Source organism: Pinus tabuliformis, chromosome 1_2 (genome assembly GCF_031772625.1).
Source record: "Pinus tabuliformis cultivar Carrire ecotype Pingquan chromosome 1_2, CPIR1, whole genome shotgun sequence".
NCBI classification, from domain to species: domain Eukaryota; kingdom Viridiplantae; phylum Streptophyta; class Pinopsida; order Pinales; family Pinaceae; genus Pinus; species Pinus tabuliformis.
In genome coordinates this window covers 413,905,468-413,977,556 of record NC_142298.1, presented here as the reverse complement: position 1 = coordinate 413,977,556, position 72,089 = coordinate 413,905,468, and the positions used below count along the sequence as shown (strand labels likewise).

Sequence of the window (72,089 nt, the reverse complement as noted above, 5' to 3'; positions counted from 1 at the left end):
CAATAATAACTTGGAGGAAGTGTATTCTTACAAGTACCTAGGAATTGATATTCATCATAACCTCAACTGGAACCATAGCATTGAGAAAAGGATTAATGGGGGGTGGAAAGCTTATTTTGGTCTTGAAAATAATTGTAAAACAGCAAACCTCGTAATGTGGGATAAAAAGAAGTTCCTCTTTGAAAATTTAGTCACTCTTGTTATCTTATATGGCTGTGAGCTTTGGGGTTGCAGCATCTGCAGAGCATCATGGAGAAGGATTGAGAAAATCCAAAAGCGTTTTATAACTTATAACCTGAAAATTAAAAGTAATACACCCTATCCTATTCTACTTATAGAAGCAGGTCTTTCCCTTATTAAGAGCCTAGCTATGATTAGGCTTCTATTGTACAAGCACAAACTCAATAACATAGACGATCATAGACTTCTTAAGCTAGCATTAAATTCCAGCCAAAACCACCTAAGGCTCAATCAGGGGTGGCATAAAGACACAAGGTCCTGGTTAAACTATTGGAAGATCAACGAGATGATGCATTGCAAAACATTAATAACATTAGAGATATTGTTAGTTCTAATTTAACTAGCTCAAGGAAGAAAATTAATATAGCAAAGATTAGAACGAATTATCATGAGCTCCATAGTGAAACAGGTCATTGGGCAGTTCCTAAAATGCCATGGATGGAAAGGATCTGCCATATATGTGAGAATAGGAACATCGAGGATGAAAACCACTTCCTCTTAGAGTGCCCCACGTACAACCACATTAGGTCTCAATTTCACAATTTTTGTTACAATACTAACCTTCCTAGCCCTTTACAATGTCAAAATTATAGTGAGCTCGGGAAGCTTCTCTCCAAGCTTTTTAAGCATCGAAATAAAATCTTCAATCAAAATAAATAATTTGTTTCTTTAGGTCTGATAGACCAATGTTTGGTCTCAGTGGACGTTAACCATCATCATCATCATCATCATCATCATCATCATCATCATATATATATATATATATATATATAAAATAGAGTGTCAAAGGGTTATCAACACTGCTAGTGTAGAAACAAACACCACAACATTGGTCATGTCGACATTTGGGGCACGATACAATTTGTTTTATTTATTTTATCTTGAATTGTTTTATTTATATTTTTAAAATTTGTTTTTAATTTCCTGATTTTAAATTTTAAATTATTTTATTATTTTTTTAAATTAATTTTTTTATTTTATTTTTTAAAATTTTAGTAAATTTTCTATTTGTTTTATTTTCTTTTTAGTTTTTATCAATTAATTTTTATTTCATTTTTTAAATGTTTTAGAATTCAGTTATTAGAATTTTTTGTATTTCAAATTTGTTTAGTGTTATCTTTCATTTTTTTAATGTTGTTTTGATTTTGTATTTTTTTTATTTAAGTTATTTAAGGCAATGTTTTTTTTTTTTAATAATCACAATTTTATGTTTTCTAGTTAAAGTTTTTGCTTTTATTTTTATTTTTTATTTTTATTTTAGTTTATTTTTTACTTATATTATATAATGGTTTTTTTGGATTTTATATGTTTTTTTTATTTTTATTTTCAAATTACTAAAACAAGTAACTTTCTGTAAACTCAAAAAGTATAGGTAACATTAGATGGAATGATTAGAAAGGGATAATTTGGGAGATTTGCGAACATAAAAGATTCAAAGGGAGAGGAAAAATGACCAAATGAAAGCACAAAATACCATGGAAGAAGATAATGAGGACCTTGATCATAATCATGGCTTATATGATATTGTTGATTAAATTTAAGTTATGCTTGAAAATCAAGCTCAATTTTGAGAACTATTCATAAGTTATATTTTTACAATGTTATGACTTTAAGATTTTATGATAGGAATAAGTATTGTTGTTATATGTTTAATATTTTTACTATTTAATTTTCATTTTCATTTTTATGTGAATCGTTATTTTTGAAAACAAAAAACTTTGAATACTATTATTCTTTGATAAAAAAATTCTTAAAATAATGCTCCTTTTCAAACTTCTTTTTTTCAAATTTTCCCATTAAAATAATTTATTTGACATCTTATTTTAGCGCAAATACCCAAAATGTGTATTTTTTTTGTCGAGTGTTTAAAATTATTGTTTTTTAGTGAAATTATTTGTTGTATATTGAAATATTAAATAATAGTACATAGATATATAGAAAATCCCAACTTCAAAATATTGGACTTTTATTTTATAACTTTACAAAAAAATTGAAAAGAAAAACAGAACAAAAAAACACAAAGTTGAAGAACACTTAAAAAACAAACATTTTAGGAAAGAGAAGAAGAAGAAGAAGACTACTTGAGAATTTGTTAAATGACCAACATTTGAAAAAAAAATATTGAGACATAATACATAAGCAAACTTAACATGTGAAAATTAAGCCACTCAGAAAAAAGGTTGATGTCGAATAAACACTTTTCGAAAACAACATAAAAAGTAGTGACATCTAGAAAAAAAATCTTCATTCTTAATACATAACAAAAATTAAAGTGTAAAAATATGCTCCAAAAAAATGGTTGATGTTGCATTAACACTTTTCGAAATCGGCATGAAAATAATGATTTGTTTTGACTTCTAAAAGATGAAAACTTGGTATAGTTCCCTTTTAACTTTGTTGAGAGTCAAGGATTGGACTTGGGCCTACTAATGCCAAGAGAATTGGAATAAAAAACAAGAGAAGATATGTAAAGTTATGCTACCAAAATTGCCAAGTCAATAATCATTTCTTTGCACTTAGAGAGTTCATCATTTAGAGATTTCTTGTAGCTTCTTTGAGGAGAGAGTTATTATTACATAGAATAGGAAATAGGTACCTTCTTTTGCGAGAGTTATAGAGCCTCATTGCTCAACATATTCCCTATAGTGTCTCTAGGACATTTTTGTATCCCTATACACAAATCAGTGAAAAGGATTTTGCTTCCCATGTTCTTGTGTTCATTGTTTTTATGTTTTCCATAGTTTTTTGGTTTGTATCTCATGTTTCTTCACAGAAATTTAGCTACATTTCATGTTTATTTGTATTCATCACTCTAACCATATGCTTTTTGGCTCTCTTGTAGGTAACAATAGGTCTAAAAATGATAGAGATTTGTTCCACCCTTACATCAAATCTCTAACAATAGTCTTGTCCATCATTTATGCAACTACATTCTCCTAAGGTGTGTATGGAGTATTATTCTACCTTGTTATACCACACTTCTTACAGAATTTGTTGAACTCATTTCCCCGGAGTTCCTGAATTAATTCCATCTGAATTCTCCGCCATTATCTATCTTTGGAAACTTAGTTTTATTCTCCATGTGATTTTCCACAAGAGCCTTAAATTGCTTGATTTTTCCAAAGGCTTCATATTTCTTTCTCAAAAAATAAATGCATGTGTTCCTTCATAGTTCATCTATAAATGAGACATAATACAAATATTTACCCGACGATGGATCCAACATAGGTCCATAAGCATCATTTTATACAAAATGCAATATTCACTCTAACCTTGTAGCACTAGAGGAGAATCTACGAGGGCTTCACTCAATGAACCTCTAACATAGCACGTGCATTCGTGGCATACTAAAAATACCCTTAATTTGACAACATATTGAAAAATAACTCTAAAACTAACATTATTTAACCCCTTACCAATACAGACCCAATACACCTTTCCAATTTAAAAGACCCTTACTTTCACTAGATATTGTAGGTATCTATTTTTTCATTAACATCTTTTATGCCCCTTTATATTTTTTCATTAAATTTGAGCTCCATTTTTTATACCTGCAAATATAAAAACCCCTTACCCCCTATTATATGCTCAATATATTATGTCATTTTTTCCTCAATATATATTCCCCAATATGAATGCACGTGATATGGTATTTCTTGCCCAGTGAAGTCCCTTTGTGATAATCTTACCTAATTTTGCATACCATTTAATAATGTTCATAGAAATCAAAATCCTAAGAGAAATTAGATGTACCATCTACCATAACATTATTGTGTAGTATTCGAATGATTTTCTCTATGATATATCACAGTCTTTGATGCCACAACAATGTTACCAACTTGACAAAATTATTTCCAAGTTCTCGTTTTTGGAGATCACAACAAATCATGATTTCCATGTTGATTATGGAAATTGGCGATGTAACATCGCCACTTTTTCATTTCAAGGTTGAGATTCCAACATTTTTTAACCATGTCACTAAAAACCAAATAACATGATAATGAAAGGCATGAAAATTTTGTTGAAGTGTAAAAGTAATGATGCAACATCAACCTTTTTTTTTAATTTAGGGTTAAAATTTAACAATTTTTCAATATTTGCATTAATTACTCGAATATCAACAATATGAAAGACATGAAAATACATGTTCAAAAAATTCAAAAGTAGTGATGCACCATGAACCCTCTTTTTCAAGGTTCAAATTCAAACATTTTTCAACCATAACATTAAACAAGAAATATCATGACTATGAAAACCCTAAAATGTTCATTTTTTAATTGGCTTTCAAATTTGTCTAACATTTATTTTGTTTTGTTTTATTTTTGTAGTTACCTTATCCTTTTTGTTTTTTCGTTTTTATTTATTTATTTATTTATGTTATTTATAAAAATTTTTTAATATGTTTTATTTTTATTTTTATTTTGTCTTCGTTTTTAAAAAAGTTCATTGTATTTGTTTGGTTTTAATTTTTCTTTTACACTCATATATATATGTTTGCATTTATTCTTAAATTCTTAAATTTTATTTTTTTTAAATATATTTTTTTTATTTTTTAGAAAATATCATTTTAATTCCTTTTTTTCTTTTTTAAATATATGTATATTTTAAGACATTATTTATTTTAGATTATTTTTTATAGAGTTTTTACTTATTGTTTTCTCAATTTTTTTTTTTAAGTCATTTTTTAATTACTTAAATTTTTTTGTCTTAATAATCTTTAATTTTTTTTTAATTATTTTTTCTTTAATACCATGGTTGAAATTGTTGGAATTTTAAGGCTCTTCATGATCATAATTTAGATTTTTAATGTCATGGTTTAAAATTTTTGGAATTTTAATCCTAAAAAAAAGGTGATGTAGCATCACCACTTTTCAATTTTGTGGTGTTTCTTCATATTTTTTGCACAAAAGTAGAGGTTTTTTGGGCTAAATTTCTCCTTTCGAGGTTAAATTTATTGTTATGTTGGTACCATTGTTAACATAGACACTTATCCAATGGTTGTACAATTTTTTCCTTCTTCTGTTGCACTGTTGTGAACATTAGAACTATTACACCCATTAGTGATAGTGCTTCCCAATAGCTTATACATAGTTATAATTTGAACTCCCCATAACAATACCATTACTCCTCGAACTATCTTGTAGCTACCCTTTTCAAACACTACTTTTACACCTACTTCACTCATATTTCTTACATATATTAAATTTTTGGGCAGTCTAGGGATGTGTAGAACACCATGGAGTGTTTTAATATTTCCACCCATGAGCATTAACTTGATTTTTTCTCATCCTATGATTGTAGTTGTCGAGTGATCTCCTAAGAAAACATCACCATAATCATATTTTTTATAGTCAAAAAACCACTTCCTATGAGAAGACATATGAAATGATCCACCTAAGTGGACTAACCATGCTTTATGTGTACTTGAATAAGCCAAACACACATCCCCTCCTTCATCTAAGGAAGCTTTTTCTTCTTTAAAAGTAGCATCATTAGATCCCTTACCTTTCTCAGCAATTTTGCATTTACATTCTTTCTTGTAATTCCCTTTATTTCTACATCTCCAAAATACTTTTACAAATTTTCTTGGTTAGATCTTACTATAGATTTTAATCTCCCACTTGAGGACTTATTTATATTTATATTCTAAGAGCATACTCTTATATACAAGGAAGTTGTGTTCTAACTTTCCGTATTTTTCTGTCTCATTTCCTCATATAATAAGGATGAGACTATGTCATTGAAACTTAAAGTAATAACATTACTACTTATGGAAACAACCAAATTATCCCATGACTCGGGTAAAAAACATAATAAACATATACACCTATCTTCATCTAAAATCTTAATATCAATAGATAATAATTGACTTGCCATGGTATTGAAAGCATTTAAATCCTCAGTCATCGAGTTTCCATGCTTCATCTTTGGATTATAGAACATTTTCTATATGAGAAATTTGTTCATTAGGGACTTAGAGCTATCAAAAACCCCTAGCTTGTTCCATAATTCCTTTTTTGTAGCTTCACCTAAAACACTCAGTGAATTAAATTTGAGAGACACAATTGTATTGTGATATTTTCCTTTTGATCCAACGTGGTCCAATAATTTGTCAACATCCCTAGATACACATTGATCCACTGATCCTTTTCCACCAACACATCTTCCATATTGAGGTTCCATACATCAAAAATCTACCAATTGAATTTCTTGATCTTTATCTTTGAACTACTCGTCATTTCCTTTCATCACAAGAATCAATTTTGTAGATCTCCCACTATAACAGGGTCTACCACATGTCCAAGCAAAACCCCTTAGCCATAAGACCAACTCCTCGAATCCAGAAATTTCCAGGTACCAAATGTAGGTTTTCACCCTATTCAATCAATTGTTGCAAATGGATTATTAATAAAACAGAAAAAATGCAATGGAAAGCCAGTTAAAACAACACAAAGATTTTACATTGGAAAACCAAATTGAAAAAACCAAAGATATTTTTCAACATATATTTCTCTGTAATATTACAATACCATACATACATACACATATCCCACGACATCCATAGAATGTGAATCCATTTACCTTGTATTAGAAAAAATTGTAGTTCTTCAACTAAAGCTACAAAACTATGTGATACATTTCCATGTGCCACAAAACTGCTAAAGGTGAAAATTGTGTACTGAAAGCCACCAAAAATAGATGCAAGAAACCATCCAAAAAAAATGATGTTTGCACCCACCGTGTGACCCCACAACTACACCCAACAAAAAGATCTTTTGAAAGTAGTCATGAAAAAAATATAACACATACCCTTCAAGGGCCACAACCCTAAGAAGACACATCACCTCCTGCTCACATTTGGATGCAGGACCTTTCATAAATTTCTTCATAAGAATTTCTAGATTTTTGAACTTCCAAATTATCATTTTTCCAAGATACATCCAAATCCAAGATAAGATTAAGGGTTCTAATTTCCATTAAGTTGAATCTTTGGATATCCATATTTCTGGTTATCTAGATCATCTATTATCTAGAAAAATCCACATTTTCGTCCACACAAGGTGCCACCTAGGGTTCAAGCTAGCATTAACTTACTCCATCCCTAGTATCACTCCATTGTTTCATCCCCTTATCAACATGGTCAACCTATATATATAGACTTTCCAATATCTGAAACATTTTATATTCAAGAGAACTCAACAAGGGAAATCATTCCAAATTTTTTGATATGGATTTGATCTCCACATCACCCTCACCATGTGAGCGCCACCTTAGATGTTGCAAACACTACTAGGCACCTCTATGCCATATCCACACACCACATTGAGATGTTAGGTTCACATGCCACATCATCTTTCTACATAAACACCCATCTACATGTGGGCTCTAAGAGAGGTCATGTAAGTTCCATGTAAGCACCACATGATGGTTTTCCTACCTGGTATCTAGCATCTAACATCCAAGCTTTTGGTTGAGGTGAAATAATAAATTCTTCTTAATTCCAAGATATCTAGATCTCTAGATATCTATAACATTCTCACTTACTGCTAACACAACTGTCAATGATCTAAATGTCTAGATATACGAATATCCAAATATCCAAAAAATCCTCAACTCTCTGTTAGACCTTAATCCTAACTGTTGAATTTCCATCCAACCACAATCACCATTCCTACCAAGACATATGACTAGGATCCAAGGCTAACCACTTCAATTCCTAAATTTCCAAGGAATTACACTTCTGTTAAGATTTGAGCTTGCTACAAAAGAGTGAAATTCATTTTGACTATTGGACACCTAATCGTCTATGGGTTTGTGTGGAATGTGAACAGCCACCGAAGTCCAAGAAACGTTGGAAGATGAATCCAACAGTCAGATACAATGTACTATAAATGTATATCATATCAATAATATATGCAAATCAATGCTTATCATTCATATTCTTCTTTCGCCATGTATGTTCTTGACATGTTATCAGAGTGGGCAATCTCGTACCCTGCTCAAATTTGAGCCACTGGTTATGGCCTCTCTATGCATGTTAGTTCTACATTCATTCTTGTAGACTATCATTATTGTGTGCATGTATATTTCATGTTGCACATTGTGTAGTTGTCCTCTCAGCAAGATTCTTGTTGGGTTCTCTATCTATGGTCTCAAATAGAAAAAACGTCTCTCCCATATTTTGCATTCAATTATTTATGTGTTATTATTATTCTCTGCAAATTTTGGAATGTATCATTTGTTTGAACATTGTGTTGAATTTTTTGGAGAAGTCAAAATGTTGTGCTGAAGGCTGCACCATGCGTTAAATTGAATGAGTGGCGCATTGGAACTCCCCTCATACATTGTCTCTGTCAGGCCAGGCAGTAACTCCAATAGGCAGTAAAACTGATTCGTGTTATTCATTCAATCAGGTAGGTCTATTATATACATGAGGGAGAGACTATTCAGTTCATCTCCCGATGACTATTCACATTTCTCATTTATTTATTTACAATAATTCACCCAATCACAAGGATTAGGTGTCAACATTCCCCCCCTTAATCTGAAGGGATGTTGGTGAGTCCAAGCATCATTCTGAATCGTTCAAGCTTTTCCCTTCCAAGTGCTTTGGTGAAGATGTCTGCAATTTGCTCATTTGTGGAACAATGACGAAGATGGATTGTTTTGGCCTCAACATGATGTCGAATCAGATGATATTTAGTATTGATGTGCTTCGTTCGATCATGGAACTTTGGGTTCTTGGCCAGCTTTATTGTAGAGGTATTGTCAACCATGAGTGGAGTTGATTGTACTTGTTTTACCTGCAAATCTTCAAGAATTTTCCTGAGCCACACAATTTCTTTTGTTGATTCAGCTGCTACCACATATTCTGTTTCTGTTGTGGAATCTGCTGGAACTGATTGTTTGCGTGATCGCCAGGAGACAGCTCCTGATCCAAGACTCATAGCATATCCTGAAGTAGATACCCCAGTTTCCTTGTCTCCATCGAAGTCTGAATCAAAGTATCAGATCAAACTAAAGTCATCCACCTGTGTGTACTTGATTCCAAAGTCTTGAGTTCCCTTCAAGTACTTTAGAACTCTTTTTGCAGCAGACCAATGTCCCTCACAAGGCTTTTGCATAAACCTGGAGAGGATTCCAACAGCAAATGAAATGTCTGGTCTGGTAGTAGTTAGGTAGTTGAGACTTCCTACAAGCTGTCTCTACTTTGTTGCATCCTCAAATTCCTTTCCTTCAATAGATGTGAGCTTTAAGTTTTGTCCCATTAGAGTAGTAAGAGGATTGTACTCTGTCTTTCCAAACCTGTTCAACAAATCTCCAATGTATTTCTTTTGAGAAATAAATATGGACTTTGGATGTTGGGCTACTTCAATGCCAAGATAGTAATGAACATAGCCCAAATCAGTCATTTCAAAACATTTCCCCAATTCCTTCTTTATGGATGCAATGTAGCTTTCATTGTTCCCTGTCATTAAAATATCATCTACATATACCACAAGATATACAACTGTTTTGCCAACTTTCTTGACAAATAAAGTTGCATCATCAAGATCAAAATGATTGAAGTTGAGTTTCAGAAGATGCTCCATTAGTTTTTCATACCAGGCTCGTGGTGCTTGTTTGAGGCCATACAAGGACTTCACAAGTTTGCATACTTTATGTTCATGTTCTTTCACAGCAAATCCTTCAGGCTGGGACATAAAAAAATTCTCTTTTAGATCTCCATTCAAGAAGGCAGTTTTTACATCCATTTGATGGACTTTCCAACCGTTCTGAGCTACTAGTGCAAAGAGTGTCTGGATGGTGGCCCATTTTACTGTGGGGGCAAAAGTTTCCTCATAATCGAACCCTTCCTTCTGTGCAAAAGCTTTTGCCACAAGCCTAGCTTTGTGCTTGTTAAGTGAGCCATCAGATTTGTACTTGTTCTTGTAGATCCACTTGCAGCCAATTGGTTTGGTTCCGAATGGAGGATCAACCAGCTTCCAAGTGCCGTTCTTTATGAGGGCATCATACTCCTTTTGCATCGCTTCTTTCCATTCATCATGAGAAGCAGCTTCTTTGAAGGAAGTTGGTTCAAAATCTGTATACAAGTTCAATTCACAATCATAAGAAACATCCATATCAACAGGTGAATTAGAGTCATCTACATCACCTCCATTTTGCCGGTTTGAATTTCTGGTTCCTGTTTTTTCAACTTCATCAGGATGAACACTTTCAAGTGTCTTTGTCAGCCACTTTGGGGGACCTTTCTGAGATGGTCCAGGCTGCTCTGTTGATTGAGTTGGGACTGAATCAAGATTGAGTCTCCCAATTCTATCAATTACATCACTTAAAGGATCATCCGTTGTTGGAGTTTCATGCGGGGGAGAGTGTTCTTCAGAAGAAGATTCTACATGTTGATCTAGTATAGGAATCCCCCCTTCAAGATGTGGAATCTGATTATCAAATTCTTGAAATGATTTTGCTTTTGCGAATCTATCCAAGCGATCAAGTTGCTGCTCAACAACATTGTCAGTTTTGGATGATTCAAGAAAAATTACACCTCTAGATACAACAAACTTTTTATTTACTTCATCATAGAGGTAGTATGCTTTGGAGGTGTTTGAGTACCCCTGGAAGATACACTTACGACTTCTAGCACCAAGTTTGTTTCTATGTACCTTTGGTATCAAAGCATAACAAGTGGAACCAAAGACACTGAGATGTTTTACCGAAGGAACATGTCCATACCACATTTCATGAGGAGTCTTGTTTCTTATAGCATTAGATGGACATCTATTCTTTATATATGCAACACATAGAATAGCATCATCTCAAAACATTATCTTTAAATTTTTGAAGAAAAGCATGGATCGTACCATATTCATTCTTTCAGCTACACCATTCTATTGGGGATTATAAGGCACAGTTGTTTGATGTTTGATCCCATGTTGGCGAATATAGTTTTCAAATTCATTTGATGTATATTCTTTTCCATTATCAGTGCGAATAGACCCAATATGAGATTGTGCATCATTTTCAATCCATTTATGAAAATTCTTGAATGTTTGGAAAGCATCAGATTTGTTCTTCAATAAATAAACCCAACACATTCTGGTGTAGTCATCAATAAACATCATGATATATTTATTTCCATTTGCAGAAGAAACAGGCATTGGACCACATAAATCTGAATGAATGAGTTCAAGTTTCCTATGTGCTCTTGAATGTGAATCATGAAAAGACTGTTTGCTATGCTTTCCTAGAATGCAAGCATCACATTGCTTAAGTTTTCTAGGAATTATAGGCAAACCAGCAACACCATTTTTCTTCAATAAGCGGAGACTCTGATAGTTCAAATGTCCAAATCTAGCATGCCATAATAAACTTGATGGAAGTGTACCTTCTTCATGATGAGAAATATATGAGAAATGTTGTGCATGAGCAGAGGTTCCTTGCAGTTTGAGAAGCCTTTCTTCTTCTATTCCCCTCATGACAAGTGAGTGGTCAGATGCTTTTCTTACCTCAAGCTTGCCATTAAACATATGAATGGAGTGACCTTGCTGGCAGATGTGGACCAAGGACAACAAGTTTCTCTTGAGCTGTGGGAGATATAGAACATATGCAGATAGTGAGCTGTGGGAGATATAGAACATGAACATTGTGCCTCAACATAGTGAGTGGATTCAGGTGCTTTACCTTTGTCTGTATCATCAGTTTTGACTTTATGTTGGTTTCTTTGCTCAATTTTGTCCCATGGTAGCTTGCAGTGCAAATCTGCCTTTTTTTCTTGACGGTGTCTGCCCCCCGTCTCTGAAATATCTTCCTCTTCCTCTTGAATGCATACTGTAACAAAAAATACTACTGCTGATAGAAAAAATACTTCTGCCAATATACAGTAAAATGTACTCAAAAGGGCATTCTCAAAGGGTATTATTGTCCACTAAGACTTCTAAGATAAGGTTTTCATGTACCCATTGAATCACTGTCATCACAACTTCAATACACAGACAGAAAATGCCTTTCAAAAATGTACACAACTATCAATAAAAATCATTCAATGTATGCGCAGTATACAGTATGGGATGCCCAATCCTTTCACATGAGTTTAAAATTTCACCAAAGTCCAGCTCCTTGTTTTTAGTCCATGTTTCAGTTAAAGGCTCACCTGTCAGGCCCTGTTAGCCTGGCTAAAATTTCCAAGTTGTAATTGCTTTCACGTTCAACTAGCCTGAAAATTTTCATATGTACAACAACATCGAATAGTGTCTAGAATAATTCTTATGTATAATGATAACTCAGCTGATCAAATTGTGGTACGCATTAATGAACCATATTACTCCTCGATCACAAAGCCCACGCCATCTTTCTCGCTAAAGAAATGCGTTGTGTGATCCACAAAGCCTGTCGAGCAAGTTCTCGTTATTTTGCAAAAAAATACGAGATCGTCCCGGGCCAAAATGTAGTCTAGGGTGACAGCGTAGCGTTTCAAAAATTATTTAAAAGAGCAGGTAGCTTTCAACAAATATTTGAAAGAGCAAGCAATGTTCAAAAAATATTTGAAAGAGCAGGTAGCGTTCAACAAGACCATGACAGAGTGTTCATAACCAGCGTTCAGGCCATGCCAAGCTATGATACGACCTTCCGTGTAGCACACTGGACTTTGAATCCAGCGACCTGAGTTCGGATCCCGGTAGGACCTCCAGCAGCCTTTGCGATGCCACCAAAGAGAGCGAACATCAGAACGACGCAGCTTAGTTTTCTTCGATGATATGGATTTTACAATGAATGCCGTCCAGACTTGACACGACACAGAGAACAGAAACTTTGGGGACAATGAAAATATTGTTGCATATGGCGTTGAGAAATCAAATGAACCACAGAATTTTAATGCACAGCGCTAGTGCCTCGACTTTGAATCCAGTGAATCAAATGCAACACAAATACACCGAAAAAAGTTTGCCTGCCTTCCGCTCTGGACAGAGCCGTTCTTCTGGTTCACAAATTGCAATCAAACACAATGCAAATACACTGAAAACATTTTGTCTGCCTTCCGCTCTGCATATATATAGCCCTCCGTAGTTAATAGGACAGAGGCGAAACACAGAAAACTATTTGACAAAAATCGAAAGACTTTACATGATTCCATGGGTATTTGCAGAGGGCTTCCTAGCGAAAAAGACGAATGGATGCAAGGCAGCCCAGAATGAAATATATCACAGCGTTTTCTGAAGGGTTTACTATACCAAAAAAAGTATCCACAATGACTGTCGAGTTTACTATACCAAAAAACGCAGTTGGGAAGAGAGGAAGTAACATTCAAAACATATTTTTACAGACAGCAGAAGTAGGACCTCAGGTCATGACAGCGCTCAGGTCAGAACAGCGCTCAGGTGAACGTTTAGGAATAGGACAGCGTTCAAACTTCTGTCAGGACAACGTTCAAACGTTTCAATATCAGGTCACGATGACAATCCAACAGAAGAGCAGGCGCAGGTTTTATAAAAGGTATATGGAAAACAGACAAACATTCATGGACAGACACCTTTTAGCTGACAGAGAGCCACGTAAAAGGAATATGGCAGACAGACAGAGGAGTTACGAGAAGCATGAGAGCTAAAAAGGAGTTGGCTCTGATACGAGGCCAAGCAGTAACTCCAATAGGCATTAAAACTGATTCGTGTTATTCATTCAATCAGGTAGGTCTGTTATATACATGAGGGAGACACTGTTCAGTTCATCTCCCCATGACGGTTCACATTTCTCATTTATTTATTTACAATAATTCACCCAATCACAAAAATTAGGTGTCAACAGTCTCCATACTCTATGCATTGGTATTTAGATTTTTCCCTTATCACTGTTGATTATCACTGTTGATTGCAGTGGAACCAAACACTGCCATACCATATCCTACAGCACTGCGGATCTGCAATAGCATACAATGCTCCTCCTCCTCCCCACTACATTGGCTCCACTATACACCTTCTCTCCATACTCTGTCGGTCCTCGACACGGCTTGGACCTCCATACGATAGAATTTCGTTTCATTTTTTGCTTTTAATACTCTGTCCCTCCATTAAATATGTATGTTTGAATGTTGTTAAAAGTATTTTTAGTTGCCATATGTAGCTATACAGTGAAACGCCTTAACAGTTTCGTTGTTTTAATTTCACCAAGTGGATTCCATCGCTACAGACCATATCACACTGTCTACGCTCACTGTTTTGAACGCTGCTAACAGTGTAATATAGCGCATATACCTCGGCCCTCACGCTCCACACTGCGTTGCTCAACCTCGGTCCCTTGACCTGACCAAAACTCGACCTCTGTCCATACTCCGCTTCTCCCAGCGCTGCATATTTCACACCTGCGCAATTCCTTTACACAGTCGAATGCTCCATGGTATTCATACCTTCTTGCCACTGTATTAAATCTCTCTCCTTTTAATACCCCCCCCAAAGGCGGACGTTAAGGGATGAGGCTCACTAACTTGCTCAACCTGGCGCCGTATGTGGGAAGAAGTAGCAGAATAGCCAACATAGTGTGGTAAGTTGTGCCTATATGTAGAACAGTGAGAGAAAGCTCCAAATCATGTACATGAACAGTCATAGTTAACGTAAAAAGGCAAAAAAATAATTGTACTAGAATAAAACATCACTACTTGTATGCATGTCAAAAAAAATGCTATCCTCACTGTGTGCCCTCGGCTCTCGTTGAATGCTGCATTGAATTGAATGTCGTGGAGACACTACAGTATTTTTTTTGCAATGCTAAATTGAGAAAAGTGGATGCTAAGTTTCGACAATGCATCTCTCATGGCTATTATCTACATCCCTTTAAGAAGTTTATAAAAATAAAGATTATTATATTCAAAAGTTCAATGAGCAGTTGAATTGCAGAGTGTTGAATATTAAAGTTGCAAATGAATAGTCGAGTGTGGGAGTTGGTACCGGCCAAGAAAATTTCTCTTGAGAGATAGATTATGATGTTGGTGAGTTCCTCTCTCTCTCCATCTCAGATAATCAAACTGAGTTTGACTATTGGGCTAAAGTATATAATACGCAGGGAAGACCATCTGTGGTATCCAGCATATGCCTAAACCATGGCTACTTTTAAGAACAGTTATATATGAGCATTTAAGTCAAGAAAATTATTTTATGACAAAGTTTGGATTTTGGTTATGCTGTTGGAAAACACCATATGCATGAACAAAGTTGAATGTCTCGATTTGTCTTTCATTATTGATCAACACTTCTACAACATCTGGGATTTTATTATTCAAGTCCAAGGGAATGACAAAGTTCATGTTTCTATCTGCAATGGTACTACACATTAATGATCTTGGTGCACAACTTTCATAAGAATTAGGGGTTGTTTATATTCTTTAAGTTCCAGTTATTTGACATTGTGTGATATATATAAGTTTACTTGTACTTTAACATTCTAAGAAAGTGCATTTGTAATTGAAGATTTGTTTTAAAATGAATTGAATGGATGATGTATTAGAGTTACTGAATACCTTAATACATTCCAGTATTAATGGGATGATAAAAGTTAGCATGGATTCTTTCTCTAAAATTCAAACCTGTTTGCAAAATGCACAAGAGAAGATAGAATTTATGAAACTTGAATCACAGTTATAGAGAGATGAGTTACAACAACATAAGCATCATGACACCTATCAGCAACCAGCAAGTGGTTAAATGAGTAACGTTGAGGTTGACTCCCATCATGTTCCCATTCTAGCAACAGATTTGCATAGAAATGTAAAGGTTTGGTCTGCACTTCCCAAGTATATCATCAGACCTTGGGAATAGATTTTCCACAACAAGAACATAACAGGTTTTGGATATGATAAGGAGGCATCCTTTCATATTCCAGATTACTCAAAGCCATCTAGTTTCAGAGTACTGGATTTCTTCATGCTAGTTTACCTTCACCTGTTCTTGATTCTCCTCCTCCACATTTGCAGCCAAAATTTGTTAAATGCCAACACTATGACCGAGTTGATTATATGAAAGATCATTATTTTGATCTTAATCCATGTGAGCACTATCATAAAACCAGTCATTCTTCAAATAGATGCTTAAAAAAAAAACCTCCTGCAAGAACAAATATTCATCTTGGATGGATCACTTCTTGGCAATGGGCTTCAATAACCAAGAAGATATTTCGCTCATATAACAGGATTTGTTCTCAAATATTGAAAAGTCTTGCAGTTGAGATCTCTTCATCTTGTCATCTTGTATCTAACAGGGGGGGAGTGATGGTCACCTACAAGCTTCAAAGCCACAACAAGTGAGCCTGAGCCACAACTTGCCATACCATATTCAGAGTTGTAGCCAAGAGACAAAGATTCCCATGAGCATGCCTTCGGTTCGTGGTCATCTTTAAAACATCACAAGTTGAAACCTCTCTTTTCAAGTTGAGGTTCTCCCTTTTTATGGTGGGTGAGGCCTTCCTTTCAAGGTTGAAGGTTTCCCTCTTCAAAACATGAGGAGCACTTTCTCTAGAAAAATACCTCAGCGTCATGCCAGATTTGGAATAGTTTCAGGAACTGCACTAAGCATTCCAGTGTTGGCGGTCATCCTTAAACCACCCCCTTATACCAACATTTCAGAGAGCATATTCAGCCTAGTGCTGCCATGCATTTTTTCACATTTTGTATTACAACTCTCTTCTTGGACTCATACATACCCATTTGGATTGAGGGGGAATGTTGGACACTTAATCCTATATGGGTTGGTGTGTAATGTGAACAACCACCAGAGTCCAAGAGACGTTGGAAGATGAGTCCAACAGTCATGTACAATGTACAATAAATGTATATCATATCAATAATATATGCACCTCAATGCTTATCATTCATATTCTTCTTTTGCCATGTATGTGTTTAACATTGACAAAGCATAGACTTTCCCATAAGACTTATGAACATGCAAAAATATTCCAAAACCTCAATGGAATCCTAAACTCTTCTCACAACCAGACTACTTATCAGAAGATGTCAAATAGAGTCTTAATTTCCAAATCCACAACCTCGCCCAACTAAATAAGGTTCTTCTCATACCTTTGGGGTTGAAACTTCATATTTCAAACTCCAAACATTTACAAATAAAGAGTCTAGTATCATGGCTTATCTCTTGAGGAAACAAGGCTTACATAACTCCTTAACAACATATCAATAAATTATCTTTGAAATCCTAACAAACAAGGGTGCTTTGACACCTTTCGAATATATCCATTCAAGGAAAACCTTCAAGTGTTCTTAGTTCCAATCAATGATATAGCATGAATGCTCAATACTACAATTAGCCTAGTAAGAGAAAACACACTAACATAATACATAAAGACTCTTAAAATTTAATCCAACAATATAAATTATACTTCACAAATTCCATGCATCTCACATCCACCACTCGTAACATACTTTAAGAATACATTTGTTTAAATAGTTTATTCATAAAATAAAATATAGTTAATATCCAAGCACAATTACACATTGTTTCAACTCATCAACACAAAAATATTTAATAACCTAACATGATAACTTTTGTGAAGCTTTAAAAATCAAAGGTATTTCACTAAAGAGAAATAATTACACTTATTTATGTCACTTAATTTTTGGGAAACTAATAAAGGGAAATCCACTTTCCACCTAGCCATAGGCTCAGTTACAATGTAGTTTTCTTGCCTCTACCGAACCCCACGCTAAATCCAATGCCTTACGAGGAAAAATGCGTAAGGATTAATAGGGTTTGAAGTAGGGTAGAAAAAAAATCTAGTATGCTTCCTTTCAACCATTGAGCTAAGCCTTGTTACCATTCACAATGTTTTCATAATGGACCTACACAATACAAAGATATTTTTTCTTTGGTCCAAGAGATTTTTAGGTATTTTTCCTTTCTTACTACCTTTCATTCTTAGTTCAGAAAAATTACTGAAAACTTATCTTGACCCTTTATCTCCTTTTGGAGCCTTCTACACTAAGTTCCCTACTCATTCAGGTAACTTCAAAACTTAACATCAGTTGATGTGAATCAAAATTCTTGTCGTCGCCCTCTATTCAAAGCCACACTATCAACCCTCATGTGTGGTTCAATTTTTATTTCACCAATTATCTCTTTTTCTTTATGACCACACACAAATATGCATCAACTATCTTCTTCTCTCTCTCTTTTACAATATCATGAATGCTTCTTTGTGCATTTTTTGGATATCCAACCATAATATTTTATACATGAGAATTTGAGGTCTCTATCTTAGACTATGGGTTCAATTTAGAAGGATTCAATTAGATGTGTTTTCTATACCTTTGGAGTAGCCTCATACCACTCTCATTCTCTCTTATAACTACTAGAAGTTGGGTAGTTCAACTACCAAATTAGAAAATGTGGAAATAATCGAAAATTGGAGATTAAATTAAAAATAAATAAGAAACTTGTCAATTCCCCCTCTCAAATTCCTCTCGGGAATTGAGATCCATGTTGACTAATTTCTTCTTCATCTTTTGGAAATATACTAAAATAAAAATCATATTACATCACATAAAATTAGTCAACATATCCATTCTTGCCATCTCCAACCTTACATGTCTTAATTACAGTTACAAAATTTGGGGTTTTAAAATGGGTTTTACTATTACCTCCTTAAAGGAACACCATCTTCAATGTTATAATGTTCATCATTATGACTATCTATAGTAAAAAATATGGGTATCTCATTTTCATGGCATCCTTCAATTCCCATGTTTCCCTATCCACTCCAAAGTGCTTCCAATGCACCTTGACTTACATTATGACTTGGCTTTGGGGCAGTCTTCTTCCTATCAAAAATGCATTAAAACTCTAGTTGAAACCATCCTTCTAGTTCCACTTGAGTCACAATCCAATCAATTACATGCTGAGCATTATATACATATATATTAAGTAGCGACACATTAAATACATTGTTTTCTTTCATTATGAGGTAAGGCAAGCTAGTATACCACAAGTCCCCTTCATTTTAAGATTTCAAATAGTTCATAATATCATGGATCGATCTTGGAAAATTATCCAACTATAAATGAACTTCTATTTGGTTTAATATTGAGGTACACATGCTCTCCCACTTTGAACTCTATGTGCAATACGTTTTGAGCTGCATAGCTCTTCTATTGATCTTGTGGAGACATCGTGGTCTGCTTTATTTTTACCACTTCCTACTTTGTTTCCTTTAGCTTACCTATTTCAAGAGATGCAATCAATTGGATGATCCAAGAGTGATCCAGTATAATTGATTATCACAACTAATTAGGATATTACAATTCATACAATACAATACTTCAAAAGTACTCATCCTTAAATATTCCTTGTAGTCATTATTATGGGTGGATTGAAAACGGGTAAATATTATTCCCACTTATTAAGTTGATGACTAGTGTACATCCTTAGCATATGATCTAGCTCCTTGTTCATTCATTTTTTTATCCCATATGTTTGAGTGTGAAAGGTTATGCTAAAAATAGACTACATTCAGATTCTTGCAAATAAATATTTTGGAACAATTGAAGTAAAATTAGAATCTCTATTTGATATGATGGCCTTGAGTATGCCATGTAATCTGAAAATTTCCTCCATGAATATATTTGCAGTGTCAATTATTTCACAAGTGGACTTCATAAGAGTGAAGTGAGCTATTATGCTCCATTTTTCCACCACCACCATGATAGTATCATGTTTTTAACTATTTTTGGAAACCTAATGATCAATTCCATGGATACGAATTCTCAATTCCACTCTTGAATTTGTATGTGCTGTAATAAACCAACGAGATATATATTCTCCACTTTGACCTATTGGCATTACGAACACTTAGAAATGTAATATGAAATCTATCTCTTCATCCCAGGCCAATAATGTTGCTTCATTTCACATGTTATCACTTTTTGATAGTTTAGGTGGTTTGAATAAGGCCTCGTATGGAGTACATCCATTATGAGCCTCTTCAAGTCCATTGAATAAGGTATACATAAAATCTAACCTTGTACATTAACATATTTTCCTCTATCAATAGGTAATCAACATCCCTTAGCCCCTTGGGATTTTTCTCCAATTGTTTTTTTACATGTTTGTAGTTTTATCCCCTTGTTGGTCATTCTTTATTTTGTCTTTTTATATCTAGCTCACAAGTGTTCATTGTTTCCATATATATAACTTGCATATTGTTGTTGTGTGTATTTTCTATCCAATTTTCTTTCCCCCTGATGTGACAAGTTTCAAACTCACTAATGAGAGCCACCCACTGAGCTTATCTAGCATTCAAGTGAGGTTGATCAAAAAAATCTTTTATCCATTTTTGATATGTTAGTATCACAAATATCCTTACCAATAGGTAATGCCTCCACAATTTCAAGGTACATACAATTTGCAAGTTCTAAGTCGTGTGTCACATAAATTTGTTCATTATCTTTGTTTTCCCATATGTTTGAAGGTTAAATGTTATGCTAAAAGAAGACTACATTCACATTCTTGCAAATAAATATTTCAAAAAAGATTGAAGTAAACTTAGCATCCCTCTTTGATATGATGGCCTTGAATATGCGATGCAGTCTGAAAATTTCCTTCATGAATATATTTTCAATGCCAATTGTTTCAAAAGTGGACTTCACAAGAGTGAACTAAGATATTATGCTCAACTTATCCACCACCACCATGACAGTAGCACATTCTTTAACTATTTTTGGGATGAATTCCATGGACATGACTTTTCAAATCCACTCTTTAATTTGAATGAGCTGGAATAATCCAACGATATATGTGTGCTCCACTTTGACCTATTGGAATTCCAAACACTTAGAAATGTAATATGCAATATATTTCTTCATCCTAGGCCAATAATATTGCTTCCTTGTACACGTTATCATTTTTTGATAGTTTAGGTAGTATGAATAAGGCCTCCTATGGAGTATATCCATTATGAGCCTCTTCAAGTCCATTGAATCAGGTAGGTACAACATAACCTTGTACATTAACAAGTTTTCCTATATCAGTAGGTAATTAACATACCTTGGCCCCTTGGGATTTTTCTCCAACAATCCTTTTACATGTTTGTAGTTTTATCTCGTTGTTGGGTAGTTTAGATTTTGTCTTTTTATATCTAGCTCACAAGTGTTCGTTGTTTCCATATATATAACTTGCATATTGTTGTTTTCTGTATTTTCTATGTTGGCATTATGATACAAGTATTTTCCTTGATGGAAACTCACATATATGATGTACGATGACGTTTCACATTATAACAGGTCTATTTAGAGGTAACAGAGTAATGATATAGAAGAATAGGATGATGGAACAATGGACTACATATCAGAATCAAGCAATTGAGGAAAAAAAAATGTTTTCAAGTATGTTAAGTTATATACGTGGGTTCACTATGCAAAAAGATCATATACAAGTGGGTTCAATGTACAAAAAGAGCGTATACGTATCCACACACTTTCATAGAAGGAAAAGCATGTATATAATGGAAAATTAAGGATAATGAATATTAGGGGTTCCTACCATGGTATTGACCCATGGTAATGAGCATGAAAAAGAATATATACCATCAAAGAATACCAACAGCATAACTATGGTTTTGGTCCAAGGGATTGACAAACTATCTAAGTATATAAGGAGGAGAAGATCAAAGGGAAATATGTGGAAGTAATGAACATATGATGAAGAGTTAGATCAAAAGAAAATATTCATGTTATGGGTTTCTCATGCTTTTCTTGATCTGAACTAAGTACGCACCTGAGTGTTAGATGATGGATGAGATCCAATGATGGATCAGGATCATGAGACCTAAAATGACTTATCATTATGTGGTTTGATAATGGATAGGCTAGATCCGAGTGCTAATGCATGTTTTATCCTTTAAATGTTATGATCTAAGTATGTTTGAAGTCTGGAATAGATGCGAAGTTATGAATTATTATTTTCAGATCTATACGCTGGTTCGCCTTTGTGAAGGCACATATACACACTGGTTTGACACTTTTAAGTAGCGTATATATTCTGAAATATGATATTTGAGGTTGCAGTTGGTTTTGGTTGTTGATGTAGAGTTTTGGGTTCAACTCTATGTTCTAGTGACAATGATCTGATTTTTCAGATTGATTGATTGTGATTTGCTTCAAAGTTGATGGGTTTTAGTGATTGATTGTATTGCAGTGGTGATTGATTTTAAGCTTCAATGTTACTGATGGGTCTAGTATGAAAATTGGATGAAACGTAGCCTTCATATTGTGTTTTTGTGTACTAGGATATCCAATCTGAAAATTTATGAAACGTGATTCCTGGGAGAAAGAGTGAAGGTACTAGCCTTCTGTAGGCCAGTGCCTACGTACTGGTAAACACATCAGCCAATACAAGAGCCAGGGGGTTGGAGCTTACTTCCAATAGCAGATGGAGAACGAATGAGGGTTGGAGCCTTCTGTAGGCTGATGCCTACATATTGGTAAACATATCGGTTAGTACAAGAGCCAGGGGGTTGTAGCTCCCTTCCAGTAGAAGTTGGAGAACGAGAGAAGGTTGTAGCCTTTTGCAGGTGGGTGCCTGTGTACTGGTATGAGTCTTAACCAATACAATATTATAAACAGGTTTTTCTTATATTAAAAGAAGACATAGATGACAGCAGCAGGTGGTTTTTCTCCTGCATTAGGCTTCCACCTTAAATCTTGGTGTTCATGTGTGTTGCTTAAGTGTGACGGTTTATTTTTTTATTACTACACATGGTTACTATTTAGTGTTTAATAAAGTACTGATGCACTGGTTAAAGATCAACATATGATGAATTAATTGAATCATAAGTTCTTTGGACATATGCAGAACAATTGTGTGCACACGCGGGTTCCCTTCGCTAAAGTACTGTATACAAATCTAATTATGAAAAGAAAAAGTTATTTATTTGTAAATATTGATTCACCGCCCCCCCCCCCCCCTTAGTATTATTCCCAACAATTGGTTTCAGAGTGGCTCCTTTGGTAGAATCCTTATCGCTTGAAGGAGATCCATTGAGAAAATGGGAAAGAAGCAAAAGAAGAAAGCACCTCAGAAGAAGAAGACATCTCAAAGGAGCAATGACAGCGGGAGAGACAATTGACTATGAGATGGAAGACAGCGTGAGAGACAATTGACTATTAGATGGAAGACAGCGGGAGAGACAATTGACTATTAGATGGAAGCAAGTATTTAGATTTGGAATCACTTCATATTGAATATGAACCAACAAAAGAAGTATTAGGTACAAATTTTTGGTCTTCTAGTGATACTTTTCTATGTTCATGCAATTTTGAAGATATTGAAAGTAATAGTGAAAGAAATATAGAGGCGGAAGTTAAAATACCGATAGATAAAACTAGAGATCAATAAGATCTATTTAAGAAAAGGGAATGTGCCTTCAAAGAAGAAGTTACCAGGTTAAAAGCCCAGCTGGAGGAAGGAAACAAAGTAAGGAAGCAATAAAAGGAAAAGGAAGATCAATGTCAAAATATGCAAGATGAAGTAACATCATTAAGAAATGAAGTAAATGAAAAGAGTACAACAATCTAGAGACTTAAGGATAGGTCCAGTTACTATGAAAGTCAGATCGTCTCTCTAAAAGAAGATCTTGAAAATTCAAATAAGTAGAATGAAGAACTACCTCAAGCAGATGAACAACAAGAAAATGAAATTCTGAAATTAAGACAACAAGTGGAAGAAGGAAGAGAGATTGAAGAAATCATGAAGAAGCAATATCTGGAAAAGGAAGAGCAATATCAGGTTGAGGTAAATATCTTAAAAGCAATATCTGGAAAAGGAAGAGCACTATCAGGTAGAGGTAAATATCTTAAAAGGAAAATTAGAAGAAAAGGATAAATTGTTACGATTTAAAGATAGTATTAAGATTTTGGATAATATTATTAGTAGTCAAAGGTCTCCTACCATCAAAATCGGTCATGGTTTTCATGAAACTATTGAAGGTGAATCTAGGTCAGAAGATGAGGCAAGGAAATCTAATGCAAATTCTGAAATGATCAACCAGAAGATAATAGGTCAAATCCATTAACAACCAAGGAAAGAATGTATTCAAAGAAAATCATGTACTCCTAACTATTTTAGTTTTAATCAAATGAATAATGTTGAATGTAATAGATGTCATAATTTTGGACATGTTGTAGCCAAATGCAGAAGTAAAATGTTTCAAGCTAATAACCGTCTCACAGAAAGACTATCAGCTTCCAGCTAATTTAAGGGATATTGTTTTTCTTGTAATATGTTTGGTCACAAAGCCATTGGTTGCTATAGAAGGAATATGAAACATATAGGATGTTATACTTGTCACAAGTTTGGGCATATAGCAAATGAATGTAGGAGAAAATTTCGGCCAACATTGCAAAAGGAGCAAACATCATCACACTCCAAGGTATGGAAGAAGAAGCATTTACAGTCAGAAAGATGTGGCATAGCTTAGTATATAGACAGAACAAACTTAGAGGGAGCTTAAAGTGTGAAATTTCAGTGTTCTAATTCTCATATATACTTATCATGAAGACAAGTCGCATATATATGCGAGTTGGAAGCTGCACAGTCGCGTATATGTCGATTTGATGAAGAAGTAGTGGGACAGACTCAAGAAAAGGGGCCTGATATGGTTCATTCAATTATCAATTTTCTTTTCTGTTATGATTGATGATGATTTCAGTCTGTTGATGATATGTAGAAGTGCTTTTGGCCCTCATAAATTGTTAATGACTTGATGAATAACTAGTTGATAATGATCCCTTGATGATTCTTACTAACAAATGCAATGATCAGATCTGACAGTGAACAATTGGCATAGGTTCAGGGAGAGCATATGCTATGCTTCTAATGCATTGTTTGCATTATGTTTTTCTTTAGAAGACCTTGGTACATAAAGATTATTATGTTACTGAAGACAGAGGTGGCTTATGATCAAATCTCAAATGATACTTATATTTCTTGATCCACATAGTTGTTTTTATTCAGTTGACTCTTTTGATGAACGAAATATATAGCTTGTTGATCTTGATGCTATTGACAGATGCTTATGGTTCAGATCATATATCGTGTATGATAGTTGATGATGACTATCATTGTTTAGATCATTGGTCATGTCATGTATATCATTATATGTAAAGGTCATGTACAGACCTACGATTTAATTTGTAACCCCACTATGCATGGGAAGGATGATGCAATAATTTTCCAGTCATGTATGCATATTTGGTATATCCCCACTTGCATGGGTAATTGATGTATGTATGAGTGATTGGTGATAGGCAGGTCATACTCACATAGTTGAGTTATAGAGTCATGTTATTCTATTGAAAAATATCTTTGTAGACTCTGCATGTGCTCAAGGGGAGCATGGACAGCATAGTGAATCTCTAAGGGGGAGAATATCTTGGTCTGTCCCTTTCCGTTGATGTCAAAGGGGGAGAGTATCTTGGTGTTATTTGATATATCTAACAGGCTCTACAACTTGACGTAATAAACACTAATATGGTTGCCATCAAGTCCAAAGGGGGAGATTGTTGGCATTATGATACAGGTGTTGTCCTTGATGGAAACTCACATATATGATGTATGATGATAGTTCACATTATAACAGCTTTATTCAGAGGTAATAGAGTAATGGTACAGAAGAATAGGATGATGGAACAAAGGACTATAGATCAGAATCAAGCAATTGAGGAAAAATAATGTTTTCAAGTATGTTAAGTTGTATACGTGGGTTCACTATGCAAAAAGAGCATATGCATATGCACACACTTTCACAGAAGGAAAAGTGTGTATAGGATGGAAAATTAAGGATAATGAATACCAAGGGATCCTACCATGGTATTGACCCATGGTAATGAGCGTGAAAAGGAATATTGATACCATCAAAGAATACCAATAGAATAACTATGGTTTTGGTCCGAGGTATTGACAAAGTATCTAAGTATATAAGGAGGAGAAGATCAAAGGGAAATAAGTGGAAGTAATGAACATATGATGAAGAGTTATATCAAAAGAAAATATGCATGTTATGGGTTTCTCAAGCTTTTCTTGATCTGAACTAAGTATGCACCTGAGTGTTAGATGATGGATGAGATCCAATGATGGATCAGGATCATAAGACCTGAAATTACTTGTCATTATGTGGTCTAATAATGGATAGGCTAAATCCGAGTGCTAATGAATGTTTTATCCTTTAAATGTTATGATCTGATTATGTCTGAAGTCTGGATAAGATTCAAAGTTATGAATTATTATTTTTCAGATCTATATGTTGGTTCACCTTGGTGAAGGCGTGTATGCATGCTGTTTTGGAACTTCTAAGTAGCATATATATTTTGAAATATGATGTTTAATGTTGCAGTTGGTTTTGGTTGTTGATGTAGAGTTCTGGGTTCAGCTTTGTGTTTTGGTGATAGTGATCTGATTGTTCAGATTGATTGATTGTGATTTGCTTCAGAGTTGATGGGTTTCAGTGATTGATTATATTACAGTGGTGATTGATTTTGAGCTTCAATGTTACTGATGGGTCTAGTATGAAAATTAGGTGAAATGTGGCCTTCATATTGTCTTGTTTTGTACCAGGAGTATCCAGTCTAAAAATTTATGAAACGTGTTACCTGGGAGAAAGAGTGAAGGTAGTAGCCTTCTGTAGGTTGGCGCCTATGTACTGGTAAACATATCGGCCAATACAAGAGCCAAGGGGTTGGAGCTCCCTTATAACAGCAGCTGGAGAATGAGTGAAAGTTAGAGCCTTCTATAGGTCGTCACCGACATACTGGTAAACATATCAGCTAGCACAAGAGCTAGGGGGTTTTAGCTCCCTTCCAGTAGAAGCTGGAGAATGAGAGAAGGTTGTAGCATTCTGTAGGTGGGTGCCTATGTACTGGTATGAGTCTGTGCTAGTACAAGATTGTAAGCATGTTTTTCTTATATTAAAAGAAGACAAAGATGACAGTAGCAGGTGATTTTTCTCCCGCATTGGGTTTCCACCTTAAATCTTGGTGTTCATATGTGTTTATTAAGTTTGATGGTTTATTCTATTTTTATTGCACATGGTTACTGTTTAATGTTTAATAACGTGTTGTTGCACTGCTTAAAGTTTAACATATCATGAATTAACTGAATCATAAGTTCTCTGGATATACACTGGTTGCCTTAAGAATAGTTGTGTGCACACGCAGGCTCCCTTCACTGAAGTAGTGTATACAAATTTGTTTATGAAAAGAAAAAGTTATTGATTTGTAAAAATTGATTCACACCCCCCCCACCTCAATATTAATCCCAACATTCTTCCTATTTTTCCTTCCCCCCTGATATGACAAGTTTCAAACTCACTAATCAAGAGCCATCCACTGAGCTTATCTGTCACTAAAGTGAGGTTGATCAAAAAAATATCTTATCCCTTTTTGATATGTTAGTATTACATATATCCTTACCAATAGGTAATGCCTCCACAATTTCAAGGTACATACAATGGTTGCAAGTTCCAAGTCATGTGTCGCATAATATTGTTCATTCTTCTTCATCTTTCTGGACTTATAAATAATCGCATTCCCCTTTTTCATAATAAATCCTTTGAGTCCTCCTTTACAAGGATCTGTAGACACTATGAAGTCTTTGTTTAGAGCTAAAATTTTTAAGATAGGCACATTTGTTAAGAGGTGTTTTAGCTACTAAAAGCTAGTTATTCCCTCTACCGTCCTAATAATTTTTACTCCATTCTTCTTCAATGAAGTGATTGGGTGATCAATTTTCAAAAATCCTTGAATGAATCTTTTATAGTACCTTGACAAGCCCATAAATGAACTCACCTGAATCACATTTCTAGGCTTTTCTGAGTGAATGGTCACCTTAATCTTTTTAGAGTCCACTGTCATCCCTTCCTTCAAGATTGCATGCCCCAAATAATGCACCTGTTTCTTAAAATTGTCACATTTGCTAAATTTTTCATATAACTTATGTTCTCTTAGTACCTATAATACTACTTTGAGGCACTCATTCTCTTCTTTATTCTTGGATTACACCAAAATATCATCAATGAATACCAAAACAAAAATCTCTAAGTATATTTACTAAGAGTGTTATTCATCACACACATAAATGTAATTGGTTCCTTGGTGAGTGTAAATGGTAGTACTATAAACTCATCGTGACCATATCTTGTCCCAAAAGAAATTTTGTGAGTTCATGTCTTCATCTTTTATCCTAACTTTATGGTACCCCAATCATAAGTCTATCATGGAAAAAATTATGGCTCCTCTTAGTTGATCGATCATATCATCAATCTATGGAAATGGGTACTTTTTATTAATAGTTACATTGTTTAGTTGATTATAGTCAATGCATAACATGAGATTTCCATATTTATTCTTCACAAACAAGGTTGGTTCCCCCAAAGGGGATAGACTTGCCTAATATATCTCTTATCCAACATTTCTTTTAACTATAGTTTCAATTCTTCTAGTTCAAGCATACTCTATTAGGCCAATATTCACACTGAGAGGGAGGGTGAATGAATGTGAAGGAAAATATTTAATTTCAAAACATTTCTTCAATAAACAAATATGTAAAAATGTATCATAAAAGCTTGCAGTATAATAGTAAATGAAACCATGCATCAAGGATCCATCATAATATCAACATAATAGGATAAAATATTTCATGTGGAAACCCTTATAGGAGGAAACCACAAATCCTTTTTCTTCTTCTTCTTCAATTCATTACATATATTTGCAAGCACTGACCTATTGTAGGCACCTCCCCAAGATTTTCAATCAATTACTTGCAATAGGATACAACCTAAGTAATGCACCAACCTCAAAAGTATGCAAGATTCAACTTTTTGTAGGCTACAACTTGATTGAGACACCAACCTCAGTGGAGGCACCCACCTCCTTCAACTTCACATGGACCACTTTTTACAATGTTTCAAACTGGATCTGCCTTCTTTTCAATATAAGTCTTCAAAGGTGATCATGTTGTTGTTGTCACACTATTTTCATCAACCTGTCATATAATGTCAATAGCCTATTACAACCTATTCATCAATCTGGTCACATAAAAATCTTTATGAAACCTATTATGGCCATATACGTAATCTTAAGTTCCTATACCAATAGGAGTCATAATTTATGAATGGCTGAGATTAAACCTGTAATATGTACATACCTTTGCTTTCTCAAATGTTTCCCATATTCAAAAAAGAAAAAAAAGAAAAAATGTAAAGAGGGTATGTCCTAAAAGAAAAATCAAAGGACAAAAAGAATGAAAAGGTCAAAAAAGATGAAAAAATGAACCCCAAAAAGAAAAAGACCATGAAAGTTTGGAAGTAAATGCCACTACCATTTACTTTTCATGCATAATAATGATTGTATGCAACTTGTTATTCATGCCACAATCCATGGTAATCAAACAGTTTAATCTTAGTTATTCCATGCTTTATCTTTCATGTTGATAGATAAAGAATAAAATCTGACCAAATTGTTTAATCTTGGTAGATAATTACATTAGGTAGAGTGAATAAAAGGAGCTCAACTATTTAATCTAAGCTGTTGGATGTAATAAGGTTAGACTTATTTAGATTACCATTGTAAGAGTAAAGAAAAATATTTTGATAAGGGTTTGCCAGCTTAAGTGCACCCTAAAAACAGTAGAAAAAATGGTAGGATGAGTAGACAGGTAAGTAGTTGAATGGTTGCAAAATTATGATGAATGATTAGTTAAAGATCATATCATTTACTTTCATCATCAAGTTGCTAAAGTATAGATGATAATTGGGTATTTACACAAAGTCAAATGATTAATTTCCCCATTCATTTCACCCTCAATTTTACTAATTTCCCATAAGCAAAGTCAAAAGTACCTGAAATCTTAAGTCAAAAGGTGGCAGAGCATTTCTCTGACTTCTGGAGGGACTGGACCCTTGGCCTAATTACTTATAGACCTTATGTACAAAAAATCCCCTCATAAACATTTACTCCTCTTCACTCCCCCTAATTCCCCTCATAAAACCCCTTTTCCTAAGGTTTAAATTCTATTTTCCTAATGGAAAGCAATTACTCCCATGTAAACCCTTTTTCCTAAAAAAAACCCTCAAAAATTACCTTTTTAGCCTAATTTACAATGTGTTTATGAAAAGAAAATGAATTAGATACATTACACTTAGCGCTAAAACCCATTCTCCGTCATTTTCATATTAATTTCTAACACTTATATATGTATTAAATCCCAAAAAGAAATATAAAGCCTTCCTGTATATATATCAATAAAACCCCTATATTAATACCTCGCCCCGAATGTTTGAAATATAAACTTTATGAATAAAACCTGACATAATTAATCAATCCATGGTTAATTACAAGTCAAACCATCCACCAATGAAATCACCCTTGATGACCTTAATCCACCATAATCTGTGATTAATTAAAACCTGCCAGTTTTAAACCCTCATCAAGCCCCCCCACTACCATTTGTGCATCTTCATGAACCGACCACTGCCCGATCTTGCCCCGTCAAATCTAACGATCCTCGTTGATTTTGCAAGGCCTCTGAAGACCAACCTTTACCCACCGATATGGGTGGTTTCCTGTTGGGCCCCAATGCCAGGGAAAATTTTAAGAACCCCCCCTAAATTTATAAATATAATAAATGGGCGAATCTCCATGGTATATAGGAAAAATGGAAGGCGATTTTATCAATAATATAATATGTATATATAATTTTTTGGCGAATCTCTCACCAGGCATGGCGAATATTTTACTCAATTATAAAATCTTGTAAGATCTTGGCGAGTCTTTCACTAAATAATAAAACTTTGTAAAGTCGTAGTGAATCTTAGCATAGGCTACATGCTGGTTTAATTCCCCCATTTAAATAGGCTACATTCCAGGTGAATACCATGGGTCAATACCATGTGCCATTTTGGTGAATATGATGGGTCAATACCATGTGCCATTTTTATTTTTATTAATTCTAATATTAGGGTTAATAATGGTTTTTTGCATGGTATTAATAATAATCTAGTCCATGGTATTTGTCCCATAGTATTTTGGCCATAGGTTTCACCTAAATATAACCCATTTTTTGAGTGTTCGTAAATATAAGGTGACTTATGGAGTAAATATAAAAAAATATTTTATTTGTTTACCATACCTCTCGTTTATTTATATTTTTATTAATTTACCATACCTCTTTTACAAATATGGTATTTGGCCCATAGGATTCACTTAAATAAAACCTCTTTCTTGAGCCTTCATAAATAGAACGAGGGTTATGGACTAAATATAAAAAGAGGTTTTATTTATTTACGATACGTCTAGTTTATTTATATTTTTATTTATTTACCATACCTTTTGAGTAAGTATAAAAAGACGTTTTATTTATTTACCATACCTCCACTTTACTTATATTTTTATTTGTTTACACCCTTACATGTATATAAGGTGACTTATGGAGTAAATATAAAAAATGTTTTATTTATTTACCATACCTCTCATTTATTTATATTTTTATTAATTTACCATACCTCTTTTATAAATATGGTATTTGGCCCATAGGATTCACTTAAATAAAACCTATTCTTGAAAATGGGCGAATGGATTCACTTAAATAAAACCTATTCTTGAAAATGGGCGAATGGAAGGTTGTAAGTCCTAATTTCAAGGGCTAAATTTACTTTTTTTACCCTCTCCCTTAAAATAAGGTGGGCTATTTGAGGTGATTTGTAAAAATGTACTATGATACAAAATATTCGCCCACTAAAAATTTAAAACCTCTTAATTTCGCCAAAGGGCGAAAATTCGCCCCTAAAATTATCCTTGCCCAATGCTACGTGGTGCTCGATGAATGGCATCAAGCGGCCTCACCCCAATACCGCCAAGTGCCCAAAAGTTGTGCGAAACAAACTGCTTATCTCCCACCCACTACGTGACAAACCATTTATTGTTTAGTTTGCGCCATATTTTAAAAGTTTGCTTGTTAAAGTTCAAGCCCCAAGTACCCAGGTTTTCTCACCCTTCGCCCATTCTACTATGTAAGCTTATGAAACCCTTCTGCTCTACTTGAAGCCTCTGCTAACTAATTCAAGCATGTTTTACCTCTTGAAATCACTTTGGACTCACTCCATAGACCTATAAAGCTCGATAAATCCATTAATGACCCTCCTTGTCAACCCAACGCTTTCCTAATAGTTTATTTTATTTTACAGGCAATTAGAAGACCACAACCTTAGATAAATAGTCTTAATACTAGTCATAAGACCTGTTTACTTCGAGATTGTTATCAAATCTATTCAAACAGAGATGGAAAATAAACATATAGTTAAAAGACAAGCAGAGGAAACATGAAATTAAATGATTTATTGTTGAAATAGACAGTAAAAAACCTAAAATATATAGTGAAGGTAAAAGGACACAGTAAAGAACAGTCAAAGTGTATCAGATTTAATGAGTATCAGATTGAAGACCAAGTCAAGTAAATCAACTAGCATGAAGATAAACAACAGGGAAGACAGTTACAAAGCATACAGATTCATGTCAAAGTGAAGACAGATGAAAGAACAAAACAATAAAAGTAAACATGGATGTAGTAAGGTTTAAACAGAAATGAAAAAAATTTCACCAGCAACAATGAAGTTTATCCAAAGTAAAAGTGAAAAACAGTTAAAAAAAATTAAGGTTAAAAGATGAAATCAGAGTAGAAATGGTACATTCTTCAGAAATTTCCTGTTTAAGTCATAGTTTTACAGAAACTATTGTGGCCAATAAATGTTGAATTTGGAGAACTTGGAAAAGGTTTTTGTTCCTAAAAGGCCAATATACAAAAACCTATCTCACATTTTACACAGGTCTTACCAAAAGGGAGATAAGTGAATGTCTTCACAGCCTATTTTTCGGACTGTGTAAAGCACTGTTTTTGACATCTTTGTGCAGAGAATATTGTGAATAGCTCGAGCTGAATTTTGGGAACCTAAGAGAGGCTTATCTAAAAAGAATACTCTTATACAATAACCTCTTTCACTATTTACATATGTATCTCATATTGAGATATACAAAGGATTCAAAGGACCCAAATGTTGCAGAATTGCTGGAGCAGAATGCACAAAGAAAGGATGCAGTTAGTGACTTGGATGCCTCATCATCACTTAAGATTTGCTATCAAATTCGAATTTATCTTCTTTTTCACCATAAATCCATACAATTAGTGCCAAATAGATTCATTATTTTAAATGTCCTTTATTTAAGTTGTATTAATGTAAAATAGTTTGAGATATTTGTAAAACCAATCTTGATATCTCTTCGAGATACTTCAGTTTAGAATTAGTATAAATACTTATTCATTTGAAGTGTTTTGGGTGGATTAAAATACATTTGTATAGACATTTTATTATTGAGCTAGGGAGCTATTGTACTCATGACTGGACTAGTTTTGCTGGATATGAAATAAAGCTGAGGACATTTCACTGGATTCTTGTGCATGGTTGGAACAAATAAATATTATCTCTTCGTGTTTAAGTATTGTTTTCTCTTCATGTTATGAATATTCATATGTGTCTCTTACAAAATCTGTAAAGTAAGCAAGGAATAATATCTCAGAATTAGCTTAAGTGCTCTCTATTTTAACCGTTTACATTCTATATGTTTTCTACTAAACTATCTTGGTCTGGGAATTCTTGATTGCTCCCTTACTTCCGTAGTTTACCCCCTTTTGGTCCATAGTAAAGGATTCTTCATTGCCCTTTGCTACTGATCATCCTTTCTTTCTTCATCTTAATCTGGGTTAAGGATTCTTCATTGCCCTTTGCGCTGGTTAGGACTACTGCATCCATTTGAACCTATAGATTTGCTTGTTGTTGTGCTAGCCTGCCTAGTGGACTCATACCTTAGTGATAGATCAGATCCAGTTAAACCCTTCTTGATTGACTCCATAGCTTAATGGCTTGAATACTTTCTCTTCCCATCTGTTTGTTTAATTCCAGCACCCAATCAAAACAAAACACCATGAGGACTAATAACTAGCCTGAAATATACCCAAAACAAAGATAAGTCATAAAGAGAGAGCCCTCTCTAGACTTACGTTGGCTAGAACCTGAGTCTAAAATATTAGGTTTGTGGTTACCTTGGACTCTTCCTTCTTACATAACTTCTAGGGAAAATCTTAGTGATAACATAGTGGCAACCATATTGGGGACTACAAACCCCCAGTCTTAATAAACCTTTGATAAATTCAAATTTTTATTTTTAAGCATCTTAAAGAGTTTATTAGAAGTTATTTCAAAATTTCATAAAAGAAAAGAAGTAGAGAGCTTGAAATATGGCTTCAAAGAGAACACACTATACCAGGGACAATCCTGATCCAAATCCTCCCCTTGTATTTGACAATCCCAACCTTATTCCGAGAATAATTAGAAGACAAGAAAGTTCAATAAACCCAAGACATTTATTCAGATCCAATTCATGCCCTGCTGAGTGGTTGTTCTTAGAAGACCTCCCTTTAGATGAGTATTTTGATAATTCTCTATTTAGAACTAAGTCTGAAAGTGAACTTGAGGACACAGTTCTAGATCCAGAATTCACAGCTGAACTTGAAGTGCAAAGAGCAAACTTGTCAATTGACCAGTATCTTTTGAATTCCACTAAGTCATCCCTGACTTCTGATAGAATCCCTGAACTTTCTGAAACTGCTTCAACTTCTTTTAGCTCACCATCATTTCCCCACATTTTTGAAGATCGCCCTTCATCACCATTCATACCTTCACTCCCCCATCAACCTATCATTACCATTCAAATACCCACTACCCCTGTTACCCCAACTCCCCTTGTTGTCCCAAATCCCCCAGTTACCCCAACTCTAGTTCTCAATCCTGTCCAACTTAGAGCTATGGCACTCAGATATGCCCCTCTTAACATGCCTGCACCTCAGGGTGTCTTACCAGCTGATTATCAGAGTAAAATTACCTTATTTGATGGCATTGGAACTTACACTGCTCAGCAGCACACAAAGAAAATGACAGATTATTTCGAACTGCATGAGATTGACATAGGAGATGTCCAAATGAGAATTTTTGCCCAAACTTTAGCTGGAGAAGTGAGAACATGGTTTAGATCTTTGCCTCCTAATAGTATAGATAGTTTAGAACTTTTTTACCAACAATTTTTACATAGGTGGGAGAAGAAAAAGAACCATCTTTAGATTCTTTTTGAATATGAAAACCTTAAGACGGGACCAAACAAAATTGTTCAAGACTACTACACTAGGTTTAACAATGTATATAATGCAATACCACTTGACCTTAGACCTCCACCGGGCTTAGCCCTGATTAAGTTTCCAGACGGATTTGACATAGATATGGCTTTTCAACTTAGAGAAAGGAATCCCCCTACACTAGAAGATATGCAAAGTGTTGCAGTAAGCGTAGAAGCTAATCTGCTAGCTAAAAGAGCTAGGGTTAGAAATGAGAGAAGAACACCCCTGAAAGATGAGACTTCACCCTTTGATAAAAAAATGGATGCTTTAGCTAAAGGAATGGAAAAGTTGATGGACAGAATAGAAGTCATTGAAAGAAAACCTCACTAGGATAGCCAACAGGCACCTCCAGTAAGGAATCCAAATTTTAGGAAGAACCAGAACCAAAACACTGGTAAAAATGGGCCTGATCAGAACATTAGACCACCTTTCCAAGAGAATTATGCCGAAACCTCCCATCAAGAAGACCTCAGCTAGACACCCAAATCAACTTAATGGGGTTAGATGAAGAAGAAATTGTTTTTCTAACTCAGGATGACCAAGAACTATACATGCTTCAACAGTTACAGACCCAAACTAGAGAACCTTTCGATTACAAGCAAGGGTATGACTTTGCTATTTTCAAAGTGCATAAACAATACAATTTAAGGAGAAAAAACAACACTAATGTTCTGGACCAAAATGAAAAAGCAGTACCTAATCAGCCTAAGAAAGTAAAAGCTACAAACCAGAATCCTCCAGTGACAAAAACCCTGCAAATCCTTTCTAGACCAAGTCAAAATCCTCCCAGTCCTATCATTGAATATGTAACTAATGACCAACCTTCTAAGGAGAAACCTTCCACTTCAGTTCCCCTCAAGGAAACAGTGGAACAATCTCTAGAAATTGCAGTAGAAAATCCAATTAAAAAGACTCCAAACAATGAAAAAGAAGAACAAACCACTCAAAACCTAGGTGCTAAAATTTCAAATGTTCAAACAAATAAAGCCCCTTTTCCTTTCAATTTGGGAGCAGAGGTGGCCAAACTTAAAATCTCAGTTCCTTTAATAGAACTGGTTAAACATGAAACTTACAGATCTCAAATAAGAAAATCTTTAAACTTTGTTGAAAATGAAGACTCTGTTAACCTATTTGATGATCAACCTGAGTTAATTTTTGGACCTGATGTTAATGGAAAACTAGTGGAAGGAGGGATACCACCCTTTTACATTAACCTTAAAATCCACGATAAAATCTTGCATAACGCCATGCTAGACTCTGGGGCCTCACACAACCTTATGCCTAAGTCTGTTATGGAGAAGCTAAACTTGGATATCACGAGACCCTACAAACACATCTTTTCCTTTGATTCAAGCCAAGTTAAGTGCCTAGGACTTATAAAAGACCTGTGTGTTTCCCTAGTCCAGTACCCTGCCAAAACTATTCTAATGGACATAGTTGTTGCCGATATAACACTTAAGTATGGTATGTTGTTGTCTATATCTTGGGGTGCCAAACTCCAGGGATCTCTGCAACTTGACATGTTGTATGTTGTATAGATAATCTTCGGCAAAATCACATAACCAATATTTTGTCGACGCGTTTCGAACCAACCAGTGTGGTTCATCGTCAGGATAAGTTGAAGAACCAATCTGGCTTAGCTTGATTAAATAGAGTGTGCAGAGACTCCAACAGCTATAATGCTAACGGCTAATTTTGACCTAATGATCATGGTCAAACCACTAAAATAGTTAATATTATTTCTCGAAAAAGGTAAATTGTTAATTAAAAATAGATATATTATTATTATTATCTTAAATATTAAGAGAATAATATTAATATTTTAATTATAATGGTCATTAATAAATTATATATATTAAATAATCTAAATTTAATATTAATCCAATATAATTTAAATACAAGTAAAAGGTAATCAATTACTTTTAGAAAATAGTTACCTAGATAGTTGTGTGATAAAAATTCAATGGTCCTTGGTAAGTTATATCTTCATTATTTTGCTTTTTTTAGAGAATATCATATTCATTATTTAAATAAAATGGTCCATCAAGATAATAAGTTATAAACAATAATGTATGTATATTACATAATCTATATCTACTAAATAATTTATAATTCTAAACAAATTGTTAAATCAATATTATTCCTAGAATTTAGTCACAATAGGTAAATACCATCGTATAGGGTTGTTAAAGCCAAGTTTATTAATAATAGAATAACTAATATTATTGGAATATTATAGTTTATCCTATAAACTTAATGGTCAAATAATCAATATTAATTCAATATTTATTAATTCCAATAAAATATTAAAGATAACTAAGACCCTAGGTAAATATGTTATTACTACAGGATAAATATCATAATTCAGGGTTGATACAGTCCATGTTTATTACTATAACTCATATTATAGGTATATCATAATTTATCCATATTTAATATTAAGGTTAACTATGTCAATAAGGTTTAAAAGGGGTTTTTAGACCATAGTTAAAGGGAGACTCAATTCTAGGGTTATAATAGACATAAATATCCATGAAATAATGGAAAAACCAAATCCAATTATAAAATGCTCAATAGTAAACAGTCTTTGGACATCCTAAAAAACTGTATAGAGAAACTCTGATGAAGTATGTAGTGAGTACACATGAGAGGCCTCAAAACTTTCCTATATATTCAATGCATTCTGATATTGATTCTTTCATTCTTTATAATGCTGAATCCAACCAAGAAAATACTTCAGACAACACTATAGCAGAACCAAAAGAAATTACAGTAACAGAAGAAAATCAAAGTGTCCAAATTCATGAAATATCAGATAATAAAGATGACCTAGATACTTTAGTCAAAAAATATTTCATTCCCCCAGATGAAAATTATGAGCATGAAATCCTATGGCATCTTGAATTTGATGGGTCAGTAAACAAATTAGGTGCAGGAGCATGAGCATGAGTATGGATTTACAACTTAGAAAATGATCATTCAGAGGGTCATGCCTACAGTTTGAACTTTAAATGTACAAACAATATGGCAGAATATGAAGCACTCCTGTTAGGTTTGAAATTGGTAAAAAGGTTAGGAGCCATAAGAGTCTCTATTATGGGAGATTTTGAGTTGGAAATAAAACAAATTAACGTGTTTATATGACTAGAAATCCGAAATTAGGATTTTACAGAGGAATAGTTGTAGAAATACTAAATATTTTTTTAGAAACCAAGCTTGTTGTTATTCCAAGAAAACACAATATTCAAGCTCACAATTTGGCAATGTTTGCTAGTACTTGCAAGTTACCATTTCAGCCCAACCATCAGTACACTGCTCAGGTTAGGCGTAGGCCTGTTATTCCTGACAACTTAAAGAACTGGAAAGTATTCAATAATGATCAACAAATTAACAATTTTCTAACTTTAGACGAGGAATTTGCAAATAGTAACATAGACACAGACATGACATTAGATTTTGATTACACTAATGAAGTAGAAATTAACAAAGTAGAAGATGAAAAGGTAGATAATTTCTATCCCACAAAGTTTACAAAATCTGATATTCAAAACCTAAGACAAATGGAAATTGATGAAGCAATCAATGAAGAATCTGAAGTCATCAATCTGAAAGATAGTTCTTTGCCCAAAGGATTAACTCCTTTGGAGGACTTATTTGATTCAAACGATGTTCCTAAAAAGCCTAAAATGGAACCCTTGAAATCAGACATTGAAGAATGTAACATAGGCTCTGAAGAGGATCCCAAAATGATAAAACTTTCAAAATCTTTGCCTCCCAATGAAAAATTGAAATATATAGAACTATTAAAGGAATTCCAAGAGGTTTTTCCCTGGAATTATGAGGACATTAAGTCCTATGATACCAGCATAATACAACACACCATCCCATTAAAAGAAAATCAAAAGCCTTTTAGATAGAAGCTTAGAAGGATTAACCCCATTCTATTGCCTTCCATTGAAAAAGAGATCAAAAGAATGTATGAAGCCAAGATTATTGCACCAATTAGATTCTCAGACTGGGTTTCTAATTTGGTACCTACAATTAAGAAAACTAGTGAAATAAGACTTTGTTGACCTTAGGAATTTGAATAAAGTTTCACTGAAGGATAACTACCCCCTCCCTAAAATGGACCACATATTACAGAGGGTAGTAGGTTCCACCAGAATCTCACTGCTAGATGGGTTCTCTGGTTATAACCAAATCCTAGTCCACCCAGATGATCAGGCAAAGACTGCATTCACTACACCATGGGGCACTTTCATGTATGTGAAAATGCCTTTTGGGTTAAAAAAAATAGGGGCCACCTTTCAAAGAGCAATGGACATAGCCTTTGCAAAAGAAATCCATGAATTCCTGGTAATATACCTAGATGATATCATAGTATTCTCTAAATCAGATCAGCAACACCTGGATCATCTTAGGCAGGTTTTTATCAAGTGTAGGAAGTATGGAATTTCCCTAAATCCTAAAAAATCTTTATTTGGACTAGAAGAGGGAAACTACTAGGCCACATAATCTCCAAATATGGTATTTGGATTGACCCAACCAGAATTGAAGCCATTTTGCAGATACCACATCCTAGGAACGTCAGAGAATTACAAGCATTTTTAGGTTAAATAAACTTTTTGAGAAGATTTATCTCTAACTTAGCTGAATTAATTAGATTACTAAACAACATGTTAAAGAAGGATTCGACTATTAAATGGTCTTTAGAGGCTAAAAAGCCATTTGAAGATATAAATATAGCCTTAACACAAACATGAGTCCTCATCAGTCCAATGTTTGATAGGGATTTTATCATTTTTTCTTTCGCCTCATAACATACAATTGCGGCAGTCCTACTTCAGAAAAATGATTAGGGTTTTGAACAACCAATAGCTTTCTTCGGGAAAGCCCTGAGAGATGCACCCTTAAAGTATAATATAATGGAAAAGAAAGCTTTTTCCCTAGTTAAAGCTATTAAATATTTCAGAGTTTATATCTTGTACTCTCATATAGTAGCTTATGTTCCCAATGCTATAGTCAAAGACATTCTAACATAGGATGGACCAAATGGAAAGAGAGGGAAGTGGATCAGGGAAAATTTTAAGAACCACCCTAAATTTATATGTATAATAAATGGCCTAATCCCCATGATACATAGGAAAAATGGGAGGTGATTTTATCAATAATATAATATGTATATATAATTTTTTTGGCGAATCTCTCACCAGATTATGTTATCTTGTACAATGATGGAGAATATTTCACTGAATTATAAAATCTTGTAATATCTTGGCAAATATTTTACTAAATAATAAAACATTGTGAAGTCTTGGCGAATGTTTTGTTAAAGTATGAAACCATATATGATAATAAGAAAACATATTCATTAAACTGTAATATACTAACATACATGTTTGGAAAAAGAAACATAATTTTCTCTTCCTACAAACAATGTTCCAAGTTTCAGTGGCCGCGTTTGTCAAGGTTCTTACAATACACTCTTTCATATCCTTCTATTAGTTTTGATAATATTCCACAACAATGTTCTTGTAGGTGTTGATATTGGCAACGAGTTCTGTCAATGTAGGAGAGATTAATATTTTCTCTACAACTTTTGTCAAGCTACCACTTTTTTCAAGTTATCAAATTTCTTTCTTATTCCATAGACTCCAACTGCGAGATAAAAAAAAAACACATCAATTTTGTTTACCCCAACACGCCAACAAGTATCAAGCCCCAACTATATTATATAAGAAAGTATTAGGTATCCCAAGGGATTGAAGGGGTTCTAATTAAAAGAAGTGACCATTGTGAGAATCCTTCCAATCAATATATGAATATATAAATGTAGATTTATTATTATTTTAATTGGAAATCTTCAATTAAATAATAAAATTTAATTACGTCTCTCCAATCTAAATTGCTTATTAGCATAATTCACTACCCTCATAAGTCTCACATTTTTTAACAACGTTGTAACATGCAAATTAATTTCCTTTTTGGTGAACAATCTCCACCTTTTAGGAAAATATGGTGCAGTGGATCCAACCACTATAGATCATTAGGACAAACTAAAAATAGCATAGAAGATGAAAGGTTGTACAAACCAACTTATTTTTCAAACAACTATTCCAACATCAGTACCTAAACTTTTTCATGAAAATATCATATTGAGAATGTTTGAAAATGGTGAGAAATCTTTTGCAAGGGTGATGCAGAAAGAGTGATAAGGTTTCATTGTTTTGAATTTTTTTTCTTAAATCAGAAAAAGTTAAAAACCAATATTAATGGAGATATTGGTATTTTTTACTAAATTTTGTGAAGTGACTAAATGTAGCTTTAACCATTCACCTTAAGATGTTTTTACAATATAATTTCCTAAGTCTATTTAATATCTTCATTATCATAAAAACCAACCTATATCCATCTTAACTCCACATCTACCACTGTTAGGGGGATGACATCTATTTATCCCTCTGAGCACTTGGTAGACCCAGAAATAAGATGGATCTAAGATGATAGAATTTACCCTTTAAATAGTCTATGCTCACATGAATACCATGGTATTACTATGGGTCAATACCATGGGTTATCATAAACCTGGAGCTTAAAAATTACTATTAGTAATTTATAAAAATTAATAAAATTAATAATTGATTTTTATTTTTATTTTTATTTTAACCAAGTTAAAATGTTTAACATACATTAAATTACAACATCCGTTTTCACTCTATGCTAGTTTGCACATCACGATATTTGATACCTCTCAGGGCTTAATAGATCCAGAGTAAAGATGGATCTATGCTGGTTTAATTCCCCCATTTAAATAGGCTACATTCCAGGTGAATACCATGGGTCAATACCATGTGCCATTTTTGTTTTTATTAATACTAATATTAGGGTTAATAATGTTTTTTTGCATGGTATTAATAATAATCTAGCCATGGTATTTGGCCCATAGTATTTTGCCCATAGGTTTCACCTAAATATAACGCATTTTTTGAGTGTTTGTAAATATAAGGTGACTTATGGAGTAAATATAAAAAAATGTTTTATTTGTTTACCATACCTCTCATTTATTTATATTTTTATTAATTTACCATACCTCTTTTACAAATATGGTATTTGCCCCATAGGATTCACTTAAATAAAACCTCTTTTTTGAGCCTTCATAAATAGAAAGAGGGTTATGGACTAAATATAAAAAAAAAAAGGTTTTATTTATTTACCATACGTCTAGTTTATTTATATTTTTATTTATTTACCATACCTTTTGAGTAAGTATAAAAAGAGGTTTTATTTATTTACCATACCTCCACTTTATTTATATTTTTGTTTGTTTACACCCTTGCATGTATATAAGGTGACCTATGGAGTAAATATAAAAAATGTTTTATTTATTTACCATACCTCTCATTGTTTTATATTTTTATTAATTTACCATACCTCTTTTATAAATATGGTATTTGGTCCATAGGATTCACTTAAATAAAACCTATTCTTGAAAATTAGAGCGAATGGAAGGTTGTAACTCCTAATTTCAAGGGATAAATTTACCTTTTTTACCCTCTCCCTTAAAATAAGGTGGGCTATTTGAGGTGATTTGTAAAAATGTACTATGATACAAAATATTTGCCCACTAAAAATTTAAAACCCTTTAATTTCACCAAAGGGCGAACATTCGCCCCTAGAAATTTCCATGAAGTGGATAGCTACCATATTGGAGTATGATTTAGAAATTAAACCTACAGAATTGATCAAGGGCCAAGGTTTATCCAAGCTCATGGCTGAATCAAACTGTCAAGCTCTAGACATAAATTTCATTGTAGAATTGGATAACAAAGACAAGATGGCGACTTGATAGATCAGCCAAGCCTTTATAGACTCACCATGGTATGTTAATATAAATTAAGTTCTACAAAATCTTCAAGCTCCTCCTTAGTTGTCTAGAACTAAAAGTAGGTTCTTAAAAATGAAATATTTAAAATTTTACATAATTAACAATGCTCTATTTTGGAAAAATCATGAAGGCATCCTTCTTAATTGTTTATTAAAGGAAGAATCTGACAATATATTGCAAGAATTTCATGCAGGTGACTATGGTGGACATCTTTACTGGAAGACCACAGTTGATAAAATCTTAAGAGTTGGTTTTTGCTGGCCCACCTAGTTCTCTGATGTGAAAAAATTTGTAACTTCATGCCACAAATGTGAGATTTTCAAAGGAAAAAGAAAACTATTGCCATTACCTTTGGAACCTATATCTACCGAAACACCACTTCAATAGTGGGGTCTTGACTTCATTGGTGAAATTCATCCCCCTTCCTTTGCCCAACATAGATGGAGCTTGACTGCCACAGACTACTTTACAAAATGGATAGAAGCTATACCCTCAAGACAAGCTGCTGATACTATCATAATAGGTTTCACTGAGACCAACATTCTATCTAGATTTGGTTGCCCTACCAAGATCATCACAGACAATGCAACATCCTTTAAATCAAAGAGGATGATTGATTTCTGCAACAAATATCATATAACCCTGGGTCACTCCACTACCTACTATCCCCAATGAAATGGACTAGCAGAGTCTTCCAACAAAAGGTTAGTGAATATCATCAAAAAATTGTTGGAAGATAATAAGGAAACTTGGAACAAGAAGCTAGTAAATTCTTTGTGGGCAGATAGGCTGACCACTAAGAAGTCCATTGGTACTAGTCCTTACCAGCTAGTCTATGGAATGGAAGTTGTCTTCCCATCTTCTTTGGGAACACCAGTAATGAAATTGCTTCAAGAAGCATAGGTTGAGCCAAATGACATTCAAAGGAGGATCAACCAAACAATACACTTGCAGCAGACCAAGGAAGAAGTCTATATCTGATCCCAAATTGTGCAGGAGAAAATCAAAAAGTCTTTTGACAAAAGAACCAAGGCAGAAGATTTGTACCTAGGAGATAATGTTTTGAAATGTGACTCAAGAAGGGAAGAAAATGGTAAACATGGGAAGTTTGACTTCTTGTGGAAAGGCCCTTACATTATTTATGCTTTCAGAGGTAACAATGCTTATTTTCTCAAAGAGTTGGATGGTACAGAAGTAGAAGGAGGACCAGTTAATGGTCGAATGCTAAAGCACTACATAGATCCCAGTCACTAATTCCACTAATTACTTGTACATATTATATCCTTTACAAAAAGTTTAGTGTGGATTGGATGGTAAAATTTTGGAGTTGAAGCCTGAAGAGAAGGCCCTAAGCTTCAAAAGTTTCACTATCATAAGTATAAATAAAGTAGCAAAGCTAAAGGGAAAATTGCAGAGAAAATCACAACAATTCAGAAGGCCATTGATCTACTAGTTCTTGATATTTCACCAGGAAATGCCATCCCCAAGTGGAGCCACTATTAGATTCCTATACCAATACGAGTCATAATTTATGAATGGCTAAGTTTAAACCTGTAATATGTACATACCTTTGCTTTCTCAAACGTTTTCCATATTCAAAAAATCAAAAAATTAAAAAATGTAAAGAGGGTATATCGTAAAAGAAAAATCAAAGGATAAAACGAATGAAAAGGTCAAAAAAGATGAAAAAATGAACCCCAAAAAGAAAAAGACCATGAAAGTGTGCAAGTCCAAATGCCACTACCATTTACTTTTTATGCATAATAATTATTGTGTGCAACTTGTTATTCATGCCACAATCCATGGTAATCAAACAGTTTAATCTTGGTTATTCCATGCTTTAAATTTCATGTTGATAGATAGAGAATAAAATCTAACCAAATTGTTTAATCTTGGAAGATAATTAGATTAGGTAGAGTGAATAAAAGGAGCTCAACTATTTAATTTGAGCCCTTGGATGTAATAAGATTAGACTTAGTTAGATTACCATTGTAAGAGTAAAGATAAATATTTTGATAAGGGTTTGCCAACTTAAGTGCACCCTAAAAAGAGAAAAAAAATGGTAGGATGAGTAGATGGGTAAGTAGTTGAATGGTTGCAGAATTATGATGAATGATTAGTTAAAGATCATATTTTTTACTTTCATCATCAAGTTGCTAAAGCATAGATTATAATTGGGCATTTATAGAAATTCAAGTGATTAATTTACCCATTCATTTCACCCTCAATTTTACTAATTTCCCATAAGCAAAGTCAAAAGTACCCAAAATCTTAAGTCAAAGGGGCTTAGAGCATTTCTCTGACTTCTGGAGGGACTAGACCCTTGGCCTATTGACTTATAGACCTTATGTACAAAAAATTCCCTCATAAACATTTACCCCTCTTCACTCCCCCTCATTCCCCTTGTAAAACCCCTTTTCCTAAGGTTTAAATTCTATTTTCCTAATGGAAAGCAATTACTCCCTTGTAAACCCTTTTTCCTAAAAAACCCTCAAAAATTACCTTTTTAGCCTAAGTTACAATGTGTTTATGAAAAGAAAATGAATTAGATACATTACACTTAGCGCTAAAACCCATTCTCTGCCATCTTCATATTAATTTCTAACACTTATATATGTATTAAATCCCAAAAAGAAATATAAACCCTTCCCGTATATATATCAATAAAACCCTTATATTAATACCCCACCCCAAAAGTTTGAAATATAAACTATATGAATAAAACCTGACATAATTAATCAATCCATTTTTTATTACAAGTCAAACCATCCGCCAATGAAATCACCCCTGATGCCCTTAATCCATCATAATCCGTGATTAATTAAAACTCTTCGCTTTTAAACCCTTCGTCGCCGCCCCCCACTACCATTTGTGCATCTTCATGAACTGACCATCGCCCGATATTCCCCCATAAAATCTAACGATCCTCATTGATTTCGCAACGCCTCTGAAGACCAACCTTTAATAACCCGATATGGGTGGTTTCCTGTTGGGCCCCAATTCTACGTGGCGCCCGATGAATGGCACCGGCCGGCCTCCTCCCCAATACTGTCAAGCACCCAAAGATGTGCAAAACAAACCGCTTACCACCCACCTACTATGCAACAAACTGTCTATTGTTGAGTTCGTGCCATATTTTAAAAGTTTTCCCATTAAAGTTCAAACCCCAATAACCCATGTTTTCTCGCCTTTCACCCATTCTACTGTCGTAACTTATGAAACCCTAGTTCTCCACCTGAAGCCTCTGCTAACCAATTCAAGCATGGTTTACCTCCCAAAATCACTTTGGGCTCACTCCATAGGCCTATAAAGCTCAATAAATCCATTAATGACCCTCCCTATCAACCCAACATTTTCCTAATAGTTTGTTTTATTTTACAGGCAATTAGAAGACCACAGCCTTGGATAAATAATCTTAATACTAGTCATAAGACCTGTTTACTCTGAGATTGTTATCAAATCAATTCAAACAGAGATGGAAAATAAAACACACAGTTAAAAGATAAGCAGATGAAACATGAAATTAAATGATTTATTGTTGAAATAAACAGTAAAAAACCTAAAACATACAGTGAAGGTAAAAGGACATAGTAAAGAACAGTCAAAGTGTATTAGGGTTAAAGAGTATCATATTGAAGACCAAGTCAAGTAAATCAGCTAACATGAAGATAAACGGCAGGGAAGACAGTTACAGAGCATACAAATTCATGTCAAAGTGAAGAGAGATGAAAAAACAAAACAATAAAAGTAAACCAAAAAAGTAAACATGGATGTAGTAAGGGTTAAAGAGAGATGAAAACAATTTCACTAGAAACAATGAATTTTATCCAAAGTAAAAGTGAAAAACAGTTAAGAGAAATTTAAGGCTAAAAGATGAAATCAGAGCAGAAATGGTACATTCTTTAGAAATTTCCTGTTTAAGCGATACTTTTGTGGAAACTATTGTGGCCAATAAATGATGAATTTTGAGAAACCAGAGGAAATTTCTGTTCCCAAAAGGAAAATCTACAAAAACCTATCTCAATCTTTACACAGGTATTACCAAAAGGGAGATAAGTGCATGTCTTCACATCCTATTTTTCAGACTGTGTAAAGTCCTGTTTTTGACATCCTTTTGTAGAGAATATTGTGAACATCTAGAGCTGAATTTTGGGAAACGGAGAGATGTTTATCTCAAAAGAATATTTATCTACAATAACCTCTTTCACTTTTTGCATATCTATCTCGGATTGAGAAGGCATCCATGGACCCTAATTTTTACTGAATTGCTGGAGCAAAATGCACAAAGAAAGGATGCAGTTAGTGATTGGGATGCCTCATCATCACTTAAGAGTTGCTATCAAATTTGAATGTCTCTTATTTGTCATGATAAATCCATAAAAGTAGTGCCAAATAGATTCATTAGTTTTTAATGTCCTTTATTTAAGTTCTATTAATGTAAAACAGTTTGAGATATTTGTAAAACCAATCTTGATATTTCTTCAAGATATTTCAGTTTAGAATAAGTATAAATACTTCTTCATTTGAAGTATTTTTGGTGGATTAAAATACATTTCTGTAGACATTTTATTTTTGAGCCAAGGATCTATTGTACTCAAGACTGGAATGGTTTTGTTGTATATGAAATAAACCTGAGGACATTTCACTGGATTCTTGTGCACGGTTGGAACAAATAAGTGTTATCTCTTCGTGTTTAAATATTTTTTCTCTTCATGTTATGAATATTCATATGTGTCTCTTATAAAATCTGTAAAGTAAACAAGGAATAATATATCAGAATTAGCTTAAGTGCTCTCTGTTTGAACTGTTTACTTTCTATATTTTTCTACTAAACTATCTTGGTCTAGGAATTCTTGATTGTTCCCTTACTTCCGTACTTTACCCCCCTTTTTGTCCATACTAAAGGATTCTTAATAGCCATTTGCTACTGATCATCCTTCCTTTCTTAATCTTAATCCCAATTAAGGATTCTTCATTGCCCTTTGCCCTGGTTAGGACTACTCCATCCATTTGAACCTGTAGATTTGCTTTTTGTTGTGCTAGCCTGCCTAGTGGACTCTTACCTTAGTGATAGATTAGATCCAGTTAAACCCTTCTTGATTGACTCCATAGCCCAATGGCCTGAATACTTGCTCTGCCCATCTGTTTTCTTAATTCCACCACCCAATCAAAACAAAACACCTTGAGCACTAATAATTAGCCTGAAATCTACCCAAAACAAAGATAAATCATAAAGAGAGAGCCCTCTCTAGACTTAGGTTGGCTAGAACCTGAGTCTAAAAGATTAATTTTGTGGTTACCTCAAACTCTTCCTTCTTCCATAACTTCTAGGGAAAATCTGAGTGACAACACATAACATTCCCTGCAACCTACTCATAAGCATTCAAAACACATAATACTTGTATAGAACATCACAAATATATCATGAAGGACTTTCATGCATTTAGAAGTGAACGACACTAAACCCTAATCATCATGCTTCTTTTAGAATTAATTTTGACTTTGAAATGATCCTAGAAACCCCGAAAAAAACATATAAAATCAAAAATTAAATAATAGTTCGACAACATGGCCCTCTTAGGGCACCTTCTACAAAATAACCATTTCCTGGCAACCCTTCTACATAATTTTCTTTTACAGGAAAAATAAAAATAATAATCAAAAATAATTTATGACCTCACCAAATTCGAACCTGAGACTTCGGCAACACATTGCAAGGCTAGGACGAACTACATTATAGGCTTCCTCATTGTATAGTATTTCTTTTGAGATAACACAACCAATAATAATATGTTAAAACCATCGATGTTACGAGCAATCAATCGAAATATGTTCAAACTATCCACATCACAGAGCTTCGATTAATCAGGAAAATCACGATACCGCATCACATAGAAACCAAACAAAATATTTTCAAACCATCCTTGTCATGGAGCTTTGATCACATCATAGAGAAAAAAATCCCAATATATTCAAACCATCCATGTCACATAGCTATTATATTTTTTTTGTTTCATGAATGACATTTTTTTTTCCTTAGTCATCCCAATTGACATCAATGACACTTATTTTCATCAATGACAACATAATGTGCAACAATATCAAACATTGTTATCGATAGCAACACCACTAGACATTGATGGTCATTTATGGCACTGGGACAAGCTCTCCTTGGCATGCACTGAGATCTCCCTTACATAATCCCGTTTACTACTATGAAGAATCATACTTTCTTTCCTTCCTACTTTTTCCTTCAATGTCTTCCTCGTCAATGTCTTCTTTATCTCCCATAATGTGTTCCTTGTCAATGCCTTTAAGTGTTTGCATTCTCTCCCCATTTGACATAAATGGAAAATGGACATGGTTTTCAACCAATGCCTCCATGATTATATGTGAGCCTCATCTTTTTTTTAATATGTCTATCGATGTCTTCATTCTCTAATTTCTCCTGAACTTTCCTATAGACCTGATGGATTCTCCCCCTAAAACCATGCTTCCTGTTAATATTCTCCATTTTTTTATTGAAATTTCATATGGACCTGATAGAGTCTCCACATGCGACCATTCTCTCGTTCTTCATTTGTAAGTGCCTGCCAATATTTTGCAACTTTTCTGATGAAACTGATCAAATCCTTCTGAGAACATTATTATGCTAATAAACACCTTCCTCCTCTCATGGGTTGGAGGAAAACCCTTTTGTGAACTTAGCTGAGGTCAGTGAGATAGTTTTTCTAGTGAGGAAGGGACCACTCCCATATGTTTTCTGAGATATTTGAAACTTTACCTCGGTAGTGGCTTAGTAAAGATATCAAAAATCTATTCTTAAGTTGGAATGTATTCTATTTTCACTGATTAATCCACAACTTGTTCACATAAAAACTAATAGTTGATGGGAATATGATTTGGTTCTTAGTGAATGATAGGATTTTTTGAGATATTAATTGTTATGCAACAAGATCACAAAAACGGGAGAAAAGAGAGATAAACGACTTGAAAATAAGCCTCTTCGAGGGGGAAACCTCCTTCTACATCATATAAATGAAAAATTCTTGGATGATTCAAATGACAAGACCTCCTTGAAAATATAGGAGTCTAAAGGGTGAAAATATAATTAGGGCCTACATAACAATAATAATGTAAGGGTTTTACAATAACAATAGCCGGTTTTATGGGGCACAAAAATAACAATATGGGGGTTATAAGGGGAACACCAATAACAATATGGGGGATACCTAGTATTATAGCGACCTAACTTTCCCCTTTCCTTCAAAAATGTGTTGTGCTCAATGCTTGAGTAGTTTTCGATGCTTTTGTATGAAATCCTCATCCTCCCATGTGGAATATTTTGCAAGTAAGTTCTTCCATTTAATGAGATACTTTGAAATTGATTGATTTCAAAGTTTTTTAATTCTTGTGTTTGTGATTACTTCAAGTTCCAATATAATTTTATCTTCCTCGTTAAGTTTTGGAATTATGGTTTGAAAAGGGAGTTTGTTACCTATAACCTTCTTTAGTAATGAAACATGTAAAATTGGGTGTACTCGTGAAGATGCGGGCAACTACAATTTGTATGCCATAGTACAAATACTTTGCAATATCTTGCAGGGGCCATAATACTTGGGTGATAATTTTTTATCCTTCTTCGCTTGCTTGAAGGACATCTTTTTCTATGGTTATATCAATATAAAAATGCAATCACCCACACCAAAACTTCTTTCACTACGATGTTGATCAACCTGTTGTTTCATTCGATTTTGTGCCAGAGTCAGGTTATCCTTTAAGAGTTGGATAACTTGTTGTTGATGCTCGATGTGATATTAGACTTCTTGAACCTTGTAATTGTCTCTTAAAGATGATGTTATGGATGGTGGATGATATCCATAAATCACCAACAATGGGGTCATTTTTGTTGTGATATGGAAGGAAGTGTTATACCACCATTTTTCCAAAGGTAGCCACTCGATCTATTATGTTTGTTTATAAGATACAAAGCAATGAAGATATCCTTCCAAACACTTGTTCAATATATAAGTTTTCACATCAGATTGAGGATGATAAGATCAACTATGAGTTAACTGGGTATCAAGACAAGAAACTTATTTTCTCCAAAAATTTGAAAGTCAATGAGTTACTGTAAAAGAGTGTGCATACTTGGTAATTCTATCAACTGCAACCATGATGAAACTATTTCCTTCATACCTGGGTAAACAAATGATAAAATCCATTGAGACTTCCTCCCAATGCATAATTTGGGTCTTAATTGTCTCAACTTTATTTTGTTGGCAAACCAAACATTCTACCACAATCTTCTGAAAATTAGATTTAAGACCATCCAAAAAAAAATCCTTCTTGATCCCGTGGTAAGTTTTTAGAAAGCCTAAGTGCCCTCTTATAGGAGAGGTGTACAACTCCAAAAGAACCTTTTGTTTGAGTTGGGAGTTCATACATATATATAAGCGACCTTTGTAGCATAATTAATCATTTTTAATAAATGTATCAAATGCACTAGGATATTACTACAACTTTTGAATGGGTCTCGAGACCTCTTCATCATTATTCCATTCTTCCCTTGCTTGAGTTATCTAATTAGGTTGGATAATATAAATTTCACAAAGAAATGCTTCCATATCCTCATACCCTCTTGAGATTTCATCTACAAAAACATTTTTCTTCCCTTTTTTGTAGATGATTTCAAAGTCATAACCCAACATCTTTGTGATCCATTTTTGTTGTTCTTCTGAAGGTAATATTTGTTCCAAGAATCATTTAAGACTATCATGATTTGTTTTTACCTTGAAGTGTCTTCCCATTATGTGAGGATGACATTTCTTCAGAGCATGTAGTATTTTCAACATTTGCTTCTCATAAATAGGTTTGTGTATATACTTTCCCTTGATTGGATGACCTTCAAAAGCAATGGGTCTTCCTTTTTTCGTTAAGACAATACCAATGTCATTTTTTGAGGCATAAAATTACACAATAAATGTTTTTGTGAAATTTGGTGTAGCTAAGACGAGAGCTAGACACATTGCCTCTTTAAGATGTTCAAATACATTAGTTTCTTTTGGAGTCCAAAAAAATGCATCTTTCTTTAGTAATGTTGTTAGTGGTGCTGCTATTTTCTCATAATTCTTAACAAACTTATGATAATACCCTATAAACCTAATAAATCCTCAAATATGCCTTAAGGTTGAGGGCATTTTCCATTCCTTTATGGCTTTAATTTTTTTAGGGTCTACTTGAACACCTTCATGAGATACAATATGACCCAAATATTCCACTTCCTATACCCCAAAGAAACATTTGGAGGGTTTTCATACAATTGTTTCTCCTCCAATAGTTTGAGCACCCTGTAAACATGTTGAAGATGATCTTTCCAAGACTTGATATATATTAGAATATGATCAAAAAATACTATTACAAATTCTCTAAGGAAGTGTTTGAAAATAAAATTCAGCAACCCTTGAAATGTCAAAGTTGAATTAGTAAGACTGAAAGGCATGACAAAAAAATCATAATGACCTTCATGAGTCCTAAATGGTTTCTGCAATGTATTCTATCTTCATTGTAATTTGATCATATCCTAAGCAAAGATCTAGCTTGGTGGAGTAAATTTATCCATGTATCTCATCCAACATTCATCAATGAAAGGAATGGGAAATTTATATTTAATAGTGATAGTATTGAGCTCTCTATAATCTAGACATATACACCATGATCCATCCTTCTTGTGCACCAATACTACTGGAAAAGAGAAGGAACTTTTGCTAGGTTGAATTATACCTACCTCTAACATTTCTGCAACAATATGTTCAATTTCACTCTTCTAAGCATAGGGATATCTATAAGATCCGATTTTTGGAGGAACACTTTCGAGAATCAAGTGAATAGAATTATCATGATTGGGAATAGGTGGAATACCTTTGGGAGTCTCAAATACACTGGAATGATTGTCAAATACTCTTTGGAGATCTGGAGAAACGAATGACTTAAATGTTTGAAAAAGTTCAAGAAAATTTCTTGAAAATTGAAAGCTATCATCCCCAAATATTGTAACCATTGGACTTCTAATACAACATCAACACCACCCATTGGAATGGAAAGCATTGCAATATTCAATACATATTCCCCCATGGTTATATTGATATTATGGCACTTCCATGAGTAATTTATAGTTCCTCTATTTGCAACCACCCCTTTACATTCTGGTGCTAGATGTAGAAATCAATTCAACTCCTTAGCTATCTTAAAATGAATAAAATTATGGGCACTCCTAGAATCAATAATGACTATTACCATTTTCTTCTTGATATATCCATCTATCTTGAGAGTTTGAGGAGTGGTAATTCCTGCCAATGTATTACAAGATATGGTTCGATTCATTTCTTCTTTTTCAACTCCTAGAGTGGGTTCTGAGGGTATATCTTCTTTATTTTTATTTTTCTTGTTCCTTTTCTTCCTCCTCTTCACAATCTATATAAAATAATTTCTTCTTAGCACACTAACAACCTTTAGTGTATTTTTGTTAGGTCCCTATACTACTAGTGTAACCCCTTATTGTTATTAGTACAACACCCTTATTATATTGTTGTGCCCATGTAGTCCCCATATTGTTATTATTGTGCCCCATAGAAGCTCGCTATTTTTATTAGTGCGCCCTTAGATTATTATTGTATGTCAGCTCTAATTATATTATGACCCCTTAGACTCTTATATATAGAAAGGAGGTCTTGTCATTTGTATCATCTAAGAATTTTTCATTTGTGTAATGTAAAGGAGGTTGCCCCCTCGAAGAGGCTTATTTCTAAGGTGTTCATCTATCTTTTCTATCTTCTTGTGAGTTGGTTTCATAACATTTGGTATTAGGGTTGTGGATTCTAGGGTTTCGTTGCTCCAAACAGGTCATCATGGCATTTTTGCTATAACGTTTTCACTACGAAGTTTCAGAAGCTAAAGAAAAAAACCATTTTATAAGCAATCGGTCTGAACCGTGCGTCCAAATTTGAGATCTTGTCTCGCTATATTTTCCGAGATATGATCTAAGTTAGAGTTTTTGGAAGATCTAAAATTTCATATCAAACAGGCCATTGTGAACTTTTCGCTATAATATTTTCTCTACGAAGGTTCAGACTCTGAAATTAAAACCCATTTGAACCAAAATATTGGTGAAGCTTGGGTCTGAATTTCGGATCTTTTCACGCTATATTTTCGGAGATATAATCTGAGACATTTAGTGTTTCTGCAGGCTCCCAAATTACAACCTAAATAGGTGACCTTGGGAAAATCATCATAACGTTCTCTCTGAGCATCAAATAGAAATTTAGTAAGAAGTTGCAGAAAGAGGACGGACTGTATCTTTCTGTGTATTAGTTTTAGGTCCTAAGTTTGAAGTGACATGAGGCACTTCGTACAAGTTCGATCTACTGAACCAGTCTATAATCAGGTCATCGTGGGAGATTTGACATAACACTTCTTTGCAGAATCCAATCTTGATCAGACTTGCGGGGTTAGAAAGAGGACTCAGAGGGCTACTACAAGACGAAATTTTAAAACTTGGAGATCCAAAATTACAGAGTTACAGTTTTTTCAGGAGCGAGCTCCTAAAATCAAGAAAAGGCAATATGAGGATGTTTGATGGCAAGGATCTGATAAATTGGATAATACAGATGGAGCAATATTTTGATCTACATGAGGTGAAACTATTACAAAAGGTACGTATTGCATCTTCATATTTAGACCCGTATTAATTTTTATGGTATAAAGGGTTGTGTTCTCATAGAGCACTTGTCACTTGGTCAATTTTCACTGAAGAAATGATAACATGTTATGAGGATCCAAAAAGTAACACCTTCTTTAGCCAATTGATAATTCTCAAACAAAAGGGTTCAATGGCAGAGCACATTGAGGATTTCAAAAAATATTCTAGAGAAGAAAAGGATTGATGTCTTCATAGGTACTTTAAAGGATAACATTCAACATGAGGTTCGTCTTTGCGAACCTGATTCATTGGAGAAGGCATTCAGGTTGGCAAGAAAAATTGAAAGTGAAATTATGGAAACAAGGAATCCCACCACTCATGACTATAATTATGGAAGTGTTTTTTCTCCTAGCCTTCCAAAACGTACAAGGTTTACACTGCAACAATTGGAAGAAAAAAGAGAAAAAAGGCTTTGTTACAATTGTGATAGAAAATACACTAAAGGTCATAAGTGTGCTGAGAATAAATTATTTTACATAGACTATCAAGAGGAGGAAGAAAAGGGTCAAGAAACATCCAAAGAAGAGGATATACACTAGGAACCAACCCTAGAGAAGGAAGAAATGAATATGACCATATCTTGTAAAGAATTGGAAATAATTATCACTCCTCAAACTTTTTTTTTCTTTTTTTTTCGAATTAGTCACCGGAGATTCCACAGTAAGAACATTTTTCTGCCAACGTTTCAAATCCCAACCGGGATCCATCATGAGGACAACTTGAATGCTTTGATAGAAGAAGAGCAGATTTTAGGGTTTAAATAGAAATGAGGAGAGAAAAGAGGGGAAGGTCGGCTCTCAATTTTTGAGAAGTCGGCTGCCTCTTGATTTAATGATTCATTTAATTAATTAATTATTATTATTATTATTTTTTTTTTTTTAATAATTGAAATGAATATAATTATTTTAATTATAATTATTAATATAATAATTAATTATTATTAATATAATAATTAATTATTAATATAATAATTAATTATATTAATATAATAATTAATTCTATTAATATAATAATTAATTATTTTAATTATTATTAGTTTAAAAATTAATTACTAATTAGAATTAATTATTATTAATTATAATTATTAATTAATTAGATATTAGTTAATTATTAATTATTATTATGTTTAATACAAATTAATTATTATTAATTAATATATTTATATTAAAATTAATAGAAAAGATTATAATTACATTAATTATTGCAATAATATAATAATTAGTGATTAGTAATACCTATAATACCAAAACAGTAATATATATTTTTAAAATAATGGATATGATTATAATTATTATAATAACTATTATTAATGTAATAATTAATTCTATTAATTATTATTAATATAATAAATAATATAATAATTAATTATTAAAATAATAATTAATATAATACTTAATTAATTATATTAATATAAATATGATAATTAATTAATATTAATTATTATTGATTATTATTAAATTTTTATAATTATTTGAGAATAGATATTTAAGATTACTATTATTATATTAAAATAGATATAAATTTTTATAATAAGAAATTAATAAGGTGATTAAATTAAATACCTAATTAATTAATATTGTAAAGTTAAATGTAGAATTATTATTATTATTGCTATTATTATTATTATTATTATTATTATTATTATTATTATTATTATTATTATTATACTGATATCGGGTTAATTTTTCTGATTAGGGGAAACCAGCTTCCACTAATCTCCATGCCATTGTCTCTGTTGAGATTATGCGGGTGTTTGAAAATTTCAAGAGCTTCTCTGATTTTTCGCTTATGGTGTTGCTCTTCCTTAGCGATAATGGAGGCGTTTTCCAAGAAGACATGGTGCTTAGTTTTTGACGAATGTTCTGCGAGGGCGGAAGAACGAGACCTTTCATTTTTAATATCAGCTCCATGTTCTTTGAGTCTGGTCTGCAGAGAGCGGCCTGTTTCACCAATGTAGCTTTTTCCACACGAGCAATCGATCTTATAGACCCCTTTAAGTTGTTGTTTATCAATATTGTCCTTAACCGATGTCATACTTTGCCTGATAGTTCCAGGGGCTGAGAATTGCGTGCTTATGTTTTTCCTTCTTAGGACTTTCGCAATCTTATCTGTAACTCCATGAATGTAAGGAAGAAAAACCCTACCCCCCTCAGGTTGATCTCGGGCTCTAGGTTCATGAGATAACAACCTTTTCTCCGCTTTCTGAATTGCTTTTTTAACCTCATTTTCTTTGTAGCCTAAACCTTTAAAGGTTGAGACTAAATGCCTCTTTTCTTCATCCAGATGATCAGCGTCAGAAATTCGAAGGGCCCTGATAGCAAGAGTGTTTAGAACACCAAGCTTCTGGGTCGGATGATGGTGGGAGTCAGCATGGAGGTAGTTCTCTGTATGGGTGGACTTTCTGAAGACTTTGTGCCCTATGGAGCCATCATCTTTTCTCATGATGAGGATGTCTAAAAAAGGAATGCTCATGTTTTCTTCAAGCTCCATAGTGAATTTTATTTCTGAGGAGATGGAATTTAGGTGAATAAAGAACTTGTCAAGCTCTACCTTACCATGAGTCCATTTTATATTAGTATCATCGACGAATCGCTTCCACCATGCTGGTTTCAAAGGGTAAGAATCCAGGGCCTTCTTTTCAAAATATTCCATGTAAAGATTGGCCACGATCGGTGAAAGGGGGGATCCCATTGCCACTCCAGTTGTTTGCTCATAAAATGTTCCTTGGAAGGTGAAAACTGTTGATCGCAAGCAGATTTCAGCCAATCTTGCAGTCCCTGGATCAGAAACCTCTTTTATAACTTGAATGGCTTCTTCAAGAGGAATCTTGGTGAATAGGGACACAACGTCAAAGCTAACAAGGAGGTCTCCACGCTCTAATTTCTCATTCTTAATGAGATTCACAAAGTCATGGGAGTCCTTGATGAAAGAATCAGTGTTTCCGACAAGGGGCCTGAGGATTTTTGCAACATATTTAGCGAGCTCATAGGTTGGGGATCCAATTGTATTGACAATTGGTCTGAGAGGGACTCCTTCTTTATGGATCTTGGGTAGCCTATAAATCCTAGGGATGCATTCACTAGAGGGAATTAATTTCTTCTTTAATTTATCGTCAAGGTTGGATTCCAAAATTGCCTTTTTCACCTCTTTCATAATCTTGGGGATCGGGTTCTTGCTCAGCTTCTTATAACTACCACAATTGAGGTGTTCGTTCATTTTGCAAATATAATCTTCTTTATCCATAATCACTGCTGCTCCTCCTTTATCTGCCTTGAGAACCACAATTTTTTCATTGTTACGCAGGGATTTGAAGGCCTTTTGTTCTGCTTTACTCAAATTACTCTTGGGAACCTTAGCCTTTCTCATAATAAGGGAGCACTCTTGCCTTAATGCTTCCTTATCTTCCAAGGGAAGGTTGTAAATCCCATCTTCTATATTACAAATCATTTTCTCAACAGGAAGATTTTTCGGGGCAACAGCAAATCCAAGGCCTTTTCTGAGGACGTTAATGACCTCGGGTTCTAAACCTTGGGAAGATAAATTTACGAATTTTCTATTAAGTTTTGATCCAGATGTGTTGACCAAAGAATCAAACTGAAAGGGCGCCATTAAATTTCGATTCATCGTATCTTTATTCGAGAATCCATCCTCCATATGTGAGTTTCTGCCCACCGAATCTAGGTCAACTTGTTCGATGTTTACATGGGGCTCAAACTGATTCTGCGCATGCAACACGGTGTTAAAGTCTTGGGTAGCCCATAAATCCTAGGGATGCATTCACTAGAGGGAATTAATTTCTTCTTTAACGTCCTCAGAAAAGGCCTTGGATTTGCTGTTGCCCCGAAAAATCTTCCTGTTGAGAAAATGATTTGTAATATAGAAGATGGGATTTACAACCTTCCCTTGGAAGATAAGGAAGCATTAAGGCAAGAGTGCTCCCTTATTATGAGAAAGGCTAAGGTTCCCAAGAGTAATTTGAGTAAAGCAGAACAAAAGGCCTTCAAATCCCTGCGTAACAATGAAAAAATTGTGGTTCTCAAGGCAGATAAAGGAGGAGCAGCAGTGATTCTGGATAAAGAAGATTATATTTGCAAAATGAACGAACACCTCAATTGTGGTAGTTATAAGAGAACCCGATCCCCAAGATTATGAAAGAGGTGAAAAAGGCAATTTTGGAATCCAACCTTGATGATAAATTAAAGAAGAAATTAATTCCCTCTAGTGAATGCATCCCTAGGATTTATGGGCTACCCAAGACTTTAACACCGTGTTGCATGCGCAGAATCAGTTTGAGCCCCATGTAAACATCGAACAAGTTGACCTAGATTCGGTGGGCAGAAACTCACATATGGAGGATGGATTCACGAATAAAGATACGATGAATCGAAATTTAATGGCGCCCTTTCAGTTTGATTCTTTGGTCAACACATCCGGATCAAAACTAAATAGAAAAGTCGTAAATTTATCTTCCCAAGGTTTAGAACCCGAGGTCATTAACGTCCTCAGAAAAGGCCTTGGATTTGCTGTTGCCCCGAAAAATCTTCCTGTTGAGAAAATGATTTGTAATATAGAAGATGGGATTTACAACCTTCCCTTGGAAGATAAGGAAGCATTAAGGCAAGAGTGCTCCCTTATTATGAGAAAGGCCAAGGTTCCCAAGAGTAATTTGAGTAAAGCAGAACAAAAGGCCTTCAAATCCCTGCGTAACAATGAAAAAATTGTGGTTCTCAAGGCAGATAAAGGAGGAGCAGCAGTGATTCTGGATAAAGAAGATTATATATGCAAAATGAACGAACACCTCAATTGTGGTAGTTATAAGAAGCTGAGCAAGAACCCGATCCCCAAGATTATGAAAGAGGTGAAAAAGGCAATTTTGGAATCCAACCTTGATGATAAATTAAAGAAGAAATTAATTCCCTCTAGTGAATGCATCCCTAGGATTTATGGGCTACCCAAGATCCATAAAGAAGGAGTCCCTCTCAGACCAATTGTCAATACAATTGGATCCCCAACCTATGAGCTCGCTAAATACGTTGCAAAAATCCTCAGGCCCCTTGTCGGAAACACTGATTCTTTCATCAAGGACTCCCATGACTTTGTGAATCTCATTAAGAATGAGAAATTAGAGCGTGGAGACCTCCTTGTTAGCTTTGACGTTGTGTCCCTATTCACCAAGATTCCTCTTGAAGAAGCCATTCAAGTTATAAAAGAGGTTTCTGATCCAGGGACTGCAAGATTGGCCGAAATCTGCTTGCGATCAACAGTTTTCACCTTCCAAGGAACATTTTATGAGCAAACAACTGGAGTGGCAATGGGATCCCCCCTTTCACCGATCGTGGCCAACCTTTACATGGAATATTTTGAAAAGAAGGCCCTGGATTCTTACCCTTTGAAACCAGCATGGTGGAAGCGATTCGTCGATGATACTAATATAAAATGGACTCATGGTAAAGCAGAGCTTGACAAGTTCTTTATTCACCTAAATTCCATCTCCTCAGAAATAAAATTCACTATGGAGCTTGAAGAAAACATGAGCATTCCTTTTTTAGACATCCTCATCATGAGAAAAGATGATGGCTCCATAGGGCACAAAGTCTTCAGAAAGTCCACCCATACAGAGAACTACCTCCACGCTGACTCCCACCATCATCCGGCCCAGAAGCTTGGTGTTCTAAACACTCTTGCTATCAGGGCCCTTCGAATTTCTGACGCTGATCATCTGGATGAAGAAAAGAAGCATTTAGTCTCAACCTTTAAAGGTTTAGGCTACAAAGAAAATGAGATTAAAAAAGCAATTCAGAAAGCCGAGAAAAGGTTGTTATCTCATGAACCTAAAGCCCGAGATCAACCTGAGGGGGGTAGGGTTTTTCTTCCTTACATTCATGGAGTTACAGATAAGATTGCGAAAGTCCTAAGAAGGAAAAACATAAGCACGCAATTCTCAGCCCCTGGAACTATCAGGCAAAGTATGAGATCGGTTAAGGATAATATTGATAAACAGCAACTTAAAGGGGTCTATAAGATCGATTGCTCATGTGGAAAAAGCTACATTGGTGAAACAGGCCGCTCTCTGCAGACCAGACTCAAAGAACATGGAGCTGATATTAAAAATGAAAGGTCTCGTTCTTCCGCCCTCGCAGAACATTCGTCAAAAACTAAGCACCATGTCTTCTTGGAAAACGCCTCCATTATCGCTAAGGAAGAGCAACACCATAAGCGAAAGATCAGAGAAGCTCTTGAAATTTTCAAACACCCGCATAATCTCAACAGAGACAATGGCATGGAGATTAGTGGAAGCTGGTTTCCCCTAATCAGAAAAATTAACCCGATATCAGTATAATAATAATAATAATAATAATAATAGCAATAATAATAATAATTCTACATTTAACTTTACAATATTAATTAATTAGGTATTTAATTTAATCACCTTATTAATTTCTTATTATAAAAATTTATATCTATTTTAATATAACAATAATAATCTTAAATATCTATTCTCAAATAATTATAAAAATTTAATAATAATCAATAATAATTAATATTAATTAATATAATTAATTATCATATTTATATTAATATAATTAATTAAGTATTATATTAATTATTATTTTAATAATTAATTATTATATTATTTATTATATTAATAATAATTAATAGAATTAATTATTACATTAATAATAGTTATTATAATAATTATAATCATATCCATTATTTTAAAAATATATATTACTGTTTTGGTATTATAGGTATTACTAATCACTGATTATTATATTATTGCAATAATTAATGTAATTATAATCTTTTCTATTAATTTTAATATAAATATATTAATTAATAATAATTAATTTGTATTAATAATAATAATAATTAATAATTAACTAATATCTAATTAATTAATAATTATAATTATTAATAATTAATTATTATATTAATAATAATTAATTATTATATTAATAATTATAATTAAAATAATTATATTCATTTCAATTATTAAAATAAAATAAAATAATAATAATAATAATTAATTAATTAAATGAATCATTAAATCAAGAGGCAGCCGACTTCTCAAAAATTGAGAGCCGACCTTCCCCTCTTTTCTCTCCTCATTTCTATTTAAACCCTAAAATCTGCTCTTCTTCTATCAAAGCATTCAAGTTGTCCTGATGATGGATCCCGGTTGGGATTTGAAACGTTGGCAGAAAAATGTTCTTACTGTGGAATCTCCGGTGTCTAATTCGAAAATAATGAACCACAGAGGTCTTAAATCCAGAAACACTCCTCAAACTCTCAAGATAGAAGGACATATCAAGAATAAAAGGGTTCAAGAAGTGAAATATCACATCGAGAAAGAAGAAATGAATCCTAGCATATCTTGTAATGCATTGGCTGGAATTACCACTCCCCAAACTATCAAGATAGAAGGACATATCGAGAAGAAAAATGTTTAAGAAGTGAAAGATCACATCAAGCATCAAGAAATGAATCCGACCATATCTTGTAATGCATTGGAAGAAATTACCACTCAAACTCTCAATATAGAAGGACATATCAAGAAGAAAAAGGTTCAAGAAGTGAAAGATCAAATGAAGAATCAACAGCAAGTTCTCCAACTTTTAAAGGATAATGCCACTTTGGTACAAAATTAAATGAAACAAGAGGCAGATCAACATCGCAGTGAAAGAAGTTTTGATGTACGCGACTGGGTATTTTTACAGCTACATCTCAAGCAAGATATTGATGAGAAGGAAATGTTGGCCATACTAAATGCACTTAAGAAATGGTGACCTTACCTAATGGGAAGACACTTCATGGTAAAACTAGATCATGATAGTATGAAATACTTTTTAGAACAAAGATTATCTTTAGAAGAAAAGAAAAAATGGGTCACAAATATGTTGGGTTATGATTTTGAAATCATCTACAATAACAGGAAGCCAAATGTTGTTGCAGATGCACTCTCAAGAAGCGATGAGGATGTGGAAGCATTGTTTTGCGTTATTTCTATTATCCAACCAGATTGGATAAATGAAGCAAGGGATGAATGGAAGAAGGATGAAGAAGTGTTTCCACTCATTCAAAAGTTGCAGAAGATCCTTATTCAAACAATATTGCCAGAACTTGACAAGGAAGGAAAAATCATATTGGAACCTGGAGCAGTCAAAGAAACAAGAACCCAACAGCTAGGAAATCGATCAATTTCAGAGTATCTCATCAAGTGGAAGAACTCACTCACTGAAGATTCCACATGGGAGGACAAGAATTTTATACAGAAGCATCAAGAACTACTCAAGTGTTCAGGACAACACTTTTTGAAGGAGAGGGGCATGTTAGATCCCTATACTACTAGTGTAACCCCTTATTGTTATTACTAAAACCCCCTTATAATATTTTTGTGCCCATGTAGTCCCCATATTTTTATTATTGTGCCACATAGAAGCCCACTATTGTTATTAGTGTGCGCTTACATTATTATTGTTATGTCAGTTCTTATTATATTATGACCCCTTAGACTCCTATATATAGAAAGGAGGTCTTGTCATTTGTATCATCCAAGAATTGTTCATTTGTGTAATGTAAAGGAGGTTGCCCCCTCGAAGAGGCTTATTTCTAAGGCATTCATCTATATTTTCTATCTTTTTCTGAGTTGGTTTCACAATTATAGGAAGTCCATTTTGATATTTTTTCCTCTAATTGTTGTCGTGTCAACCGTGTAGGTTGTGGGAGAGTAGGAACAACAACACTTCCATCTTTATAGTTATGAGTGGTATACTTCCTTGTTTCCATAAATTTTCTTTCAACTTTTCTTACCACCCTATATGCTTTCTCCAATGACTTAGGTTCAAAAAGGAGAACCTCATGTTAGATGTTATCCTTTAAAGTGCCTATGAAAACATCAATCATATTCTCCTCTCGAATATCAGTTACCTTGATATTCAATATTTGGAAGTCCTCAATATGCTCCACAACTAAACTCCTTTGTTTGAGATTTATCAATTGGCTAAAGAAGGTATTTCTCTTTGTATCCTCATAATGTGTTATCAATTCCTCAATAAAAGCTTTTCAAGTGACAAATGGTTTACGAAAACAAAGCCACAGCTACCAAGAAAACTAAATGGGTTCTTAATATTAAGATGCAATGTGTACATTTTATGTGTGTTTCACATCATGTAGATCAAGGAACTGCTCCATCTATAGTATCCATGTTACCAAGTCATTGTCATCAAACTTGCTCATAATGATATTTGGAATATGGTTGATCTTTATCCCTAGGTTAGAGTTTCTAAATCCATGATTCACATTCCTTTTGTTCTCATCAATATTTTCATGGACTATCTTGTCACCATTAGGAATCCTTTCCTACAACAACTTTGTCAAACCTTCTTTCAAACCTTCCATGTATGCTTTTAAAATTTCCATGTCCCCTTTTAAACCACCCATGTCCCCTTTTAATTTTTATTCTAAACCATCCATCTTAACATTCATCACTCCCAATTCCTTTTTGGTTTCTCTTTGTGAGATTGTAATTTGTTGCACTTTCTCTTGTAACCTTGATATATCATGTTCCATTTCTTCCTCTTCTTCATGCATCATAGTAGAGCTTTCTGGTTGCTTACTAGGTGTATCCATTTTTTTGTTGTGAGGAATATTATAACTATATATATATATATATATGCTTCACTGTGCTCTTTGAATCACATCAAACCAATTTTTCAAACAAAAGTTATGCAAATTTAAAAAATACACGTTTTTTTCTCGTTTTGTGGAGCTTGATATTAAAACTATCGTATATTTTTAGTCTTAGCTCTCCAAGGTCTAAAATTTCATCCTGTGGTATCCCGTTGAGTCTTCCTTTCAAAATTATGTTTCAAGTCACACTGATACTAGATTCTTCAAGACGAAGTTATGCTAAATATCCCACAATGATTTGATTATGGACTAGTTTAGTGTAGGAAATTATACAAAAAGCCATGTGCCATTTTTTTAGCCTTGGGACCTAAAACTGATACCCAATAAACTAAAATTTGTTCATTATGAAATTCAATTTGGATTCCTGAAATGAAAGTTATAACATTTTTCTCCGAGATACCAGTTTGAGGTAAAATTCTGGAGCGTACAAAAACCTTAACTCCCTTGAATTATATCTCTGAGAATATAGTGAACCAAACTTTGGAATTTTTATAAGATGTTCACCAAGATTTTGGCTCCACACAGTATAAATTTCAAAATTTTAGGACTCATATAAAAAATGTTATAGCGAAAATTACAAGATGGCGTGTTTAAAGCAACAAAACCCTAGGATCCAAAGCTCTTATACCACATGTTATGCAACCAGATCACAAAAACATCAGAAAAAATAGCTCAACGACTTGAAAATAATCCTCTTTGATGGGGAAACCTCCTTTTACATCACATAAATGAACAATTATTGGATGATTCAAATGACAATACCTCCTTTATATATATAGGAGTCTAAAGGGTCAAAATATAATTAGGGCCTACATAACAATAATAATGTAAGGGTTCTATAATAACAATAGTAGGTTTATATGGGGAACAACAATAACAAAAAGGGGCTACACTAGTATTATAGAGACCTAACATTAATTACACTCGTATTATCACAAATGACAAAGACAGGTTGATCACTATCTTATTGAAGGTCCTTCAAATTTTGCTTCATTAATAGAACTTGAGTACAACAGGTAGTTTGTACAATAAACTCTTGTTTAATTATAAATAGAGAGACAAATGATTTTTTTGTTGTTGAGCCAAGAGACCAATAATTTTCTAAGAAATAATTCTTCTCCACTAGTGTTATTTTTTTCATCCATGCTTCTAGCCCAATCTGCATATGTATAGGCCTCAAGCGTAAGATATTTTCCCTTGGGATACCCTAAGCCGAATTTTATGGTTCCTTGCAAGTACCTAAATATTCTATTAAAAACATTTACATGAGATTCTTTGGACATTATTGAAAGGTTCCTACCATTCCCACAACTTGAATGATGCTTGGCCTTGATGTTATTAAATAGAGAAGACTGTAGTTGATCATTGACCTTTACATAGTTTGGTCTACCTTAGGAGATTCACCATCTTTAGTGAATATAAAACCTATAACCATAATAATGTGTATAGAGGCACAACTTACCATTCCTTTCTTCAAAATGTCTTTAAAATATTTATACTGGGATATGAAAATTCCTTTTTTGGAATGATTGAATTCTAGTCCTAGGAAGAGCATGTACATCTCAAATTATTTCTACATACTGGCTACAAAGTTCTTTCTCAGGGAATCATCTTCATTACCAAAACTAATATCATCCACATAAACAACAATAATCAATGTTTTACCTCTTTTGATTTTGATATAAATATTATTGTTAGCATAGTCCCTTTGAAACCTTGTTCTTGAATATAACCATCCAATCTTGAGTACCATGCCATAGGAGCTTGTTTTAATCCATATCGGGTTTTCTTTAGTCTGTATACATATTTTTTTTCTTTTGTTAATTGAATCCAATTTTTATCTTCTGTTAATAAAAAATTAAAATCCCTCTCGTTTCTTAATATAGAATTCTTCCTTGAGTTCTCCATTCAAGAATTTTGACTTTACATCCATTTGATAGACTAAATCCTTTGAAGAATCAAAAGCTAGGAACATTCTAATAACTTCTAGTTGAGCCACTAGATCAAGTGTTTCCTCAAAATAAACACCTTAAACCTATGCATAGCCTTTTCATACAAGTCCTATTTTATTTCTCGCAACCTATCCATCCTCATTGAGTTTGCTTCTAAAAATAAAATTGGTTCCAATTACATTTCTACCTTTAGCTCTTGGAACATCTTCCCAAGTCTGATTCTTCTCAATCTAATCCAATTCCTCATTCATGGCTTTAACCCAATTCTCATCCTTGATGGCTTGTGTAAAATTTTGGGTCTCAATAAGAGATAAAAAGGTTATGTGCTCTTGAGATGATGTATTCACAAGCTTGCTTCTAGTTGCAATTCTTGAACCCTTGTCCCCTAGAATTTGATTATGTGGATGATTTTTCTGTATATATCTAGATGGAGTCTTGGTGTGCAAAGGCTCATATTCCCCTCTTTGATCTTATTTAAATTATTCATCTTCTTTTTAATTCTAATGGATATTCTTGGAAGATAGGAGGATTAGGCCAACCTTGAGGAAGAATTTCATTATGAGAAAGTGCATCATTTATTTTCACATCAAAGGTTTCAACATTAAAGAAATTTTGAGATATCAATGGGCCTAAAAAAAAATGTATAACCAAAATCAAATTTATAATAACCAATAGGATTCAAGATGATGACATCAACCATGGGGGATGATTCACCATTTTTGGAGTAAAAAAGTAAGAAGATTAAGAAATTAAAAAAGCTACATTTTCAACTGGTATTTTTAACTTATCTCCTTATGGTTTTACTCGAATTTTGAGTGGGGGCACTCATTGGATGAATAATTTAATTCTTCATCCAAGGAGTTCCCATGTTGCATATTTTTTATGTACTTCGCTACACAAAAAATGAGAAAAACATGAAAAACATGAATGCAATTGCGTTTTTTTTAAATGTATTTCTCATTTTTTGTGTAGCAGGGTCCAACAAAAGTATGCAACATGGGTATTCCCTCAGTGAGTAATTAAATTCTTCATCCAAAGAGTGCTCCTGCTTGAAATTTGAGTAAAACCATAAGGAGATAAGTTGCAAATACGTGTTGAAAAAATAGTTTTTTTTTCCCTCTAAAATTTGATGATGTAATCTAATCTTATTTTATTACCTACACTAGTATTTTATAGTGTTCCTTAGGATTCCCATTTTATACCTCAAAATTTTTCGAATGTGACTTCTCGTGTTCTTTTTTAATAGCACCTATACACCTTGCTTTCATAGGCATATCCTAGGAAGATTCATTTGTCGGCTTTGGCTACAAATTTCCCACATTTTTCTTCATTCACTTTAATGAAACATTCTTTTCCAAAAACTTTGAAATGCTTAATTGTGGAAGATCTTCCCTTCCATAGTTCATAATGTGTTTTAGTGCTTTTTGTTTTGATTTGAGCGATGTTATACACAGTTGTATTTATTGCTTCACCCGAAAAATGATATGTCAGCTACGCTTCAAAAAGTAGAGATCTTGTCATATCCTGAATTGTTATGTTCTTCCTCTTAGTCACATCATTCTACTAAGGTTTTATTGCAATGGTGAAGTGCCTCCTAATTCCATGATGTTCACAAAATACATTGAATTCATGGGAAGTGAACTCTCCTCCTCTATTTATCCTTAGACATTTTCAAATCAATTTCATTTTCAACAAGAGCCTTAAAATTCTTAAATTTCCCAAAATATTCATATTTTTATTTAATAAAACTAACCCATGTCATTCTTGTGAAATCATATACAAAAACCATGAAATACCTTTCTCCTTTTAGAGAATGCATTATTTTTGGTTTGTAAAGATCTATGTTAATAATTTCAAATGGGAAAGATGCTGAATATTCTTATGTCTTGAAGAAGACTCTGGTTTGTTTCATAAATTGACATGCTTGTATTCTTATGGCTTTTACCAAGTAGTCAAAATTGATGTGTCCCAAGCTTTTATGCCATAGTTAGATTTCATTTATATTTACTATGAAGGATTTTTCAATTTTTGATATGTGAAGGATATATACATTACCCCCATTCCTGCTAGATATTTTTTTATCAATTTACCACTATCTAAGTTACTAATTTCACACCTTTTAGAGTTGAATGTGACGTCAAACCCCTGATCACACATTTGACTAACAATTAAAAGATTATGTTTAAATCCTTTCACATATAGGAAATCTTGGGCTTTGGTCCTTCCATTATTGATGTTGACATTTCATTTTCTTGTGACTCTTGCAAATGAATTATTTCAAAGGATTACTTTACCTCATTCTATCTCCTTAAGGTTGATAAAAAAAAAAAATTATCCCTTGTCATTTTTCTTGAGAAGCTGCCATCAACATGCCATTTTATTCTTGCTTTTGAGCATATACCATGAGACAATACCTTTACTTTTTCTCCTTCCACATTTTGTTCGGGGGGGGGTGGTGTGGGGGCGCGGGGGGGTGGGGGCGAACTATCCTTTCTTTAACTAATTTTATAGTCCCTCACCTTGTTTCAAAAATTATGACATATAAAACATTCAATATGGGGGGGGGGGGTGTGGTGGGGGCGCGGGGGGGTGGGGGCGAACTATCCTTTCTTTAACTAATTTTATAGTCCCTCGCCTTGTTTCAAAAATTATGAAATATAAAACATTCAATATGGGGGGGGGCGAACTATCCTTTCTTTAACTAATTTTATAGTCCCTCGCCTTGTTTCAAAAATTATGACATATAAAACATTCAATATGAATTTGAAAATGATTTCTTCCACTTTTACCAGACATGCTTCTTGACTAATTGTAGTCAATTGCCTTATGAACAAAAGTATATAATATATAACAATACCCAAAAAATAATGTGTGGTACCTGGATGATTTAGCTTGGATACATTCTTGAGTTTCTTTTGATGATTTTTCCATCATCTTTTTGAGGAGGGCAAGTTCATCATCCCTTAATTAGCTTAGCTACTTTTCCTTTCCTTCTAACTACTTTTCCCTTTCTCTTAGCTACTTTTCCATCATTCCCTACTTCCTTTGAAACTCTTCCAAATAAAACTCCAAAAGCAGGACCACATTTACAAATGGATCTACGTTTTTAAAATTCCTTAGGTCCTCCTTCTAGTAGTTAACTATTTTTTAAGACACCTTCTCTAATACCACTTGTTAGACCAAAGTTCACATTGACATGGAGGAGGGTGAATTACTGTGAATGAAAAATTATCATTTCAAAAAAAATTATCAATAAATAAACATGTAATAGGGTACCATGGCAATTTTCAATATAATGGTAAATTAAACCATGCATCAAGAAGCCATCATCACATTAACATAAGGGTACATAATATTTTACATGGAAACCCTTACAAGAGAAAACAACAAATAATTTTTCCATACATCGACCTGTTGGAGGCACCCACCCCCAAGATGTGAAAGAAAATACTGGAAATAGGCTGCAACCTGATTGAGGCACCAACCACAGAAATTTTCAAGATTTGAATTGTTGTAATCTACAACCTAATTGAGGCTCTCACCCCCAAGATGTGCAAGAAAATAATTGAAATAGGCTGCAACCTAATTGAGGCACCAACCACAGAACTTTTCAAGATTTGAATTGTTGTAATCTACAACCTAATTGAGGCACCGACCTCTTCCTCAGCTTCAAGTGGACCACTTTTCACAATGTTTCAAACTATATCCACCTTCTCTTCAATATAAGTCTTCAAAAATGATCATGATATAGTTTTCACACTATTGTCATCAACCTGTCATACATTTTGCATACTTTGCTACAACCTGTTCATCAATCTGATCACATAGAACTCTTTTTGAAACCTATTCTGGCCATATATATAACACTCACTGCAACCTTCTCATATGTCCTCAAAACACATAATACTAATTACAAATTTCAAATATATATCATAAAGGATTTTCATGCTTTTATAAATGTTCACCACTGATCCTTGATCATCATGATTCTTTGGGAATCAAATTTGGCTTTGAAATGATCCCATAAACCCCCAAAAACCATAAAAAATAAACAAGTAAATTAGGAGTTCAACAAAATGGCCCTTTCATGGAGCTTTCTATAAAATAGCTATTTTCCAGCAACCCTTCTAAAAAATGTGCTTCTTTGACTTCTTAATCATTCGACAAAATGTGATTTGTAAGAAAAATAAAAATGATAATACTAATTAATTTTTTACCACACTAGGTTTGAACCCGAGACCTTAGCAACCTAATGCAATACTAATTCTAACTGAGTTGTAGGTTGCCTCATTGTATAGTGGTTCTTCTGAGCTAACCCAACCAGTGACAATATGTTCAAACCATCCATGTTACAGACAAACCAATCACAACATTTTCAAAATATCCATGTCATGGAGCTTTTATTAGTTGGGCCAGTCACAAGACCATGTCACAAAGGAACCAATAACAATATGTTCAAACCATCCATGTCACAGCGCTACGACCAATGCAACTATTCACAATGTATTCAAACCATCCACAATTTATATCTTTGTTTAATAAAAATATTGTGGCCAATCTTCTCTAGACATAGAAATCACATCATAGTGGCAACCAATATGTTCAAACTATCCACATCATGGACTAAGACTAATGTAACCAATCACAATGTATTCAAACCATCTACATCATAGAGCTTCATTTAATAAATATGTTGTGGCCAATATGGGCTAGTCACAGAGCCATGTCACAAAGAAACCAATATGTTCAAACCATCCATGTCACAAAGCTATGACATAACCAAACAAAGTTACAAATTTTCAACCCTGGAACCTCACAAACAACATTACTTCAGACTCACTATTGAGGTTGTACCCTTTTGTTGATCACCATGTTCCCTCTATTCCAAAAAAACCATGGTTTGATTGAATGCTCTATAGGGCATATGTGTGTGTGTGTGGTCCCAAAAGATATGAAAGCCAATGCAAGGGCTGACCTTTGAGTTGGTCAACCCGAAGGTTTAACTCATATGACTGATCCTATGTGCTCAAGCCAAATGAATTTATCCTCCTCCGTTTATATTTTTTTTCAATGTGATTGTGCCATAAAACCAGGGGCTAAAGGGCATTGGTCATGTACCTATTGACATCATAGTCATGTCATACATGCCATGTGGCCCATTTTAAGTGGGCTACATTTCATCTAGATTCGTTCTCATTGGCCAATCAAATATGCCCTATTGGCATGCCATATGGCATCATTACGAGATGCCATGTCATCATCACCGCCATGTGTACCTATCATAACTCACCACATTTCCTTAAATC

At 33.8% G+C, this 72,089-nt stretch overlaps 1 protein-coding gene across 1 annotated transcript; it reads right to left on the bottom strand.

Moving 5' to 3' along the window:
* Positions 1-13,578: 13,578 nt before the first annotated feature.
* LOC149206106 (uncharacterized) lies at positions 13,579-58,384 on the bottom strand. Its single transcript, XM_089397597.1, has 3 exons — positions 57,697-58,384; positions 14,424-14,593; positions 13,579-13,650 (listed from the first exon to the last, which is right to left on the bottom strand). Exons 1-3 carry the CDS (start codon positions 58,382-58,384, stop codon positions 13,579-13,581), a joined length of 930 nt encoding a protein of 309 aa, XP_089253723.1.
* Positions 58,385-72,089: the final 13,705 nt, after the last annotated feature.

Bases quoted from the DNA above. Each gene is read 5' to 3' on its own strand.
- LOC149206106 (XM_089397597.1), bottom strand. From the start codon at position 58,384: ATGGATAAAGAAGATTATATTTGCAAAATGAACGAACACCTCAATTGT. The intron at 14,594-57,696 runs GTAAGGTAGAGC...GGAATTGCGCAG, and splicing joins TAATATAAAATGGACTCATG to GTGTGAAATATGCAGCGCTG. The intron at 13,651-14,423 runs GTCTGTAGCGAT...TTGTCCTGACAG, and splicing joins AGCGTAGACAGTGTGATATG to AAGTTTGAACGCTGTCCTAT.